The 72,089-nt window shown below is 44.5% G+C and overlaps 1 protein-coding gene across 2 annotated transcripts; it reads right to left on the bottom strand.

The window, feature by feature from the left end:
- Nucleotides 1-28,400: 28,400 nt before the first annotated feature.
- On the bottom strand, nucleotides 28,401-59,614 carry Stk35 (serine/threonine kinase 35). Of its 2 annotated transcripts, XM_021149590.3 has the most exons (4): nucleotides 59,114-59,614; nucleotides 57,954-58,554; nucleotides 48,479-49,228; nucleotides 28,401-32,929 (listed from the first exon to the last, which is right to left on the bottom strand). In XM_021149590.3, exons 1-3 carry the CDS (start codon nucleotides 59,612-59,614, stop codon nucleotides 48,516-48,518), a joined length of 1,815 nt encoding a protein of 604 aa, XP_021005249.3. In that variant the 3' UTR covers nucleotides 28,401-32,929; nucleotides 48,479-48,515. The 2 variants fall into 2 exon arrangements, with proteins under 2 accessions (XP_021005249.3, XP_021005256.2); XM_021149597.3 differs by lacking the exon at nucleotides 48,479-49,228 and having other exon boundaries at nucleotides 59,114-59,459.
- Nucleotides 59,615-72,089: the final 12,475 nt, after the last annotated feature.

A 72,089-nucleotide genomic window follows, 5' to 3' on the forward strand; every position in this document is an offset into this window, starting at 1 on the left:
AGAACGAGGCTGCGAAGGGAGCACTTTCTACACACCTCTGGCTTCAGCCTGCCCAGAGCCTCAGCCCCTGGGCAGCCAAGCATGGCAGTTCCCATGAACAGGCGATGAGGAGTCAACTGGAAAGGAGTGGAAAGGCATTAGCTCCACTTTTCACATGCTAGCTAAGGTGCCCTCAGGGTGAATGAGTGGAGTAGATGTGAGCACATTTGGAGTCACTGCTGTGTGACAGACTTCTCCTGGGTAGTTGACACACACATATGGAGTAGGGTGAACTCACTCCAGACAGGGAGTTTGTGACAGACCAAAGTACAGATGCCAGTACGTCTGGCTTGGTGAACCAATGAGTTTTATTGGGGTTATTTACAGGACCGGATATGGCTCAAAGACAGCTGCATCCCATCGCCCACCCCAGCAAGGCAGACAGCACACAAAGCTGGGAACCTGGAGACAAGGCTCAACAGGCAGAAGAGCGTCCTTTCCAGATGGCTCAATTGATCTGAGCCTCTTCTAGGCAGGCAGCTTGGCCAATCTGATTCATTCAGGAGGCAGGGTTTCCCTGAGAGTCTTCTTTATATCTTGGCTTGTCTGACAGTGACTTGCCCCAGTCTTCGTGGTTTACTCTTGGAGGAAGGGAAGGCCTTGTGGATCTGGTCAGTTCCAGGGACTTCCTGGAGTTCTTTTGAGTCACTTACTTTCTGTCTAGAGGAGCTTTCCAGAAGGACGGGATGTTCCAATCTCAGAAGAATCTGATGAACAGAAGCAGGTGGGCAAACAGTGTGGAGGTTTTGTTGGCTCTGCACTGGACAGAGGAAGCAATGTGGGCTAACCCATTTTCACAAGGGCAGTGCTTCGTGCGTTCAGAAAGAAGGGTCTGAGAGGCTGTTCAGGGGAAAAGTAAGCCCTGGCTGGCCACAGCCTCTCTAGTTCTGACAGAGCCAGGCTAAGACAGCAACCCTCAGGCGGCATTATTCCTCCAGTTTAAAATGAGGACAGCAATGCACTATTGTTTTCTGGGGTGTTGTGGTGATAAGTCTGGAGTGCCAGGACTTGACCCAAGATGGTATTGCTGGCCCTACTCTATATGTGCAGCCAGGCTGGTTGGCTCTACCCTTGCACGGACCAGATGCTAGACACTTCTTCCCAACCATCTTGGCCACAGATGAACCACATCTCCCTCCAGGGTCAGGATGCTGGTCCTGGCTCCTCGGCCCATCTCCAGCCTCTTCCCCTAACTCCTACCTCGAATTGACTTCATTTCATCTCCTTGCTTTCTCTGCTAAGAATTCCTCTGGCCTTAGCCCCACCACCACCCCCAGACCTTCCCCTCAGGACCTGTGAACTTCCCATGTCTAGGTTCATCCTACTTTAGGTAAACTCCTCAAACACTCCCATTACAGAGAAGCCATCCTGACCTGACCCTCTTTTCCCTATGCCCTTGACTTCTCTGTCTTAGAGTCTTACTGCCTGAGGGTCACTTCTGCCCACTTACATTTGCCTCCCTGCACTGGATTCTAAGTACCAGTGTAGAAACCTAAGGGATGAGTAATTTTGGAACGCTAGCAACTGGCCTGTGGCTGTAACAATGGCCCTTGCTGCTGACCTTTGAGAGGAAGCGAGGCTTTCCCATCACTTCGTAAGGTCAGTTTGACTTGACAGTAGGCAGAGGATGACCCCCACTGGGTCACTGTGGGTAAAAGGAAGCCTAAGGTGCTAGGTAACACATCTCAGGCTGTGAGTCCAGCGCAGGAAAAGGCCACTAGGCAGATAAGCAGGCTCCCATAGTAACAATTAAGAGCCCGGAGCATGTGCAGGCAGGTGGGCAAGTGAGAGCTGCCCAGAGCACTGAGACACACAGTTACAGCATCAGATACCTGCCACAGCCCAAGCTCTTCCCATGCCCCAACCTTCCATCCATGACGATTCCTTTCAGAGCCAGTAGGCCAGCTGAATGGGTGCTGAACCCTGTCAGTGCAATTAGGAAACACAAAGCTGAAGGGTTGCCAGCCCTGTATGAGGCTTGGAGAAGGTTCTCTGGGCAGACACAGAATAAAGGATCTGCCTGCCCCTTTCACCCCTGCCCAGTGCCAGGTTATGTAATGTGTTGATGCCGCAGGTGGCATCTACCCAGCCCTCTGCAAGCTGTGCCTACACCCCAGGAAATGAGTCTCAGGATGACCCAGATAGCTGAATGCTTCAGTGAGAGAGACATGTGACATCAGGGAACAGATGGGAAGGCCAGCATAACCCTGCCCAACACACATATGCATACACACACATTCATGCACACGTGTACACTGAGTTCACACACACACACACACACACACACACACACACACACACACACACGATGCCTATACATTGCGGTTCAAATAAAGGCACAAACCCGCCTTTGGAGTCATTTACCTTAGTAATTTTTATTATGTCTCATTAAGCGCGGTTAAAAAGCAGAAAGATGGGAATGAGAGCCCTTGAGGTACTGACATTTAGTGGGGAAAACAGGTAGACACGTGACACATCCCAGTGGATGCTAATCAGTGCACCAAAGGAAAACAGCCAGCCACGGAGAAGCTGAGAAGGTGCAGGCTGGAAGAAAGCAGAGAATGGGCCAAGAGAACATTTCAGAAGCACAGATAAGGCACAGCAGCCCCAAGGCAATAGTGTCCGGCCTCAGCGTTTCAGGAAAGCTGGTGAGGTTCAGGTTTGGACAGTGGGAGGGGGGTGGTTGGGGGAGGGTAGGAAGTGACAGTAGCCAAAGAGCCTTGCCTTCTTGGTCAAGACTTTCACCTCAGGAAGAGAGACACGCAGCATCAGAGAGCAGATGAGAGAGCAAGGGTAGCCCTGTGCAGGGACTCAGTGCAGTGGCTGCATTTCAGCTGCAGGTCGAGCTGGGGATTCCTGCACCTCTTGAAGTCGTACTGGGGAGTCATGGGCATGCATATCTTGCTTATGAATACTACTGAATATGCACCTTATCCATGTTCCTCAACCAGACCTAGCAGGCCACCCATGAAGGACGAGAGGAAGGAAAGCCCCTGTGAGGAAAAGCTCCTGATATCCCTGGCCCAGGCCCCATGCACGGGCAGGCTGGGAGATGGGGCTCCGGTACTGTCTGCTACCTGGAGGTCAGATCCTTACATGGACCCTCCAAGCTGAAAACGCTCCAGGTGGCCAACCATCCATTTTGGTCTGCGTTCAACTTTTCATCTGTATTATTTTCACAATGGCAGAGAAAGTAGAGAAATCCCGCAATGCAGACCCTTTCACTCCTCACCCAGGCCCCTAGAGGCAGCATGTGCGTGGCAACATACGTGATCTCTTTTGCTATCTTCCCCCTTGGCAGATGGGCAGGTGGGATCTATTTATATCTATATTATACATGTCTATATTTCACACTAAAATGCACCATGTTTCCTACTAAACAAGGAACACTCCTCCATACAACAAAACACCAAATTCTAGTGCTGTCAATATGGAAACCTTGTCTCAAACTATCACAACGCAATCCCGAGTCGCACAGCTTTTATTTTTATTCCTTTGCAATCTAGGATTGACTTTTACTGTTTCCATCAAAGAAGACCCTCGTCATCTGGTTGAGTTCCTCTTGTTTCAACTATAATGATCTGAGCCCCCCTGGCCTGCCCTTTCTGCCTTTCTTTCTTTCGTGACATTGACATTTTTCAAGAGACACAAACCCAGTTGTCTTGTCTAATGTCTCTCAATTTGGGCATAACTCACTGTTTCCACATGATTAGATTCTGGCTAAACGTTGTGGATAATACCCTGGGAGAGGTGGGGCTGTGTCCTACCCACTGTTACATAAGGGGGCACCATGCCAGTTCCTCCTATCATTGGTGATATGAACTGTGCTCATTTGATTAAAATGCTTCCATTATGAAGGTAATCCCTTTTGTAAATAATAATTCATCTGTACGATGGATTATATTTGAGACGTGAATATGCTGTTCTATCACAAATTTTCACAAAGTGATCGTAATAGCTGTTGATCCATTGCTTGAATTAATTATTGCATTAGAGGCTGCAAAATGAAGATTTTCCTAATTCTGCTATTTTTCTATATATTTGTATGAAGCTTCTCCCATTACCCTTCCTTCTCTTCCTTGGGTTCTGCAGGAATACCACACACTTATGTGGGTTTTTAAAGTCATTATTCTCTGTTAAAATATATCACTACTGTCCTTTTTATGTTCCCATTATTACAAATTTTGCTGGGGGAATGAGTCCCTTCAAGCAAATTTAATACCTTTTCCTTTTTGTTCTGAAACAATTTTATTGAGGCATCATTGACATACTAAATTGCACATCTTTGAAGTGTGTAGCTTAATAGGTTTTGACATGTTTGTATTCATGAAGCCATCGTTGTATACAAGATGAGGAACATATTCACCACCCTTCATTTCCTGGAAGCAACCACTGACCTACCTTCAGGTATTGCTCATTTGTCTGCATTGTTTAGGTTGTATAGAATAATGGAGATGTAATTCTTTTGACTTTAGTTCCTTTTGCTCAGCATAATTGCGTCAAGGATATTCTGTGTTAGTGTCCACACCAAATAATTTTGTTCTGCTTTGTTGTTTCCATTTTGTCAGGAACAGACCCTCCTCGGTGTGAATGCTCCACAATGTGATTATCCAGGTGCTGATCTACTGACAAGCATTTGGTCCTGCTTAGGGTAGGGGCCACTATGAGTATTTGTGTAGACCTTTGTATGAATACAAACTGCCTTTTAGTTTGGACAGAAAACATGGAATGGATGACTGCGCTGACTTCTGACAATTGAGAGAAACATGGCTTCATCATTTTCCACCCACACAGGCAGGCATAAGACTTATAGTGCTTCTCTGCCCTTCCCAGCTTTAGTCAGCTTTATTTTTTGCTAGTCTATTGGATGTGTGCTGCTATCTTCTTGAGGCTTCTCTCAGTTACTTTTCTGTTGCTGTGGTAAAAATAAGGATTTCTTTTGGCTCACAAATCAAGGTCACAGTCCATCATGGAGGAAGGCAAGATGGCAGGAACTTGAAGCAACTGGTCACATTGTGACCACTGTCAGGAAGACACAAGCAATGCTTTTCTTCTTTATATGCATGCAGTCTAGGACCCAGGGTATGGTTCTGTTTTCGTTTAGAGTGGGTCTTCCCATCTAGATAAACGTAATCAAACCCACACAGAGGGCTGGAGGCTTGTCTGCTACATGATTCCAGCTGATTGAGCTGACAACCAGCACTAAGCACTTCAGGATGCTGTATAACTGAAACTGAAACAATCCATCCTGTAGGGAAGCTCCTAAGGCAGGAAGGTAAACCAGCAAAAGGGATTCAGGAAGTCCCTGAAACTGACCAGACTCACTAGGCTCCTTCCTGCCAGAGTAAATAATAAAAGCTGAGAATTCCTTTCAGAAGAACTGAGCCAAGATTCAAAAAGGACTATCAGACAAGACCATTTTGCCTGGAAGAAGCAGAAGTCAGCTGACCTACCTGGATGAGGTTTAGACCAATGGAGGCACCTGGAACAGACATTCTAGCCTGTTGAGCTTCCTGTAGGCTGTGCAGTGTGCTTTAGGTTCCTAGCTGTCACCTATGCTGGGGTGGCCTTTGGTGAATCTTCGAGTCATTTCTGCTCATTTATGTAACCCCTCACCTATATTCCTTTAAATAACACCAGTAAAACTCATTGGTTTACCAAGTTGGACTTTGATGTTATCTATACTTTGGTCTGTTGTGGGTTCTCTATCTATGGTGAGTAGATGTGTGTGTTGTATATCCCCAGGAAAAGTTTTGCCACCTAACACAGGATGCCCAAGAACCTCTGTGGTTATAAGGAAGAGCTAACTTAGATATTTTTTGTTTATTTAATAAATTTTTAGAAAACCTCATACATCAGCACAAGATCTACTTTACTTCTGCCTCTCCCCTCCAATTCCTCCTGTTTCCCTCCCAAACTCATGATCTCTTCTTTAGTTCTCATCTTTAATTATTACATATGCATATACATATGTAACACATACATGTATATATAATCTACTGAATCAGTTTAGCTTTGATCATATGTACATGTGTCAAGGACTGAATTGGACAGTTTATGTGGGAGCATAGCCCTGGAAGAATTGCTTACCCCTCTCTCTCAGCAGGTACTAGCTCTTCATCTAGGGGTAGGACCACATGGGATTGTCACTATCCACGTTGGCATGTCAACTGGTGGTCATTATCACCATAATAATGTTGAGAGTTCATGGATGCAACTTCCCTATCACAGATAGAATATACTGTCTCACAAAAGATGTTTTGTTCCTCTGGCTCTTACAATCTCCCCAACCTCTCTCCCATGAATTTCCTTGAGTCTCTTAGGTGTGAGTGCTACATTAGAGATGTATCAGTTTGGCCAGGGCATCCCACAGTCCTCTATTATCTGCACTTGATCAACTGTGCAGATCTCTGTAAAAGCCTCTATCTGTTGCAGTTGGGGGGGTACTTCTTTGATAAAGAGAGAGGGTTGCATTTATCTGATGTACAAGGGTAAGTATTTAGAATGCAGTCAGAAGTTATCCTGGTTTGGGAAAAAATAACAATAGAGGGTTCTCGAAGGTCTATGACTTATGGCACCATGGGAAGTTGGTTAGAGTCGTGATTTGAATGAGAATGGCCTCCATAGGCCCATATGTTTAAATACTTGGTCCCTGGTAGTCAAAGCTACCTAAGCCCTTTGACATCAGACAAGTATTACAAGAATAGTTGGTTTAAAAAAATCTGTTTGGGAAGGATTAGGAGGTGTGGCCCTGTTAGAGGGTGTATATCACTAGGGTGGAGGTGTGAGGTGTGGGGTGGGAGCCAAACTTGGCAGTGCCATCCACATGGCTCTGGCTTTCCTGAAGGAGACATGGGTAAAGGGGTTGTGGAATCTTCCTCCATAGATAAGCAGCACTCCTGAGGCCAGGCACCTGGCAGGGGAGTCCCTGAATGGAGGCCCTAAGAGGCTGTTGCATCAAACTATAAAAATGACACCTGGATTATGTTTGATCCCCGAGACGTTAGCGATGCCAGAGCCATGGGATATCTGCCAAGGATTGTTGCATAGTGGAGCCAGCCCGAGAGAGAGATGTACATCATAGACAGCAATGCTGGAAGGGCAAAGGCATCTAAGCCCTTTGACATCGGACATGGAGCCACAGTACTGGAGTTTGACGTGCTGGGGTTCAGTCTTATTTGCTTTTTTATTTTACAGGGGTTTCAATTAAGAGAATTAATTCCTTGAGTCTTCGTAGTCTTTGGATTTCTGTGGCTGTGAAAGACTAAGGGGGCTTTTGAAGTCCCCGTATGGGTACAAGCCTACAGGGGCAGGGTAGTAGAATGTGATTTGAGCAGGGCTCCCAGAAGATCATATGTTTGAATACTCGGTCCCCAATTGATCTGGGAAGAATTAGGTATGGCCTGTATACATATATATTTACATATATGGAAGATGGGTGTCACTGGGGCTGGGCTTTGAAGTTTCAAAAGAATTATATGATTATCAGTGTTCTTTCTCTTTCTCTTCTCTTCTCTTCTTCTCTTCTCTTCTCTTCTCTTCTCTTCTCTTCTCTTCTCTTCTCTTCTCTTCTCTTCTCTTCTCTTCTCTTCTCTTCTCTTCTCTTCTCTTCTCTTCTCTTCTCCTCTTCTCTTCTCTTCTCTTCTCTTCTCTTCTCTTCTCTCTCTCTCTCTCTCTCTCTCTCTCTCTCTCTCTCTCTCTCTCTCTCTCTCTCTGCTTGGTGGTTGTTGGTCAAGATGTGAGCATTCAGCTATCACTTTCTTTACCTTACAGACTCCAGGTCTCTGAAACAATAAGCCAAATTAAACATACTCTTTTCTTAGGTGCTTTGGTCACAGTCATAGAAAGTTACTAAGGAAGGCTTACAACACCAGGCATAAGTTCTGTTCCTCTTGAGAGGACTTTAATTCTAACTAAATAGCTGCTATTTACCTGAAAGATAAAGGTGCCACAATTGCACAACTGTAGCTGTCTTGCCAATCCAGTCAGTGTTACAATTCATAGGCTTCAGAGCTGGGTGGGAGAGACTACCTGGTTCTCCTCTCCCTCAGTAGCTTGCACACCATCTTCTGAAATTATGAGAGCCAGTCCTCAGGGTGGAAGCAACCAGGTCACTTCCGGCTTCCTCAAAAGTCCTGTATCCAAAGTGTGGTGTCTCCAGCAATAGAGTCTTATCTTCATATTCTGTAAGGCAACCAAGGTCAGTGGCAATAGTCTATACTGTGTGAGGGGTCTCATGAAGTCCCCTGACAAACAAGGAAGGCTTCTACTGCCTGACAGTGGGGGGTTGTACATCTATGAGTTTTGGAGGAAGAATTACTATTCTAAGAGGCATAACTTGATTTAAATTACATGTGTGTGTGTGTGTGTGTGTGTGTGTGTGTGTGTGTAGTTTAACTAAATATAAAGTAATATTTCCCTATGGCTTCTTTGATCATCCTTAGTGTTATTTATTTATTTAATTAATTAATTATTCACTTTGCATTCTGATTGCACCTAGTCCCTCCTCTCCTCCCAGTCTCACTCTTACAAATACCATTCCCCCATTATCCCTCCCCTTCTCCTCAGAGAAGGGAAGCCCCCCCTTGGGTACCATCCAACCCTGGGACATTCAGTCACAGTAGGACTCCTCCCCCTCTGAAGCCCACAAGTGTTCTTTATCCTTCCTCTCTGCCTCCTCTGGGGTTTCCCTTCCTCTCATCTTCTCAGATACACTTCCCTCTTGTTCTTCCTGTCCACCCCCTTACAGCACATTGTGTCCTGCTATCCCCAGTCCTCATCTCCTTCTCCGCCCCATCCACTCCATTTTAATTTTCCTGGTCCCTATGGTTACTCCATGCTCTATATATGTATTCACATCTAAAGATTTGGAGGTAGGGTTCAAAAGTAAGACAGGACATGTAGTATTTGTCTTTCTAGGTCTGGATCATCTCCTCAGTATAATACATTCTAGTTTTATCCATTTGCCTGTAGATTTCATCTATCTATCTATCTATCTATCTATCTATCTATCTATCTATCTATCTACCTATCTATCTATTCATCTATCTATCTATTTGGTGTGGGTGAATAGTATTCTATTGTGTTTACATATCACATTTTCATTATCCATTCACTGGGTGAAGGATATTTAGGTTGTTCACATTTCCTAGTGTTGTGAGTAGACCAGCGGACATGGCTGAGTAAGTATCTATGAAGCAGGAAGTCAGGTCCCTTGGGCTTATGCCAAGAAGTGGTATAGCTGGGTTGTATAGCAGATTTATTTTTAGCTTTCTGAGAATTCTCCACACTTCTTATTTCCAAAGTGGCTGCACCAGCTTGCAATCCCACGGCTGGTGAACGAGGGCTTCCCTTTTCCCAGTATCCTTGCCAACATTTGGTCTAAGTTGTTTTTTATATCTTAAAGTGTTTCAGATTTGCATTTGCCTAATTGCTAAGAATGATGAAAACGTTTGGAAATATTTCTTAGCTGCATGAATTATACGCATCAGTGATTAACCCTGAGTTACCAGTAACACAGTTGTCACATTTCGAAAGAAGCCAAAGCACTTCTTCCCCTTGGACTCATTTATCCAAGCATGAGTCTAGAACCGAATCCCTCACTTTATGCTCCCCGTATATTCCATCCGCTGTCTGTCTCAAGAGTCTGAATCTGCTACTGCCTGAAGGGTGTCTTGTGAATCTGTTTATCCCTATGTCTGTGTCTGTCACTGTGTGTCTGTCTATCCCTAACAAAGGGCTTTGCTCTATATTTATTAAACAGCATCGAAAGCTGGTAATGGGGAAGGAAATACAGAAATCTTTAACAGAGTTGTACAGAGACTAAGTCAATGGCTCCTTCTGCTCCTCTCTGATCCAGATATCAAATACCACTGTTTATCAGCCAATATCCATAAATGGTTGTTTTCAACCTTTATGGTAGATGTTTTAAGTTGCTCTCAACTTTGATGCACCATATGGACCAAGGGTAGGAGAGACTGCATAGTTTACAGATTACAGCCAGACATTAGCTTAGTTCATAAAAGTTGATCACATGATAAGGTTGAGTGTTACACTGTTCTCTTAAAGGAAGGTTAAACAAACAATTTGAGAACTCAGTAGATAGCAGTCTTAAGTTTTAAGTGACCTCAAGGTGTATTATTAACTTTGGCTACGAGATCCAGTAAAAGATTTTAGAATGTAAGAGATGTTTTCATAATATCACATCACCACACAGTCATTTTTATTGCTTCTTTTGAAATCTCTGTGTTCAAATCCCCAGCCTCCTCAGGTCCTCACTGGATCGTTCGCTTTCTTCGCTCACTTTTTGAGTTCTTCCTGTATTCTGGATATTAATTCCCTGTAGGCATATGGCTGGTAAAGATTCTTTCCCATCCTGCGGACTTCCTCTTCACTCACTTAACTGTTTTCCTTAGATGTATCCACGCTTTCTAGTTTTATGAGGTGCCATCTGTCAACTGTTAGCTTTAATCCCAGGGCAAACGGAGCTATATTCATAAAGGCCTATCCTACACAAATATCATGTAGGGTACTGCCTATGTTTTCTGTTTCATAACTGAAGTCTTGATCCATTTGGAGTTGATTTGTACAAGGTGGTAGATATGGGTCTGATTTCATACATCTACAGGTAGACAGACACAAGGTGGTAGATATGGGTCTGATTTCATACATCTACAGGTAGACAGACATCGTCGCCAGCATGATAGGTTGGGGATGTTGCCTTTTCCCCACTGTGTGCTTTTTGCCATCTTTGTCAGGTACCGGACGGCTATAGTTACATGTACTTGGGTTGGGTCTTCTGTTTTGTCCCACTGATCTCCAAGTCTCTTTCTGCCAGTACCTTGCTGCTTTTATTACTGTAGCTCTGTAATAAATCTAGAATGATAAACCAACCCCCTCAGCATTGGTCCCCCCCCACACACACACACACACACCCGGCAAAGCTGAAGACTGCTTAGGCAATGTTGGGTCTTTTGTGGTTCCATATAAATTTGGGGATTTTTTTTCTGTTTTTGCAAAGAATGACATGGGGATTTTGAGTGGGGTTGCATTTAATCTGCAAATGGCTTTTGGTAATATGGTCATTTTCATAATAAGAATTCTACCAATCCATGAGCACTGGGGGTCTTTCCATCCTTTAGTGCTCTCCTCAGTCTCTTCAGCGGTGTAAAGTTGTTGTTACAGAGCTCTGTTACCTTCTTGGTTAGGCTTATTCTAGGTGTTTTACTATTTGGGCAGGGGGTATAGTAAGTGGAATCCCTCTGTGATCTTGTTCTCATCACGTTTATCATTGGTAGATAGAAAGGCTACTGATTTTTGAAAGTTGATTTTGTATCCTGCCACCTTACTGAAGTTGCTGATCATTTCTGGTGGAATCTTTGAGACCTTTAATATATATTATCATATCTTCAAAAAAAGTGATAATTTGTCTTCACATTTCCTTCTCTTTGTCTCACTGTTCCCAGAACTATACTGAAAAGGAGTGGGGGTAGTGGGCAGCCCTGTCTTGTTCCTGATTGTAATGGGATTGATTCAACCTTTTGCCCAGTTAGGATATTGGCTGCTGGTTTGTCAGTCTAGGTTGAGGTAGTCTCCTTCTAGCCCTACTCTCTCTAGGGCTTTCGTCAGGAAATCATGTGGCATTCTGTCAAAGGTCTTTTAAGCATCTATTGAAATAGATGCTAAGTCTAAAAATCGTGATTTTAAAAAAAAACTTTAAGTCAATTTACATGACTTAGTTTAAATAATTATCAACTATAAATGTTGAACCACCAGGCGGTGGTGGCTCACGCCTTTAATCCCAGCACTTGGGAGGCAGAGGCAGGCAGATTTCTGAGTTAGAACCAGCCTGGTCTACAAAGTGAGTTCCAGGACAGCCAGGGCTACACAGAGAAACCCTGTCTTGAGAAAACAAAACAAAACAAAACAAAACAAAACAAAACAAAACAAAACAAAACAAAACAAAGCAATAAATGTTGAACCATCATCCCTGCATCTCCAGGATAAAGTCAACTTGAACATGGTAATGATTTTTGTGATATATACATGTATTCGATTTGCAAGAATTCTATTAAGTTCTATTAAGAATTTTTGCATCTGTGTTCATCAGCAATATTGTTCTACAGTATCTCTCTGTGTGCATTTAACTTGCTTTTTATATTAGAATGATAATGGCTTTGTAAAATTGGTTTTGAAATGCTCTTTCTGTTCCTTTTCTCTTTTTTTTAATAACTTAACAATTTTTAGTTGTAGATAGTTTTCAAGAGTCTGGTAGAGCTCTACTGGGAATTCATCTGGACCTGGGCTCTTGTTTTTTATTCAGAAGACGTTTTAATGCTGTTTCAATTTTCTTCTTTTTTATCACTCTACATAGGATGGTGATCTCTTCTTGATTTAACTTGGGTGGTTGGATACCTCTGTAAACTTCTAGAAGCATGTCCATTTCTTTTAGATTTTCCATTTTAAATTTTGGGGTGGGGGCAGTTCGAGACAGGGTTTCTCTGTATAGCCCTGGCTGTCCTGGAACTCACTCTGTAGACCAGGCTGGCCTCGAATTCAGAAATCCACCTGCCTCTGCCTCCAGAGTTCTGGGATAAAAGGCGTGCGCCACCACGCCCAGCTTCCTTTTTAAATTTTAATTTAATTCAATCTTATATGCATGGGTACTTTATATGCATATATGTCTGTGCACCATATATCCAAGTGCACACAGCATGCACGAAGAATAGATGAGGGCCTTGGCTCTCCTAGAACTGGAGGCACAGATGGTTGGAAGCTTCCATATGGATGTTGGGCATCCCACTTGGGCCCTCTGGAAGAGCAACCAGTAGTCTTCTGAGCCTTTCCAGCCCCGAGATCACATATACAGTCAACTTTAGAACCAAGGTTAGCCATCACAAGCTGCCAGAACTTGTGTGTTCTTTAAACTTGAAATTTTTTTGTTTTTACAAACTTTATGATTTTTTTTTAAAGTTTGGTGACCTGGTGTTCACCTGGGTAATTCTCACTGGACACCATTTCTATAGGACTGGTGGGTTTGGGGTAGGGATGAGGGTCCTATTGTCTTGGCCTTTCATGTTTGTGTTTGTATGATGAGACGTGGGCATGTGAATTTCTTTCCTTGGTTGTGTGTCTGATGTGAGGTTCTAGGCTGCCTCTGTAGAGTAGAAGTTTGATTGTGTTTTTATTGTTTAAGCCTGGTTTATTTCAGATCATGTATGAGAGCTTGGTGGGTCAGTCCTCTAGGAAGACAGTGTTGCTTTGGGGTTGGGGAAATGGAGGTGTCTACAATTCAGTGGTACACAAAAAACAGGTGAATGGGACTAACGGCTGGATCCACTTGGGCTATGCTCTCCAAGTTTTGCCTAGGAGTGAAAGGATGGTGTGGGTGGACCAGGGTCTTGGATACTCATTAGCCCAGCATACAGGCCATGTGACTGAGGTTAGACTTGAGGGGTTGGCTGGTATGATCATTCAAGTTTCCAGGGATTCACCAGATTACATAGGTACACACATGTGCTTCCCTAGCCTGGAAGTTGAGATTGGTAGCATCCAGAGGACTCACCATACTAAACCAGCAATAGTATGTGCTACCTGAGCTAAGCCTGGAGAATGGATGTGGCATGAATGGTCTAGGGTTTAGAGGATTCAGCAGGCTGGGCTAAGTATTTCCCTGGGACCAAGGCTTGGCAATGGTGCAAGCAGAACTCATAGATGGGGCTGGTGCAGACAAGATGTGAGAGCTGGGCTAGGTCTCAGGATTGGGAGGATGCGGATAGACTAGATCAGATAGATTCACCAGGCTGGAGCAGAGCTCAGGATGGATGATGTAGGCTAGGCCTGGATATGGGCAGGATAAATCTGAGTGGATTCAGTGGATTAGACAAGACATAGAGGATCAGGTAGATTTATCAGGCTAGATCAAAACACAGAATGTGGATCAGGAATAGGCCTGGAGAGTGAATATGGTCTAGATATTTCTTTTCTTTCTTCTTCATTTCTAACTAACCTAATCTTTTTGAAGCTTTTTAATTGCTGTTTTGCTGTGTTTTGAAGCTAAATCTGCACTTTTTGTGGTAGGATTTCTCCTATGTGGACTAGGATGGTTTTAAACCCACTATGTAGCCCAGGCTGACCTTGAACTTGTAGGGATCCTCATGTTTCCGCCTCCCTGCTGCTGGAGATACATGCATGTATCACCACAGTAGCCTTTATTCTAGTAAACCAGTGGGATGTCTGATATCACAGACAGCTAAATATCACAGCTGTCCTTTCCCAATGTCTACTCTTTAACCTTAAGAACACAGTTATTATGAACTTTGCTTCCCAGCGCTCTTGGCAACACATGTGGCCATGTGACTAATTTTTAGCCAATCCACACCTCTTTGTCTTGCAAACTTTTTATGCCCCAGTACAGGGGAACACCAGGGCCAAGAAGTGGGAGTGGGTGGGTAGGGAAGCAGGGTTGGGGGAGGGTATAGGGGAGTTTTGGGATAGCATTTAAAATGTAAATGAAGAAAATATCTAATAAATTTAAAAAAAAAAAAAGCAGAGGGCTATGAAAGCAGAAGGAGCAGGCTATTTTCCCTCCTCTTTCCTTATGCTGCCGCTGGGATGAGGATGAAACGAGTTGAGGCTCCAGCATCCATTCTGCACTGGGAGGGGCCTTAGCGACATGAACTGAGGACAAGAAGATGAAACTTTGCTGACTTGATATAATCAATATGAGCCCTGCATTTCTTCTTGTTTTGTGTGTGAAAGAAGACAGATTCTGTCTTGTTTCAGCAATTGCTGTTTGGGAGTCTCCCCTTTGTGCAGCAGTGACCAATCCACACAAACATATACAATCCACCTTCATTTGTGTATGAGGGAACTGGGTTCTTGAAAAGCAGAGCAGCTTGGTTGGTACCCATGTGGTTTCACAGTAGATCTAGTGTGTAGAATCACTAAGTTGCAGGTGCCTTCCAGCCCAGGCTAACGGGATATGCTGGTGTTAGGTAAACACTACATGAAAGCACATGGCTCCTGGTGTGGAGCCAGGAATGTGTGGGCTTGGTGCCACACTTGATATGTTGTCTTACCACTCTGTGTTCTTACCACATTCAAATTGTCTGGTCAGTGCTCTCAAAGCTGAGACCTAGACAAGAGACCTAGACTCTGTTTATTAAATTCCCAGTATTTTTGTCTGCCCTCAGGGAACCAGAAGTAGAGGAAATTACTGAAGGTTTTGCAAGAAGGATGTGATTAGAACCTCATAGGAAACAGGATGGGGAGGCTAAAGTCTCCTGGAAAGACATTAGGATCTTAAAGATGTAGGAATGATCTTGTTCAGCCTCTCCCAATATGAACTCTAAAGCATTTCTCTCAAGAAATGAGTCTGAGGAGATGTTAGCAGTGCTGCTTTATGTGAGACCAGTGATCTGAGAAGCCTGAGGAACAGCACTTGGTACAAGACTTCTCAGAAGTCCCCAAGGGAAATAGAAACAAATGCCTTCTTTAACATAGTTGAGTTTAGAACCCCTTTATTTGCAGAGTGTCTTACAGGGTATCTGTTGGCTTGAGAAACAAAGCTAGGACACATAAGGGACCCATAGACCATGAGCACCAAATGTCCACTTTCTCCCAAGCTCACTGACAAATGGGGATCTTCAGACCCAGAGAAACTGACCTAAACCTCTGCCTTCCACTCTGCTCCCAACACCCAGAGGCAAAGTGTTCCCAGAACCCGAGCCTTCCAACACCTACTCACTCTCAGTGCCAACAGGTAAGCAGCACAGCTACAGTGTACTCACTAAATAAATAAATAAATAAATAAATAAATAAATAAATAAATCTGAAAAAGAAAGAAAGAGAGAGAGAGAGAGAGAGAGAAAAAGGAAGGAAGGAAGGAAGGAAGGAAGGAAGGAAGGAAGGAAGGAAGAAGAAAGAAAGAAAGAAAGAAAGAAAGAAAGAAAGAAAGAAAGAAAGAAAGAAAGAAAGAAAGAAAGAAAGAAAGAAAGAGAAAGAAGACAGAACCCAAGGCTGGAGAGATGGTTCAGAAGTTAAGAGCACTAGCTGCTCTTTCAGAGAACCTGAGTTTTTTTTTTTTCCCAACACTCATACAGTGGCTCACAACCATCTTTAACTAGATCCAAGGGACAGGACATCCTGTTCTGGCCTTTTTGGGTACCAGCACATGCTTCATAGACAACATTACATTAAATTAAGCTTAAAACGAGAACACAATCCATCTTTCTGATGCCTCCCAGAAACAGGCTTCGCCATCAGTGACTGACACCGCCTCAGGGTAAATGATGGAAGAAATTCTAAGAAAATGAAACTATGAAACAAGCAGCTGTAGCTATTTTAATATCTGACAAAACACCCTTCAAGCCAAAACTAGTTAGAAGAGATAAAATGGGGCATTTCATACTCATGGAAGGAACAAGATACTATGGAGATATCTAAACATACACACACTAAACACATGTGCACCCAATCACATAAAAGAAATACTTATAAGGTGTAAGTTATTAATCCACTGTGTTGGATTAATCCTAACATGGTGAGAGTTGGAGAATTTAAAACCAAAGTATCACCAATAGACGGGTCACCTGGATTAAAATTAACCAGAGAATCTTTGGCAGAAATGAAACCACAAGTCAACTGGACCTAGCAGACATCCACAGAACATTCCACCAAGCCGTAAAGAATACACATTCTCTTCAGCAGCATATGAAACTTGCTTCAAAACCAATCAGTTATGACACAAAATAAGTCTGAACAAATAAAAGAAAACTGAAATAATGTTCTGCATTCTCACAGTGGGATAAAGCTAAATTTAAATAGAAACTATTGAAAGGGGCTGGAGAGATGGCTTAGCAGTTAAGAGCACTGACTGCTCTTCCAGAGGTCCTGAGTTCAATTCCCAGCACCCACATGGTGGCTCACAACCATCTGTAATGAGATCTGATGTCCTCTTCTGGTGTGTCTGAAGACAGCTACAGTGTACTCATATATACATTAAGTAAATAAATGTTAAAAAAAATCCACAGAAAGTAAATAAACCCCTGGAAATTAAATAAAACACCACCGAATGATAATTGGGTTACTAAAGATACCAGGAAAAAGATAAAAATATTCCTAGAATTGAATGAAATGAAAACACAAATACTAAAATCTGTGGGACACAATTAAAGCTGTGATCAGAGAAAAGCATATAGCATTAAGCCCATGCATAGAAAACTTTGAGAAATTTCAAATTACTAACTTTAAAAAATAAAAACAAATCAAATCTCAGAAGAGTAATGGGAAGAGCTAATCAAATATGGGCTGAACTTTGCTCAAATGAAATCAAATAAACAACAAAGAAATAATACAAAGAATCAAAGAAACTTAGAGGGCTGGAGAGATGGCTCAGCGGTTAAGAGCACTGACTGCTCTTCCAGAGGTTCTGAGTTCAATTCCCAGCAACCACATGGTGGTTCACAACCATCTGTAATGGGATCTGATGCCCTCCTCTGGTGTGTCCGAGGAGAACCATAATGTACTCACATACATAAAACAAATAAATCTTAAGAAAGAAAGAGAGACAGAGACAGAGACACAGAAAGAAAGAAAGAAAGAAAGAAAGAAAGAAAGAAAGAAAGAAAGAAAGAAAGAAAGAAAGAAAGAAAGAAAGAAAGAAAGAAAGGTTGATTTAGAGCTGGTTCTTTGAAAAGATAAAATTGACAAACTTTTAGACAAATTAACCAAAAGAAAGAGGAAATGCAAACCAATACTATTAGAAACTAAAGGGCTGATATTCAGAATACCATGCAGACATATTTTTAAGAACTCTTGGGTTGGTTACTTCTGTTTCACCATTTGTGAACATGCTGTCTTTTCCTCGATGTACTTTTGACATCTTTGTTAAAGATCAGGTAGGCGTAGTTATATGGAGTTATATCTGGTTCCTCTCTTCTATTACCATGATGATGTGTGTGTCTGTGCTGGTAACATGCTGCCTTGATTTCTATGGCTCTGTAGTATATGAAATCAGGTATGGTGTGCCTACAGCAGTGTTCTTTTTATTTTGTAGGTTTCCTTTGACTACCCTTGGTCTTTTATGTCAAATTTATAAATTCTGAGAATATTTTTTCTGTGTCTATGAAAAAAAGATCTTGGTATTTTAACTGGAATTGCACTGAATCTGTAGGCTTGGTATGGTGGCTCTTTTCACAATATAGATTTTTCCCCTCCAGAAGCATGGAAGGCATTTCCGTCTTGCAGTATCTTCCTCGGTGTCTTCTTTCAGGATCTTAAGCTCTACAAGTCCTTCACTTCCTGGGCCAGGTTTGCTCACAGGTCTTTCATGTTATTTTTGTGGCCATTAGCCTGCTACTTTGCTGAAAGCATTTATTAACTGTAGAAGAGGAGTCTCTAGGATCTCACATGGAGAATCACCATCTACAAAAAGCAGCACTTTGACTTCCTTTCTATTTGTATCCTTCCCATTTCCTTCTGGCTAAGACTCCAAGCACTAAATTGAAAAGGAATAGAGAGGACGGGAGCCCTGATCTTAGTGAGAATGCTTCGGGGTTTTGTGTTTAACAGGATATGTATATAGAGCCTTTTTAAAAAAACGTTTAGTTAGTGATCCCCACCATCCCTAGCCTCCCCGAGACCTTTTCATGATGGAAAATTGGATTTTGTCAAAGGCTTTTTCTGCATCTCATGAGATGATCCTGTTTTTCTGCCTTTTAATCCAGTAACGTGATGATGGCCAGTATTCATGGCTTTGTGTATGGTGAGCCTTCGATGAACTTCTGTGAAGCTGACCGTGGCACATGGACTTTTTGTATGAGCTTACATTAGGTTTGCCAGTATTTTACTGAGTGTTTTTGTTTTATTGATCAAGGAGTTTGCCTGTAATTTTCCTTTTCGTTCTTTTTTTTTTTTTCCTTTATCAGGTTTTGGGATCCAGAGTATATACTGGCTTCATAAAGAGAGTTTGGAAGCATTCCTTCCTTTTTTATTCCATGGAATAATTAGAACAGTGCTGTTGCTGGTTCTCTGAGGTCCTGGTAGAATTCTGCAGCGACTCCATCTGGTCCCACCGTTTTGTTTGTTCTTGAGACTATTGTGGTTTTGCTCCCGTTGCTGGATGTGGATCTGTTTATCTCGTGTAGGTTTCATTTTGTGTATATGCTTACTATATTGTCTAGTAATTCGTCCACTTATTTTAGATTTTCCAGTTCCATAAAAGAAAGGTGTGGTCTAAATAAGAAATGCCACCCAGAGGCTCCCATACTTGGACACCTGATCCTCAGGTGCTGGTGCCGTCTGAGGGGGTGAAGGAAGGAGAAGAAAGGTTATGCAGCCTTGCGGAGGGAAGCCTGTTACTGGGGACAGACTTTGAGAGTTTACAGCCTTGTCCCTCTTCCAGTCCACTCTCTCTGCTTCCTCTATACTGTTGACATGCAATCCCCTAGCGTCTGTTGTCACCATGCCTCCTCTCCCACTAACTCTCAGGAACCATAAGCCAAAATAAAGTTTTTTTCCTTAAGTTGCTTCTGGCCACCGTGCAGGGAAACCTGCAAGTCAACACACAGAGGAATGAAACCAAACTCTTACCTCTCACCCGACAAAAACCACCCCAAATGAATGAAGGGCCGCCATGAGGCCTAGTGCCCTGAACCTGCTAACTATAAAGTAGGGGCAGCCTCAAATTCTAGGCACAGGCAAGGGCTTTCTAAACAGAACTCTGATTCCTGAGGAAGTGAGATTGGCAACTGACAAGTGAGGTTTCATGAAACTATAAGCTCTGTACAGAAAGGAAGTAGCCCATCAAGTGAGGAGGCAGTCCACTGGAAGGCAGAACGTCTGTGCCACACATGCGTGTGACAGAGGATTACCATCTAGAAGATACAAGGCACTCACAAAACACTAATATGTATGTGTGTATATATATATATATATATATATATATATATATATATATATATATAATAAACAAACCCAAAACCTATTTAACTTAAAAAACTGGGCTACGAAATGGAACAGAATGTTCTCAAAATCCTTTAATAAATGTTCAACACCTGTAACCATCAGGGAAATGCAAATTAAAACTATGTTAAGAACCCCTCTCACCTCCAAATGGCCAACAGCAGGGATAGAAGGACGACAAATGCATGGGTGTGGGGGAAGAGGAAACTTTGTCACTAGTGTAGGAGGTTACAGTAAAGGCACTCGGGTAATTAGTCTAGAGGTCTCTTAACCTAGAAAATCACCAAATGACCCAGCTACACCACTCCTGGGTATAGACTGCGAGCCTTGTATTTTACTGTAGAGATACTTGCACGTTCCTGCTCACTGCCATCCTAGTCACAAGAGCTAGTAAACTCAATCAAGCTAGATGCTCATCAGTGACAAATGGAAAACAAAAGTGTGCTACATGTACATCAGACTAACTATACTAGTCAGCTTCTTGAAAAATGAAATAATGAAATTTGCATAATAATGAAAAAATGAAACTGATGAACTGGGATTTGTTGGGTTGTTGTTGTTGTTTTAACTTGCTAATGTCACCCAGGCGCTGAAAGACACATGTTGGGTGTTCTCCCTTATATGTTGGTGATAGCTTTGAACCTTGTATTTTGTGTTTTAGTGTGGAGTAAATGTAGAAGTCAGAAAACCAGTAAGAGGCCAGTGGGAGAGGGGTATTTTAAAAGGCGGGCAGAGTGAAATAGGTGAAATGAAAGTAGAGATGAGGCAGAAGGGTCTAAGCATTCATGAAGTGATGTGGGTGGGAAATGAGGGACACGGAAGGGTTAACCAAGTGCACATGAAGAAGCTACATGGGAACACGTAACTTTATGACCCAAGTTTTAAAAAATAGTAAGAGGAGATAGCAGAGTGCATGTGCTATGGAAGAACAGCCAGTAGGGGATACAGGGAGTACAGGTTTCAGTGGAGATATGGGAGGGAAAACTGAGGGGTAGGGGGCTGGTTTAACCCTAACTAAGAATGTATGAAGGAGCATTATGAAAACCCACTAGTCTGTAAGCTAATTTAAGCATAACTTTTAAAAGAAGTTTGAAAATTTCTGCTCCCAGAGGACATAGCTTATTAGGTGAAACTCAACACCAGGCGCAGGTCACCTCCCTATGAGTTATTTGTCCTGGAGGTTTCTGAGTCGTTCAAAACAAGACAGGCTCTTGCCATTGCTCTTGGTTGCCCCTCACATCTACAGGCTAAAATCCTGTGGCTGAAGACACATGTTGTATGCAGGACATAGAGAGATCATGAACTGACCAGCAAACTCTATCCCTAGCTTTCACAGTGATGGAAAGTGCTACGTTGCAGCTAGGGTAGAATACATCAATGAATACTCCGCACTGGTTCCTGGTGCTACAGCAATGCCCTGCTAGGCAAAATATGCCCGCTGTGAGAGGCCAGGGAAGGCCATTGGTGAGCACAGCCTCAGTTGCAGTTGAATGCCCAGGACTGAAGGAGCCATGTCAAGAAGTTCAGACTTGGCACCATGAAGACAGCCTATGAGAGAAAGGCTAATGGTGGATCCCAGTTGCAGCAGAAGACCCCAGTGAATGGAGATGCCAGTACTATAAGATAACTACCAAGAACAGCAGCACCAGTGGAGTGGAGTCAAACAGAGCCTGGAGTGCTAAAGAGGGTAGAGCTGGAGAAATGATACAAGTCCTTTGGAAGAGCCCAGATCATGTGTGGATCCCAGACACTGAAACAAGAAGCTGTAACATTGAAGTTGCAATGTTCAAGTTGGATATTCAAGATGTCAGAGCCATGGGCTATCTGCTGAGGAAAGCTACTACCGGAGTAGAACCAGCCCAGGAGAAAGAACTTTGTTGCAGTTAACAAAGATGAAAAAAGGAGTTGGAGATCTGAAGACTGCTTTGACATCAGACATGGAGATGCAGAGTTTGGAGTTTGTCTGGCTGGTTTCCTGCCTTCTTTGGGGATTACAGTTAAGTGACTGGATGAATCCAGAAGAGACTTTGAACTTTGGACTTTTAACATTGCTGAGACTGCTATAGACTATAGAGATTTTAGAAGTTGGACTAAATGTATCTATCTGCATTATGCTATGGGTAGATATGGCCCCATAGACTCATGTGTTTGAACAAGGGTAAGGGGGTCAGGGAGTGGAATGTGATGGTTTATATATGCTTGGCCCAGGGAGTGGCACTACTAGGAGGTGTGGCTTTTTGGAGAAGGTGTGGCCTTGTTGGAGTAGATGTGTCACTGTAGGTGTGGGCTTTAAGACCCTTGTCCTAGCTGCCTAGAAGCCAGTCTTTTCCTAGCAGCCTTCAGATAAAGATGTAGAACTCTCAGCTACTCCTGTACGGTGCCTGCCTGGATGCCACCATGCTCCTGCCTTGATGATAATGGACTGAATCTCTGAACCTGTAAGCCAGCCCCAATTAAATGTTGTCCTTATGAGAGTTGCCTTGGTCATGGTGTCTATTCACAGCAGTAAAACCCTAAGACAGGGGGATTGTCTTGATAGTTAACTGATATAGGAGAGGCTAGGCCACTGTAGGCAGTACCATTCCCTGGGCAGATGTTCCTGGTCTATATAAGAAACCTAGCTAAATAGGAGACAGTGAACAAGCCAGAAGGTAGTGTTCCATCATGAGCTCTGCTTCAGTTTCCTGCCTGACTCCTCTCATTTATAAACCTAGAAGTGTAACAAGACAAACCCTCCCTCCCTGAGGTTGTTTTTTGTCGTGTACTTGCCACAGCAACAGAATGAAACTAGTACAGCAGGTGGCATCTACTTCCCTCCTACCTACTCCAAGTTGTAGCCAAGGAACCAGGTGGGCACGAAGCAGGTCTCAGGGCTTGGATTATCGTCCCTGCTTTTGACAGGCACAGGTACGTACCATCCTCAGTCCTGTGACCCTGGCACGATCACTGAGCTGGCCCCGTCTGAGGAGTCACAGACTGCTCATAAAAGCAGTCTGTTTGACTCCTGGACCACTCTTGTGTATAGTTTTATTTATTTATGTATTAATTTATCATATTTTTTTATTTAAACCAGTTCTCATTTATGTAGCTCTGGCTGGCCTAGAACTTACACAGATCCACCTGGCTCTGCCTCCTAAGTGTTGAGATTAAAGGCGTGAACCATTGTGCCTGGCAGGTGTGTGGTTCTACATGGTTGAAGTAAAAGTGCTGACACCCTAGAGAAGATAGGAAATTCAAACGTCAGTCTATAACTAGAATTCTATTGGAACTCAGGCACACTCATTTGTGTGCATACTCTCAATGGCAGTTGTGCATTACAACAGAAGAGTTGAAAAACTTCAATGGACCCTGGAGCCAACCAACCCTGAAATATTTACTAGTTATCCTCTAACAAGCTGGCTGACCCTTGATCCAGGTGAAAGAAATTAAACTGTAGTCTCACTATTTGCATCTGGTAATATCCTTAAGTTTCATTCCTGTCTCTGGGGATGGCTGGAATGAAGCCAGACAGAGTGGGCTGGGGCTCACAAGGCTCTGAGTTCATTTCCCACGGCAACAATCTGCCCTGCTGGCTCCCAATCTTTTCTTGAGATTGTGAAATAATAGACTCTGATTACACAGGGTCTCCCTCATTCATCTACTTAACACTTACAAGCTGCTCTCTACTCTGTGCCATATCAGGTACTCTTCAAAGGCATGCACATATTTTTTTATATTTTTTATTTACAGAATATAATTACATTTCTCCCTTTCATTTCCTCCCTCTAAACTGCCCCTAAGTCTCTTTGCTTTCTTTCAAATTCCTAGCCTCTTTTTTCAGTTAATATACATATGTATGTACATACTACACCTGTATGTATGTATACATATAAATTCTTAAATTCATATGTACAACTTGCTCAGTCTATATATTATTTATACACATGTTTTCAGGGCTATCCATTTGGTATTAGATAATGAGTTGGTGTGCTCTTGCCTGAAGAAGACTATTTCTCTCACTCCCAGAATTCCTTGTCTGTTCTCGTGTAGGGCTGAGGTCCCACGAGCGTTCTTGCATCAGGGTTAGCATGTCTATTGTTGTCCTTGTTCAGCTCCTGTCTAGACAGTTGTATTGGTGAGGCTGTAGCTTCTGGCGCTTCTGGCATCCCTTCAAGACACAGTATTACAGCAAACTCCCTGTTCTCTGGCTCTCTTATAATCCTTCTGTCCCCTCTCCTACAATGTTTCCCGAGTCTTAGGCTCAAAAAGCTGTGTTGTAGATATATCAGTTGGGATGGGGCTCCATATATATATGCATTGGTAGTAATGTGATTTAGGAGAAATGAGACATGTTGAAGAGCCAGTGATGGTGGGGATTTGTTTCTTTAAATACGTCAAGAAGGGTCTTAGATGGCATGAATAGACCACCTCTATTAAGCAGGAATACAAATGTATTCCAGGTGGAGGGAAAAGGTGTACAAAGGCTCAGGGTGCTTCGAGACAGCAGGAAAGCCAAGATGCCTTTGAAGCAGAGACAGAGAGGATGCTGGGTGGCAAGGCTTGAGAAGTAGAAGAAATGCTAAGTGCTGCAAAGTCTACAGTGTTCTGGGCCACTGTGTGGCCTGCTCTGTTGACTTAGAAGGAAACTGTGTGGATACTGACCAAGATGGGTCCCAATGTCATAGGAGCTCCTTCGGAACCTCAGGCATCAAATATGGTAATAGGAAGACCTCCTGCAAGGCTCCAAGTTGGAAGACAGAGGCTGAGGAAAACCCGGGCACTTGAGAGTGCAGACTGAGCAGGGTCTGGAGTGGGATTCTGGCTAGGCAGTATGGTGGAAAGAACAGTCACCTAGGCCTTACCTCCTTCAACAAGACTCCAACATGCCCTCCAGATTGTTTCAGGGCCTCATTTCTGTCTCCCCGTGGTCTGGCCTTGCCAGACCAAGGTGCCTATATTCACCCATTTTTTTCCTCTGGAACAGAAGCTCCTGGAGAGCAGTGAGTAGGCTGGAAGCAAATATTTATCAAGCCACTAAAGCCCTGATCAACAAACATAAGCTGGGGGTGGGTGGGGGCAGGATTAGTGAGGCTCTGGATAACTCTTTCCACTGACATGAACACTGACTGAGTTGAGGATGTTGGTTGTTTAGTGATGTCAATCTAGAATTCTAGAATCTAGAATCTACTGGAAGATGAGTCTCTGGGAGTACCTGTAAGGGATTATCTTCTGTTAGTAGATGTAGGAAGACCCAGCTTGGGTGGGACCATTCTCTGAGCAGGAGTTCTAGACAATGGAGAGAAATAGCTGTATTGCGAGCATGCATTGTCCTCCCTCCTGGCCGTGGATGTGGTCGTCTTCTTCAGCCTCCCACCATGTGGACTGCAGCTACGACTGTGAACTTGCTCCCTTAAGTTACCTTTCTCAAGTTGTTTTTTTTTTTTTTTTTTTTTTTTTTTTTCCCAGCAACAGAAAAAGAGACCAAGATAGAAATTGGCACCAAGTGGGATCTGCACTGTGCTAACCCTAACCCTGTGGTTCATAGGCCTTTGAAACTGTTTTAATGTGAACTAGAAAGCCCTCAAGTGCTAAAAGCAGAATGGGCTGTTCGGATGGGAGCTTGGAAGACAAAACTGCTGAGAAACCCAGACAGTGGAGGCCGTCTCATGAGGTTCTGAGGGGAACTTCTATCTGCAGCTGGGCTGGGGACCTTCCATGTGAGATTGTGACCGAGTTTCATTTTGTCCATATCCTAAGAAGCTGAATGTAAAGCTCAGTGTAAAGACTACAGACTTGTTTGTTTGGCAGAGGAAAAGGTGTGGGAACAAGCTTGTTTGGGGCAGAGAATATGAAGACAGCAAAATGCTGTAGCTGTTTGAAAGTGACATTTATGGAAACCTATGGTGCACTGGAACTATAGTAAAGGTGTCCCCGAGCGGGGCGTGGTGGCGCACACCTTTAATCCCAGCACTCGAGAGGCAGAGGCAGGCAGATTTCTGAGTTCGAAGCCAGCCTGGTCTACAAAGTGAGTTCCAGGACAGCTAGGGCTACACAGAGAAACCCTGTCTCAAAAAACCAAAAAAAAAAGGTGTCCCCAAGAGGCTCCAGCCCAAGCTGTTGGCAATGAGGTACTGGTTTTGAAGGCATAAAAAATTAAAAAAAAAATTAAAAACACACACACACAAGACTAAGGAGTCATTGTGGCTGAGACCAGGTAATCTGTGACAAAGTCAGAATCCCCATAAAGAGGTCCTCAGAGGCTGTGTACAAGTATGAAGGTTAAGCAATGGAGGCCCCCCCCCCACACACACACACCAGGATATTGGAGCTGTCAGGACTGTGGGATGTCAGCCAAAGCAAACTGTATAAATGGACTGGAGAAGCCTCAGAGCTGAAGGGATGTGGCTAACTATATTCTTTGAAGATCAATTTCATCACAGCCTCAGACACTAGGTAAAGAGCTGCAGATTTTGCTATGTGCTGTGCTGGCTTTAGGTCTTAGCATGACCGAATTCCTTGTTTCCCCTGGAATCTTCCCTTCTATGCCATTCTAAGTTGAAGGCCTGTTAAAACCTTGGACTCTTACAGCATTGAAACTGTTAAACTATAGGGGAGGGGGTCAGTTATGAGGTGGCTTAGTAGTTCCATGTGTGGCTTGACAAAATGCACGTGTGTGTACATGTTATTTCTCTCTCACAGACACACACACCAATTGGAAACTAGGGAGACGTTTCAAGTTGGGTTTGAGTGCTTTTTACAATAACGTATTGTGTCATTGACAAGGAGTAGTAGAGTTGAGGTCAGTATAAGATTCTAAAATCAACTAAAACGGGATTCTGGGTATTGAGGATTTCTTGATTACATTAATGGATGTGGAAAGCCCTGCACAGTGATCCTGGAGGCTTCTCCTTGCCGCCTCTGTAGATGTCATCAGCTGCCTGAAGCTTTTGCACCTGCATTTTCAACCTTTAAACTAAGCTGAGTAGCCCTTCCCCTGTTGAGCTGCCACTTCCACTCCCACCCTAGACCTCGTTATTCAGATTGGGCTGGCCTTAAACCCAGAGTCACCATCTCCCCAGTGCTGCTAAGAAAGGTGTGCACCACCACACCCTGCTAAGTTGCTTCTGTTTCGCGTTTTACCAACCTGTCAAGTTTTAGTTTTGGTGTTTTAGATCTTTGGGAAGAGGGTCTAAAGGACACCTCTCTAGTCCTTGGAGCATAGTGCTTTGCTACTGTGTTAGAGTTGTCTCATCTTCATGTTAGCAATGACCAAACGCCTCACAACCTCCTCTTTCCCTTTTGAATACTACCCTAACTCCAGTGTCAGAGACAAGGCTGGGGAGAGAATGCTGGTGGAAGAGTAGGGGCATCTTGCTTTTCCTGTAAAAGGCCTTTGGTCCTTTTAGCCATCCTACTGTGTGGCTATTTACTGCTCTGGGTGAGAAAGTGAAGTTGGAGAGAAGTGACCAATGAAAGCCAGTAAACAGCAAAGCTGACCCACACTCCTTTAATCTTGCCAGGCGGGGGCCTGTACCTCCTTACTGGATCAGTGAGTCAGAATAGAATCTAAAGAATCTGTTGGCTATTCTCCCTCCCTTTCTCTGACACCGGAAGTAGACATCTACATTTCACCTACTCAACTAACTACAAGGGGATATGGCAAAAATGCATTTATTGGAAATGTTCAAAAGAAAGTCTAACAAAAGTCAGGTCTGGTGGTGCATGCCTCTAAATGAAAATCTTAACACTCTCACACACAAACAAACATAAAACCCCATTAAACTTGTGCTTACATTTTTCAAGTGCCAACTCATTACCAAGGTCAAGGATCCTTTCCAGAAGGCTTTGTCCCCTAAATCCAGGATCTAAAATGGAGTTTACACAGTCTAAGTTTGTGTCAGAAGCGTTTTCCTCTAACACATATCCCAGAGTCCTGATTCTTTTCACGTTTTGTTTTGTTTTGTTATTTCTTCTGAGACTTACAGATCTCCTTGGGTAAGGTCCAAAATGCTGTGTTGTGGTGGTGGGGTGTGTGCGTGAGGTATGCCAACCATTAATTTTTACTAGACAGGAGAGCTTCAACAAGTGCTGCACAGTAGTGCCAAGAAAGTCAGAGCTCAGCTTACCAGACTCCTAGAATCCCAAAGGTGATTCTTCAGGAAGAGGACCTGGCCGAGACCTGGCCCAGCATGGGATCTTTACTTGCTCTGAAGGTAGCTCTGGTACTTCCTCATCACATGGAAAGACAGAGGCGCATTAAGGCTGTTATTGTCCCAGCTGGCCAGCTTCTCATTATTACTTTAATTGGTCTGTTGAGGGCAGGTCAGCTAGTCCAAGTCGTCAGAGATGCCAGGGATCAGGCTCTGACTCTTAATCCCAATCATAATATGGTGGCAGTAAAAATCACAAAACACTCATTTTCAAATAGTGTATGGCTTTTTGACCCCATCAAATAACTTTATTCACACAAACGTCCCTTAATTTACAACGTTTCAGTCATTCATACACATTAGGGGGAATCCACAGTGTTCAAGGAACTTAAATATGTTATCATAACAACCCAAGTAAGCCAAGTACAAAAAATATTCATATAAAGTTGTTCACACATAGGTCCTATATTACCAGCTTCTGTGCAAAAAAAAAAAAAAAAAAAAAAGGAAAAAAATTGGATTAACTAGTATTTGAAACTAACCTTGTGCCTGGCTTTAAACCTCCCTCAAAACCAAGTTTGACCCACATGAGCATTAAGAGTAACTGAAATATCCTCCAGTTTTGACGGCAAGGAGCCCTTGGGGTAAAAGTGTTGTGGGGCGGGGGGGGGGGGATCCCCTAAATAGGTTTCCTTCTTCCTATGATCTCATCTGGATTAAAAAAAAAAAAAAAAAAAAGGCCCACTTGTTCTGGTACTCTCCCCAATACTAGGGGCCCTAGGCAATGAAACAATGAATGGCAGCAGACTTGGCCCTCAGTAATGGCTGTGGATACTGACATCAGCCAAGATGCCAGTACCTACTGCGTTCTCCTTCCTTGCATGTGTCCAGACAAGGCTCCTTTCCCTCAAAGTCGGGCCTGTGCTGACCTGTGTGCACGAGCTCGGAATCAGAGAAGGCAGAAGCCTCAGCCTCCAGAGTCTGCTGGCCTGGAGGGCCAAAGCAGCAATCTCAGCCAATTCGGAGGTGGGCTCCCAGCAGCTGTCTGATAGGGAGAGAGATCCAGTCACGGGGAGGGGTAACCCAAAGACCCGCCTAGAGTTGAGCCCCCCAGTGCCCCCAGATGGGGTGGGAGGAAGAGAGCTGGAAGAGCTCCTGGTGGGCAGGGCAGGAAGGGGCACATCAGAGTAAGGCGAGGGCCGTACAGTCCCTCCTGGGAGGACAGCAGTCAAACTCTTGCTCTTCCCACTCTTCAAGAAACTTAAAGGTTAAAAGCCATATCATCCATCCCTCCGAGCTATCTTCTCAAACAGTAAACAGCTAATAGCATCAACAGATTCCCACAATGCTCTTTTCCTTTTCTTGGAATAAGATTCACACAAAACAATATAACTTTATTGCTGCAAAACACTGGTTTTCTAAAATAGTGATATGTTAGAGCTGAGAATCTTGGAGGAAGAAAATGACACCGTGGGGCAAGAAGGCTATGAGGAAAACAGGGAGTGGTCTCAGCACCACAGGGTTAGGAAGAGGAGTGAGTCAAGAGCCTCTGCTCCCTCCGGGCTTCTCCGCCTTCACCACCACTGCAGTTACTACTGGCAGTGCCACAAAGGAGACCAGGCCCTATCCAGAGTCAGACCTTCACCTAGTGTGAGCGCGTTTCTCCTCCAGCTGTAAACAGGGTATTTTCTTTAAGTAAACATTAAAACATCCCTCAGGCAGCCAAAGGGCAAACCCTACAAGGTGGGACTGGAGTTCTTACTCCCTGCCCCAGTGCCCCTAAGCTAGGTGAGGCTAGAGCCCGAACCTTGGTCTCCAGTGACCAGAGGGGGTTAGCTGGTGCCAGTTTGGATGGTGCAGTCAGTGTCATCCTGGCTAGAGCTAAGAACAGGGAGGAACAAAGGCAGTGTGCATATGTGGGCAGCAGCATTTGGTCCTGGTCTAAAGCTGCTGTGAGGGCCACGGAGGCAGGCGAGAGGGGTGTGTGTCTGGCTATAGCCCACAGGAGGTGGCTGGGGGCTCAGGTTTCCTTCCCCTGTGGCTATATACAGGTGGGAGACTGTGAGTATAAGTGACAAAATGAGCCAGAAGACAGCCACCTGCTTCTGGCTGAGTCTGGACAGGGGAAGACAATGGAATAAGTAAGGCACTATGATCTATCCTGCGCTCAGAACTGAGAACTGAGGCCAGGCTAGTCTCCCAACAGGCAATCCTCACCACCACCCCCAAAAGGACAAAGGTTAAGAGTTCTGCAAACTTCTAGAATGTGAACAGATTTAACAAACCTGGAGGCACCCGAGATCAGATGCCCCAGAGCTTCTACTGGCAAGTCTGCACCCCAGACAGAGGCAGAAGAGGGAAGTAACAGAGGAAAAGGATGTCCATCTCCAAAAGAGACAGGGAGCTGGACTCTGAGAAGACTGCAGAGCCCACAGGGGTCCTGACCCACCAGCCACAGCACAGCAAGCATGTCCTGGGGCCAGCCTGCAGCTAGCTGGCAGGTGATAGGTAAGCAGGGATTACAGGGAGGAAGAATGAAAACAGCAGGGGGAGGCACTTGGGGCTCAAGACCTGGCTCTCACTGGAGCCAGAGAAAGAGGTGCAATCTCCAGGCCAGAAGCAGCTGGGAGTCATGGAAGAGAAGGTACAGGGAAGCAGGCTACCCCTCACTAGGCTACCAACCTGCAACCTGCAGAGGCTACACTGACACCAAGAAAAGTACGTACAGTGGGAAAGCACTATAACCCAGGCCTGGTTAGAGATGGGAAAGAAAAAAATAAGGTAGACAGATAGTGAACCTTTATCAGGAACCCAGAGCAGGACTAGAGCAGGAAGAGTTGGGGTCCTGAGCTCAGAGACTGCTTTTCCCATCTGCTCAGGCACAAAGAGATTGCAGCACCCAAGGGGAGGGAGGGCAGCAGAACAGAAATGGAATGTATCTTGCACTTAGGGGACACCGCTGTTCCCACTCTCCCAGGGGCCACTCTGATTAGGCTCAGGAGGCTGCTTATAAAGTCACTCAAGGAGACGAGATGCTATCACAGTGCAGCACAAGGTAGGGCTCTCACCTGCAGTCATGTACCCACAGGAGCAGCAGCTGACCTCTGGCCAAGAGGAGAAAGAAACTTTGGTGCTGAGTTGCCTACGAGAAGGCTGGAAAGAGAAACGTGGACAGAGCTGCTAACTAAGCAGGGCCAGCTGTCAGGGTCAGCTGTGCTGGCCTTTCTCCACGCTGCAGGAACAAGGGACCCCTGCTTGAGGGAAAGCTGCCCCTGACCTCTTATTTCTCTATCCACCCTGTGTTAGTTTAGGAAGTATAAACAAGAATGAACACAGATCCCTTCTTTCCTTGTCCAGAGATCCCATCCCACAAGGCCAGAACAAGGTGAAAAGTCTGGAAACGTTTTGGAGCAACCAAAGGTGCATCTAAGTAGAGGGCAACACCAGAGAGAATGGTGGGTCCATGAGGCAGCTGGAGGGAGATCTTCCCTCAGGAGGCTGTCAGAACACTGCAAGGAGGTTGTGCAGCCGTCTCGGGATATAGGTCGCGGTGCTTTATATGGCTAGCTGCTACATGGCCTCTATTAGCCACCTGGACACTCCCATCTGCCTCAGACCTCCCTCTTCAAGGCAGGTCCTTTCTCTGCTCATCAGACAACAGTGACATGGAGGTTGATCACCTAACATGAAGTCCCTGGGGGTAAGAGAGATGGCGCTTGACAGTGTCACCCAGTGGTGACACTAGGGATCCTGGTATACAGGGCACACCTTTCACTGTGAGGAAATGATGTCAACAGCCAGTTAAGGGTACTCTGCAAGGATCAAAACTGGATCTTGAGACCTAGGTAGTGTCTGTGACAGGCTGGACTTGTAGCACACAGAGAAGACAATCCAGGAGGAGAGGGTGAAAGGTACTGGCCTCATAGTAGTGACAAGAGGCCAAGGAAGACCAAGTTTGACAGGGGGTTGGCACAACAGTCCTGGTAGAAGATAGGCTTCTGCAAGGAGTGGGGATGGAGTCTCTTAATCCCCAAGTGATGGGATGACCACTCTTGGCTTCTTTCCTCAGGGATCCCAGTTGGAAAGGGCAAAAGAGGGAAGCAATGCCCACTACAGTGAGTACTGGTGTGGCCTGGGACTCTCAAGAACTTAACGAGAACCAAACCCATGGTTTAGGTCTTCTTTCTAGAGTCCCTCGGGCCAACCCCTGGTGTTCCTCTTCTGAGAGGTTCTTCATCTCTGATCCTGTCTGAGGCTTGAGGGCTGGCCAGGACCAGCCCTTCCAAGGAGTCCAGCAGCTCCCACATCTGGGGGAGGCAACTCAGAGGCTGCTTCCTTAGCTCTTTGTTCGCATCCCTTTCCAGGAGAAATACCAAACTCTGGGGAGACAGAATTCTGTGGGAAGTGGGGTGCTAAAGCAGAACTGAGATGTGTGTAAGAAAGAAAACAGAACGTGAAAGAGAAAACCAAAACTGCTTCCTAACTTAAGAAATTAACAGATTAACAGTGACTATATGCATAAGCTTTGTCCACATTCAATGTTCTTAAAAAAACAAAACAAAAACAATAAAAAGGTGCCTGTCCAGAGTGTAGCCTTCTGCTCTTCAGAAGTCTTGATGGTTTAATGTTAGAAAAACAATTATTATTCTACTGAAGGAGAAAGAGAAGGGTAGAGTGGGCAGCCCAAGCATGAGCTTCACATTGTGGGAGGTCCAGCTGTCAGGAGATCACCACCACCTGTACCCTCTGCCATCCTGTCCGAGACACGATGAAACTGTGGGTCCCGAAGGATCGACCTGGAAAACAGAAGGCAGGCAAGGAATGGACATTGGATCAGTGGGTGAAGGGATAGAGCCAACACCCAAACCAAACTGAGCCCAAAGCAGTGTACACTGTTTTCTAAATACTTTCATGAAGTAAGCTGAGCTTCTACCTACCTTCTCAGGTAAGGAAACTGGTGTCTCCAAGGCTCTGTGACTAAGGGAAGACCTGGAAGGGGGAACCTAAGGTATGTTGGCTCTAGCTACCAAGCTGATCCCAAATCCTATACCTTTTTCCTAACTCCAGCTTCCCTGTACCCCACAGGACCCATTCCAGACAGGCCATTCTCCCAGACGACCCTGATGGTCTTGGTTCTCCACTCTAATCAATAACTGCTGTTACAGCCTCAAAGCAGCCCCTGTAAGATTTTGCTAATAGTGTTCAGCATCGAGAACCTACATACACTATGTTAAGCAACAAGTTTTAAAGAGACCACATTACATCATCCTCCTCTTCCCACCCACCCACCCCTTGGTCAGGTAGACCCAGAGCAAGGTTTCTCAGAACCAAGTGATAGGTCCCACTCTGCCCACAGCATCATCTATTGGGGTTATAGCTCAGAAAGTGTTCTGGAGACAAAACTGTGTCTTATTACGTTCTGCCTGCTGACTGTACAAATTCAAGCCCTTTGTTCTTTAGTCTTATAACCTATGTCACAAGAGATTTTACAAATCACATAAACTAAGCTGTGCATAGCTTAATGATACAATAAATGTAGAGCTGTCTGAATATCAGAGTATACTTATTGGACCACCATTGTGTACTGTCTGCTATTACCTGAAACATCATTACATATAACTGTGCACACACACACACACACACACACACACACACACTCTACTTAGAAGAATGCCTGATCCTGGTCCCATGAGCACTGGCTGTTATTTGGGAAGTGCTCTGATGTGAGGCCTCAGGAATAAAACAAGAAGCTGCCCTTCAAGGAAACCTAGCACACAAAAGCCTATAGAGATTAGCCTTGGGTCAGCCCCATATTCTAAGCCATTTAAGAACATAGCTAAGTATAGCTTTGTCTTACAGCAGGTCATCAGCGTAGCAATGTTCTGAAGTTTTCAAACGGTTTACTTTCTCCCTAGACGACTGACCTACACAGGTCCTTTCCTGCACACTTGCCACCCTTCAGCGGCTTCTTTGTTCTCTAGACACATCAAGCCTACTGTCTGCAGGGTCAGGGAAAGCCACCAACAACCCAGGGTATTGCCAAGGATATTGGTTGCTTTCTACAAACTGATGGGAAGGCCTATTGCTGAAAATAACACTTACATATCTCTGTGAACACAAGTCAAGCTGGGCCTGCCTAACTAGAACCTTCACCCCTAAACATGAAAAACAGACAAGTTTTCATGATACTAAGCATGCTACCAAAGCAGAAAGGGAAGCACAAGCCAGCTACAAACCCTGTGATCTACAATGGTAACCTGCTTGCTTAATACACTTGTGTGACAATTGAACGTACACTGTGGGAATAACCACATGGACTAAAGGTCCAGTCCATGAGATGGAACCCAAGCCTGACACTTCTCTGGTGGCCAAGAACCTGGGACTAGATAGGCAGACCATGGGCCTAGAGGAAAACCAAATACTATTGTTCTGCTAAAGAAATGCAGCAATAGTGGTGCATGCCTTTAATCCCAGCACTCAGGAGGCAAAAGCAGGCGGATTTCTGAGTTCGAGGTCAGCCACGTCTACACAGACAAACCCTGTCTCAAAAACAAAAACAAACAAACAAACAAAAGAAATGCAGCAATGACATGACTCCTAACAACTCTCTGCTATGCCATAGATCAGTGTTTTGCTCAGCCTCACCAGAAAAGCCTTCTCCTGGAGTAGACGGGAACCAATAAAGAGATTCAAATCTGGACAATGTACAAAGAATGAGAGATGTCAGAGCAGATGGATGGCACCAAGGTAACAAGGCCTCCTAGACACAACAGGACTGTGTTACCATGACAGGTCCACACTTGAAAGGGTCCCAGCACTGAGAGAAAACCAGACAGCTTCATCAATAACCAAGAGGCTATCTTCAATTGACAACAGCTTGCAAAAAGCAAACCTAGTTTTCTGCAACAGAGTAACTATACTGAAAGACACCCCACCCCTACGCCCAGCAGTAAATTGCCAATATAAAACAAACTCAAAGGTATTTGAGTGTTTTGTTGTTGTTTGCTTGTTTTTTCTTGTCTCATGTTGCTTTGTTTAGGCATTTTTTTTTAACCTTACTGATCATTTGCTTGCATATTATGGCTTCCAATTTTGTTTTTGTTTTTTTTTTTTTTAAAATGAGCTTTGTGTATGTCTCTGTCTGTATGTATGTGTTTCTCCTGTTTTGGGTTTTGTTTTGTTTAATTAATTATTGGGGGCTGGAGAGATGGCTCAGTGGTTAAGAGCACTGACTGCTCTTCCAAAGCTCCTGAGTTCAATTCCCAGCAACCACATGGTGGTTTACAACCATCTGTAATGGGATCTGATGCCCTCTTCTGCTGTGTCTGAAGACAGCTACAGTGTACTTATATATATAATAAGTAAATAATTTTTAAAAATTAATGGGGTTTTGTTTGTTTTAATTCGCCTGTTTGCTTTCTAAGGCGAAAAAGACAACAGGAGTAGTTTGGTATGTAGAGATGGAGAGAACCTGGGAGAATCACAGGGGATAACAGTCAGAATATGAGAAAATAATAAACAATTTTTTTTTTTTTGTTTTTCAAAAGTAAACAATAAAGCTGAGCGTGGTGATGCACGCCTTTAATCCCAGCACTTGGGAGGCAGAGGCAGGCGGATTTCTGAGTTCAAGGCCAGCCTGGTCTACATAGTGAGTTCCAGGACAGCCAGGGCTATACAGAAAAACCTATCTCAAAAAACCAAAATAAATAAACAAACAATAAAATCAGCATGCACAAAATTAACTAGACCCAAAGTCTGTATGTAAAGAGCATGCAGTCTAGAAAGAAAGCTCTTATTTCTGAGGCCTACTCTTTCATGAATGCATCTGCTCCCCTACTAGCATCAGGGATTAAAAGATTCCCCCAAAAATCCACTTGGGGATTTCTTCCCAAGTTGACAAACTTGGGCAAAAACTCATACTCCCTGATGCCTTGGCAGCTATGCCAGCTTCTGTAACTTTTGCCTGTTGCTGTTGTCTATGTGTTTAGTAGGTCAGTCGGTGAAACAGAAGACAGACAGGTGCACCTTGCCCAGGAAGCACACACACCACAGCATGCTGACAGGACGGTGCAGAAGCACATTTTACCACCTCAACAGAACAGTAAAGGCCATGTGCTTAGAGTCAAAGCAGCCCTGAATCCTTGTTAGCTGATGAGCAGTGCAGGTCCCAGCGTGTGGGCCCTTGCTTAGCTCCTATCATAGTACCACATGCCATCCTTGGCTCCCCTGGTGACCAGGGTTTTCCTTGTTGCTGTCAGTGAGACTCCTGGCTAGAGCCCTCCTGAAAGTCAAAGCCATATCTGCTAAATAAGCATAATGACAAATGGTAGCCCTCTGTAATGGACTTTACAGTTTGTAACTACATCCCACAATTCATGTCAAGATGAGCTTGACCACTTTTCCCAAAGCAAAGGTGCAGAGAGAAGCAGCAACTGGCACACATCACAAAAGTGAGACTAGTAGGTCTAACTTAACCAGAACTCCGCAGCCTTCCCACTAGAAACCCACTGTGTGCTTCAACACTGGTGAAGCCTAACAGCTTACATTAGATTCGGCTTGGGATAGAAGGTGATCTATCAGGTTTTCTATAAAGTCTTACCTCTGTTACTTCACATCTTTGACTAAGTTTCCTCGGTACAACTCAATTTCTCTATACCACATCTTTATTTTTTTTGTTTGTTTGGTTTTTTGAGACAGGGTGTCTCTGTGTAGCCCTGGCTGTCCTGGAACTCACTTTGTAGACCAGGCTGGCCTCGAACTCAGAAATCCGCCTGCCTCTGCCTCTCGAGTGCTGGGATTAAAGGTGTGTGCCACCAGGCCCAGGTCTATAACACATCTGATTGAGCACTTGCAACTTGATAGGTAACCCAATGAGGTGACTTTCAACCCTCCTGCAAAGCTTTTCAATTTAAATTTGCATCCTCCAGCAACTCTGAGGTAGGAGGTAGTGTCATCCTGGCCTTAAAAGAGGATGAGCTAGGAGAAGGGCTGAGTCAGCAGTTTATACAGAGGCGCGTCTCTTTCCAAAGCCTTACTTTTATTACATAACCTGCATTCTTTCAGACCCAAAGCCAAGTGTTATTGCTTAAAACACATTTAATCCTTACATTTTATAGAGAGAGCTCAGCAAAGAGCTTGTGGGTTAGGCACCTGTCTTAGGCACTTGTCATATGCCCAGGGTACAAGGCAGAAAGGAGTGACAGCCACAGGAACTCCAGCAGCTAGCTCCCCTGCCAGCCAAGCAGTAGTTTGCTCTACTCAGTGAGCTGGGGAAACAAATCATTCCTATTAAAGCCATCAGCATCTTAGAGTACAGAAACTAGAAGAGCAGGTGAACAAGGAACAGAAAGATGTGACGAGAGACGGGACAGTGTCGACCTCCCGCCTTCCCCATGACAGCCTCTCGTCATGTATGTCTAAGTGTCATTTCTTTAAATAACTGTAATAAGTAGAACCAGTTTGAAAAACTGGATCCCTCCCTTCTCTGGCCCCTAGTTTATTAATATACTATATTATCTTATGAAATGTGCTTAGAAACATGGCAGGTCAAATACAACTTTCTCCTTCCCAGACTCCATGAAGGAAAGGCACAGGCTTCACAGGAGGCATCCGAGGCTTTGGAGCCAGACTACCTATTACCTGATAGAAATTGTCAAATTAGTATATATAGCAATATATAATTTACAAACTTCTCAGAAATGTTTAAAAGGACAGCATCTTAAGGGAAAAAACATTGTTATAAAATCTTCTGCCTTTGACTAAGTTCCTATCTCAGTGCAAAGTACTCATACCAAGCTTCTGAGCAGCCAGTGTATCGAGGGAAGTGTATTCACACCCATGAAAACTGGGCTATTTCTCTTTGCTGACATCTAGCAAGGGGCATGAGGCCTGTGCTGTTCTGGCACCAAGCTACACATCCCTGGGCTCTCTCACACCATCACAGCAGGACAGGTAAATGCAGCATATGGAAAGCATGGACTCTTCTGACAGACAGGTTAGAGAGAGAGGCTCCTGTCTCCTTTTCTTCCCAGCTTCTCAGCATGAGACCCCCACCCTGCAAGGAAAAGCGGATGCTACATTCCTGTGGAGAGAGCTCCTGAAGGCTAACCGTGGCAAGGCTGACTGATGGGGCTGGCTGCAGATCATGTCCCCTGGGTCTAAGTCAGGTAAAGTACATAATTCATGTCAAGAGCAGAATTAGAATCTGGCAAAGATCGATCTGTAAAATGGCAAATACATAAATAGGAATTACTTTTCTTAAATGGCTTTACTCTCCTTGGCTGGCAAGCAGCTCAGGAGGTAGGAGTGTAGTTCTGGAGGGAGTAGAAAGACTCAGACTCCGCATTCCTAAGTCAGTGTCAGGGGGTGCTGTGGACCGATAGCAGCTCTCAAAGGAAACAAGCAGTATCCACTAGTAGCCAGGGAGCCTTGCTCCCATATTCTACATCCCATCCACCTACTTTGCCCAGTCATCTGGCCTGACAGCTTTTCGGAAAAGCAGAATACCACCTGGGCTGAAACACAAATAAGTCTTGGGCACAGATTCCCACGTGCTGGCCTATTCAAAAGCAACAGGAAAGACAGACATCTCTACATGACAGGAAGACAAGAGGCCTGGCTTCCAGTGCCACTGCTTCTTCCTCTAGAGACTTCATTCCCCTCCCCCACCCCAGCCCCAGGTGCTCAGTGAAGAACTTCATAAGATGGAAGGTTATTTATTCCAAGGCTCTTCTAATCTCAGGAATGGAGCATAAGTTCTCAAATCCCTCAAAGGCCTTAAACTCTCACAGTACATATGTCATGTGCAGTTTTCCTGTAGACCATCTCCCTACTCAGATTCTGAGAAGTGCCCATGGCACAATGAATAATCAAAGACAGGAGCCTGATTTATGCAGGCAAAAACTAACCAGAGGCAGCCATGAACACCAAGAGAACTGGTCACAGCTTTGCAGGTAGGCACGGGTAAACAGCACAATCTGTGTGGCTAAGATGCAGGGAATCCAGTCAGTGAAAAACAGTGAGGCAGCCTCAACTCAACATGCCAGAGCCTTTCCTTGGCTCCAAAGTCTTCAAGTAGAACCTGCAACCCTCCTTCAAGGGCACAACACCATTGAGAGATATGGGCTCCATGTCCCATCGTCTGAAGCTGTATCCACAGCTATCTTACTCCCTCAGAAATACATTTTTAAAGAAAGCACAGCTGCCAGGCCCAATGGACACCTGAGCAAGAAGACTCAGTAAGAACAGCACACTCTAGAAACATCAGCTTTTCCTCAACTGTGTCAGAACACTCCACAGGGCAGTGAGTGAGTCTATGGCAACAGCACAAGGAGGGGTTTTTATACACAGAGCCTTACTTCATCTTAGTATGTCAGTGATCACACTGTACTACTGACATCAGACTATTTTAAACCATCTGATTCCTTTAAGTGTACTGCCAAACTTGCTAGTATTAAAAAGTTTACCAAATGCACACACACAAAAAAAATTTACTGGCCAGGATGGAAGATTCTAGACTTAGAAGGCTCCATGGTGACCAACAGTAGGCAGAGCTGCCAGCTGAGTCATTCTGACTGTGTGTGTAAGAGCTTGGAACCACTGAGACCTCTGCCCTGGCCTTGAAGGAAGACAAGAGGTCTTAGGGTTGGGGCTGGAGTTTTTCTTTAGCACTTTAGCTGTAAATGGGTCCTATATTAAAAGAGGGGACATTTTTGTTCCTAGAAATAGCTCTGATAAATAGCTCAGTTAGATAAGTGGATACCATAACAAATACCCTTCCCTCAGCCTATTAAGTGTGGGGTTGAAATAAAAGCTGCTCACTGCCTCAGTGGGTCCCCACAGAACCAGGTTCAACTGTAGCTGCTATGATTAGCAGAAAAAAAGGCTCCAGGGAAAAGTCAGGGATCCTGGGATTTCCCCAAAGGACACTTTCCCACCAGGAGGAAGCCATCTAAGTCCTTGTTACTAAAGGAGAGGTCACTCTTCCATGTGGTGACAGGACAATTTGTGGTTATAAAAGGAAAGGCTCAAGGCCAGAATGATCTGGGCAAAACATTGTCTGGTTACAGCTCAAAGCCGAGCATGCCAAGGGAAACTCTTGGGGGCTCTTGCTAAGGAGTCTGAGGCTTTCTTAGGGGAAAGAAGGGCTCCACACACCACGAGAGAGAGAGAAAGTCAAATTCATGCTTAGCCTGGAAAGGTTTACGAAAAACAAGAATCTCGGTGGGGGTAAAAGGGAGCATGGCATTTGTGAATTCTCTGCTTGCTGAGCTGCACTACAGAGCATGGTGTGAGCACCACCCCACATCACACAGGTAAACAACCCAGAGAGAGATGAGCTATCCAAAGCCACCGAGGTAGAATGGGTAGTGTGGTTTAAATGCAGATTCCACAAGTCCCTAAATGTCACCACTGTGAAAACACAGGGCTTCCTCAATCTTGGTTGTCTTCCCTCCTTCACACGGGACTGTGTATTTAGTTTCAGGCCCTCTACACAAGTATACTGCCAGGTGTGGTGCTGTAGCTCCTTCCCAGAAGGTCTGACCCACCCTCCTAAAATATTAGAGGCACCGATCCACCCACTCTCCAACCCCACCTTATATGCAAGATGAAGTTCCTCCTCCTTAGGCTGACATCAGAGCCCCTGGCAGCTCAGAGATCCCTGACCTTGTATGAGCCAAGCCAGGCCTAAGCTCTTTGCATATACATTCTTGGTGCCCCGCCAATGCTCACTCTGACTTCTGCTCAGGATCCCAGCTGATGGTCTTTCTCCAAGTCTATCTAGACAAATGTTCCTGTCACCTACTTCAAAAGACAGCACTCTTTTTCTCTGAGCTTCTAGTGGCCTTTAAGACACCCCTAACTTCCTCTCTGGAATGGAAGAGAGCAGTGGGAAAAGGGGCAGCCACACCAAGGACACAGTAAGACTTTAACTGATAACCAGCGGGAGGACAGAGTGTGGCAGAGTGTGGAGTTCCCTTTCACATCCCACTAAGAAGCCAGCTTGGTCCAGGCCAGATCCTCTGCAATAGCAAACAGGTAAGTGCAGGGCTATGAATACACACATGTTCATTATGCACACAGAAAGAGACCCACAGGTTCCTGGGTTCTGTTGTAAACACCATGCCTTTCCTTTGTACCATCGGCCATTTAAACCAAGGTGTGAAAGGATACTGAAAGACAGAAGTCTCTTCTTTACCAGGTAGAGGTCAAGTTAAGGCTACAGAGCTCATCCCTAAGCTTTTGATAATTGTACTCAGTCTTAAAGGCAGCTGAGGAGGACTGTGACAATGGCTTGAAATTCTCTCTGATAGGAATTATAATTCTTGCTTATGGCTGTCTTAAGGTCTTGACACTGCTAAATTGGAATCACCTTCTAACACTGTTTCCCCCAAGGCCAAAGATAGGGACTGCAGAGGACTCTCTTTAGTCTGCCCACAGCATCACACCAGCTATATGAGCAGGTGCTCAAGTAGAATTCTCTATCAGTGGGATGGAGCTGCATGCTCTCCAAAGCCTTTTTATACCACACTAGAATGAAGCTGGGCCCTGCAATGGTCAAGGGGCCTCTGGACTTTGTCAGTAGTGACAGCTGTACTTCACTTTCAGTACTTGGCTTAAACCCCAGAACAAGTTTCATAAAGGTAAAAAGTCACCCTGTCGTTTGTCTGGGGTGTGGTATTTTTCACACCCATTTCTGCTGCCCCATGCAAACCGAGAGTTCTTTCCAAACATTCACCAGATCCAAACAGGCAATCTGGTTACTAACAACAAATGAGTCTTTACTTGTGACTTCCAGTTTTCTTTATGTCTGGTACAAGGGGTTGGGTCCTGCTGGCGAGTGTTTGTGCAGTCTGCCAAGATCCCACAGCAGCACACTCCTACTCCATGCCTGAAATCTGTCCTAGATTGAGCTTTCTACAAGGGCATGTCTTTGGCATGTCCAATAGAAGCAGAAAAGGAAAAGCAAAGGGCTGTTATATGTGGATGCTAAGGGGTCCCTTCCCTCTCCCTGGAGGATGGAGCTAGGTACATGCAGAATCAACCAACTGCCTCACATCACCTTGGTAATTTTACTCACTGGACAAAATGATAAATACTAAACCCAAACTGATACAGCCAATGGTTCTCCCATCACTGCTCTAGGACCATGCTTCTGAGTCCAGAAAAAAAAAATTCAAACCATCATTCATAAGACTCCTTCCTTCCCTCAGCTTCAAATCAAGATTAGTTTTGTAGCTGGAAAACAAGCATTTCTATCTTCCTTACTATACCTTACGGGTGCCAGGGTAGCTCTAACACAGTCTTCCCAAGTCCCTGGGCATCATTTTCTTTAACAAAGAAACAAAATACAGAATTCTCTCTGACCTGTTTATGTTGCAGGCTGAGTTACAGCTTTCCCTTGGTAGCTCTTACTGAAAGTGAAATTCCTTTAAAGTTGGGAAATTCACTGCAGTGTTTTATAGTATTGATTTATTTTAAACTTGGTTGGCATTTTTAAGACCTGCCATGCCTCTGAGCTCTAGAAATGCTGAAAGAAATCTATTTTTTTTTCCTACTTTTTAGTATGAAGTATTAGTTGAGATGAAAAGGGGCTGACAACTTGTCTGTTCTTCCTTACTTTGTCAAGACACAATCTTGGGTACTCTCCCCAGGCCTGGATCAGCACTTGGGAATGGCACCTTTCCCTTCTCAACTGAGTAGTCCTGAGTAGCCTCCTCAGCACATGCCCAAGTGGTCTCCTCGAATCTCAACTATGACAAGTTATTCTGAAGTCCCTCAAGAACCAGTCCTAACCACTCCTCCACACAGACTTCCCTGCCATCCACTGAGTCATTACCTATAACTAACCTGCAAGCTCTCAGGAGACAGCAATAGCATCTAAATAACCAATGTCACCAATGGACTGCACCGCCTGCTTGCCTTGGCCCCAGAATTTTTCAACACGGGGTTGCAGGCAGCCCCAACCATCAGAGCAGACATTCTTGAGGACATCGCAGCTTTAGTCAGGACTTGAATTAAGAGAGCTGTCCCTGAGAATTACAGCAACCCTGCTGTTCTGTTCTGGGTTCTTGTCTACCTGAAACTTCTGGATAATTCTTGAGAATGGGTCTCAGACAGGATGTTATGGCAGCTTCTCCTCTTTGCAAGCTGGTACTGCACTGCTCCAATGAAGACACTTCTATGGGTGTCTGTTCTAGACTGCCTTCCTTGCCAATGTCTAGAGCAGTGTCAGAGTAACTCAAAAGGAATCCATCTGTACACAGGCTGATGTTACCTAAAGCAGTGGCTGGGCTGGTGGTCCTGTTGTGGTATACACAGCCAAGAGCAGCTGTTGCTATGGAGGACGCCCACAGGAACTGTATATTATATGGAGGGCAATCAGTGTAGTTTTTTTCTGGAAAAGAATCCATTACCTGCTTCAAAGCATGAACCCACACAGGTGTGGTTTTCAAGAGACTGCAGAAGGCAGAATGGAAGGATGGAACCTTTCTGACTCTCAGTGAACCATGGCTCTCTCATGTACAGAATGAGGACAAATAGCCTAACTAGATAGATGATGTAGAGCAGAAAGCACATGACAACTTATCCCTGAATAAGTTCACTCAGGGCTAGAAATAAAGAGACAGGGCCATGGGCCCCAACTCACAGGCCCCTCAAACAGGCTTCTCTGATAGCATGATTCTATTCCTTAGGTCACTGGGAATATCTTCATGTCCCCAAGGTCCCAAGAGATTCAAGTTGGAAGAAAACCAAACATTCAGACAGCTTTGCTGGCAGCTGAATGATTATCATCAGAGGCCCGAGATTTTCGGAAGGGATGAAATCTCTGCTGGGTGGAGTCAAGGATGCTAGAGAAAGCCCTATGAGCAGCATCTGGGCCTTGCTACCAACAGCCCCAGGGTAGGCCTGCTCCTTCCAGATGCTAGCATAACAGAGGACCCCTGGGTGGGTACACAACTGTTAACACAAATAACACTTTGGTTTCCTGCTGTCTGAGAGCAGGAGCCACAAGAGGTGACAACAGGATCCCCCAGGAAGCTGCCTGGACCTGCTATCAGCCTTCCTCATCTGTGGAGGACAACTCCAAAACACCTAGAAAGACAAGGCCCCAGGGGACATGTGTACACTGGTACCTTAGCCAAAGTCATCACAGTCAAAAGCAAAGTTTCTATTTCCTGGAACAAGAGAGAACCAAACATGGCATCTCCCCCCAAAGTTCTCTCTTGGTATATAGCTCTGTGAAATACTGGGGACACAGCCCTGACACAATCTATATAGACAGGGACTCAAAGGAGATTAAGACAGAGAAGACAAGTCTGCCAAAAACAAAACATCTGCTAACCATCATAGTTTGAATAGGTTTGTGACTCAAGTGTCTGAAAGCTTGGCTATAGAGTGGCTCTACTAGGAGGTGTGGCCTTGTTGGAGGAAGAATGTCGCTGCGGGAGGTGGGCTTTGAAACTCTCCTAAATGCCTGGAAGACATTCTGCTCTTAGCTTCCTTTGGATGAAGAACTCTCAGTTCCTTCTCCAGCAACCTGTCTGCCTGTATGTTGCCATGCTTCCTGCTATGATACAGGACTAAGCCTCTGAATCTAAAGCCAGCCCCAAATGTTTGCCTTTGTAAGAGCTGCCTTGGTCATGGTGCCTGCATAGCAATGGAAACCTTAAGTCACTAGTCAATGGATCCCCTGTAGCCAAGTGATCATTCTACTGAAATAAAAGCCTCATTCATAGGTGCAGCAGTCTACCTCAGGCCACAGAGTGTCAAGTCCCTCCTTCAAGCCCACACACCTGAAGGGGGATGTGCATTGTGGCCAATTCAATGCTACACAGACTAAAGCTAAAAACAACTTCTGAGACAGAAACCAAAGGCCTTGGCCCTTTAGCCACCATACCTTTCCTTGAGACACTGCTTGAACCAGGACACTAAATCTCATTGAAGAAACTATGTCCCATGGGAAACCTACCAAGTTCTCTAGCCCCTGCCTACACTCCAAAATGCTTCGAGCTAGGACAGCAAAATTCAGGCTGGTCCATGCTAAATTATTCACTGAATTCAATTATGAGGATTTCTTAAACTTACAGTCTAAACTATACACTATTAGCTCTATGATCTTCATCAACAACAACCAGGTCTAGTTCTTTGATATTAGATAACTACTAAGACTTCATATGGAGTAAGACTCTATTCTATGACCCCACCTCTCCACAGACACTTCAAGTCACATTAACATTTGATTTCCTTCAACAGGCTGTTAGCTGCCCATTCCTAATACATCACCCAAGAGCTTGACTTCAAAAGGTCCCACTGATAGAAATGTGTATGCTGGACCTCAGGCTTGGCTATTAAGGCAGAGGCCCTCACTCTTATCACAGTACCCTCCTGGTAAAGCATGAGCTATGGCACAGGACCATCAGTTGGACTGGATAAGGATTGCGGCTGATAGTATTCATTAGGTCGGCTGTATTGAGCAATTGTTAAATGCAGATATGCCTTTCTAAAGCAATCAACTGGACAAGTTGGCTTTGTTTTTAAAGGCAAACCTTCCAACGTAAGGCTGCTATGCATCAATATGCTTCCATCTCCATAAGTACACAACTAAAACCTACTGCTTCACTAAAACAATTTGTTTGGGGCACTTCACAACCCCTATAAAATATACATGGTTAAATCCATTTTGTGAGTAATAAAATCAAAGCCCAGAGTGGTGAAATAACCAGCCTGATTATCACATAGCCAATAAAACACAGAAATAAGATGCAAATCCTACACTGTAGCCAATTATCTCAACATAGGAATTCTCCCTTTCTCCCTCTTCTCACCTCTGCAAGAACAACTGCTCTTTGGGCACACACCCAACTGTTATGTGATCGGATTGTTCATGTTGGACTGGGGCTAGGCATGCTTAACATCCCCAGCAATGACACGTCTAACAGCAAGTTACCTAGAATCCAGCATATTCAAGTTCTATCCCTTAATTTGGGAAAATCCTCAAATATATCCTTCTCTGTGTAGGATTCTAACTATAACTAGCACATGCTTCTCAGATCCTTCCGCAACACAGTTCCTCACAGAGCCATCAGCATTGCTGCTTCTCTACCTGCTGTCTGAGACTTAGAAAGCTACGCTTTTCATGATAACAAGACACTATTTGCCCTTTTCACTGTCCCAATGGGGTCTGGAAGCCAGAAGTACACGATGAGCTGTCTATCATATTACAATGCAGAACCCAATGAGATTATTAAGGCAAGAATTAAACAGGTTTGCAAAAACATTGCTAGCCATCCTTAGTTTTTAGAAATAGATATTTTCATAAAATTTAATTACTTATGACAAAAACTGGTATATTGTTATTCATTCATTCATCCGAAGAAAACATTTTAAAAAACCTTGTTTCTTGGGGTTGGAGAGAGCTCAGTAAAGTGGCTCGCTGCTCTTCCAGAGGACCTGAGTTTGGGTTCTAACAGCTAAATCAGGTGGCTCACAGCCTGTAATTCCAGCATCAGGGGACCTTCACCCTCTTCTGGCTTACAAAACACCTTAACTAATAATCAAACTCCCCAAGTTTCACCTCCTGAGCAGCCGTGTGTCCTGAAGTAGGCAGAATGGGGACCCACAACCCCTTCCAACTCTAGCCTGATTCTCAAAACTAAGCAGCAGCTACGGCTCAGCTGACAACAGAACTGAAGCCTGAGGCACCAGTTACACAGCTGGGGCCCATCCCACAATTCAGTGCTCAGCCAGGACAGGGCAAAACAGGCCAGCCAAACTGGCACCATAAGCCCAGCACCAACCAGCTGCGGAACCACAGAATGAACGGACAGGAGAGCTTGGGACACATACCCAAAACCCAGTCCCCTCCTCTCAAGGTCATCTATTTCTTTTAGATGAAGTTATTTCTTGAGGCTAGAGAGAGCTCGGAGGTTAAGTGGCTCGCTGCCCTTCCGGAAGACCCGAGTTTGGGGTCTAACACCTAAATTAAGTGGCTCACACAACCTGGAATTCCAACTTCAGGGGACCATCACCCTCTTCTAGCTTACAAAACGCCTAACTAATACTTCTTGTTTTCTTTAGCTGCAACTTTGTCCTGTAAACAAGCACACATCTCATGTGCTGAACAAAATAGGGGTCCAGATCTCAATTGAGACAATCCCATAATTCAGGTCCTTTTCCCAATGGCAACCTTTCTCTTATGTAAGGAAAAATTGAATTCCAAGAGGTCTTTCAGAAATGCAAAGGCTAGGATGGAAATGGAAAGCTACAGTTAGAAATACAGTCAGGGAACTAGCCAGCCACGCCTACTGAGAACAGGACAGACGCAAGCCGCTCAGCTAAGCACAAGTCAGCTTTGCAGAGGATCAGAGGAAGCCGAGTCCTGTGCCAGATAGTCCATTCCTATGACAGTAACACCAGAGCTACCCAAACAGAGACATCAGACCAAGAGGTACAGCTTATTTCTACCCTGTCATCTTGATAATCCAGGAAAAGGGGACAGATAGATTGGTTAAGATATGCTTGTCCTTAATTTATGAGATATGATATAAAACACTTATAATATGTGTAAAGATACCTAGCATATACGGTCAATTTGTAATGTCCTGCCTTGTCCACCACACCTCAGACTTTGGTACAGTCTAACTCCTTTGAACAGAAAAGTCAAACAGGGTCTGGAGAGATGGCTCAGTGGTTAAGAGCACTGACTACTCTTCCAGAGGTCCTGAGTTCAGTTCCTGGCAACCACATGGTGGCTCACAACCATCTGTAATGGGATCTGATACCCTCTTCTGGTGCATCTGGAGACAGCTACAGTGTACTCATATACATAAAATAAATTAATAAATATTTAAAAAAGGGAAAGTTAAAAAAAAGAAAAGTCAAACATCTCTGGTTACTTTATCTGTTCTTCATCCTAGCTGGTCCATGTTCTCTATGTTATCTGTATTCCACACTAAGACAAACTGGTCTAGTCTCCACACGTCCTACTTTCCTCCAGTATCAGGTCCCATGTGAACAGAACTGGATCCATGAACAGCAAGCACAGTTGGGACAAAGTGCTTTCTCTGAAAACTGTATTCCTTTCAGCACCATTTTATATCAAGAATTAATTGATAATAAGAAACAGTTTCTGAAGAACTTGAAAGATTCAGCCTCATATAGTTTCCTCTTAAAACACTTCTCTACATTTCTTATTTTTACTCAAATAATCCGACCTATCTCTACTTGCCAAGACTTCAGAGCCAGTCTGTGTCAACAAGACTTACTTCCTGGCCCTGAATTTTCTCTACAACTCCAGAGTCCAGCCCAGGGAGTGTGTAAGTACAATAACAAAAAGCACTCACCTAGTTTAAAAACACCCAAGCCGTTCAGCCCTGGAGTTTAAGCAGCACATGTGACCTGGTCCATTCGGGTTTCAAGTTCAAAAGCATCAGGTCGGTCCTGTGGGTTAGCAGCTAACATGTCTTTCAAGAGCTGCTTGACCCCCTCAGACATGGAAGTCCTACGTTTCTGGGGGATATGCAACTCCATCTTTGGGTTTTCTAGCAGCGCCTCACCAACAGGGACGATCTCAGTCCCTTGCTTAATGTAGGTCCCCAGGAGCTCCTTCTTGGTTTCAGAGTCAATAAACGTAATTCTTTCTATCATTGCCCAGATGATAATGCCCAGAGCAAAGATGTCCGCCTTGGCTGTATAGTGTCCCTCCCAGACTTCGGGAGCCATGTAGAAGTCTGAGCCACAAGCTGAGGACAGCCAGTATTTATTCACATTCACATTTTTGTTATCTTGATTGCCCTCTTTGCCTCGAGGTGCCAGCCCTGCACAGACCTTGCTCAGTCCAAAGTCTGCCACCTTGAGGATGGGGGTGCCAGAGCGCTCTGTGATCAGGATGTTGTCTGGCTTTAGGTCCCTGTGCACGATGTGGTTTTTATGCAGGAAGGCAATGGCGCTTGTAAGCTGTAGCATGAAACTTTTGTTGGTGGCTGGGTCAGGTCTCCGGGACAGGACATACTGATTGAGGTCTCCACCTTCACAGTACTCCATGACAAACCAGAGATAGCAGGGCTCCTCAGCATAGCCCAGGATCCTTTCTCCTAAACCAAAGGACAGGAAAGAGCTTGAGTGGATATTCAGATACTATCTCAAAGAAAGAAGACGGCGACAAAATAACTGTGCCATGAGGATCTACACAACTGGCACCAAGCAAAGTCTATGCCCGCAGTCCACTTCTACCCATACAGACCAAGTCAACGTATGGCAGAGGCATTCGGGCTGGTGTCAAGCACCTGGGGTTTGAATTTAAGACTCTACACTTGCTGCCATCTAGTTGACTTTGAGGCCTTCTTGTGTATTTCTATTTTTTGAACTGGTGTATGATTCTATCCATTCTCTGTAAGGCTGAGAACAAAAAGCAAACAAAAGCTTTGTAGAGTGCGTGCTGGTTCTACTATTACCATTCAGCTATCGCTCTAGCTTCCATGATTCCTAATCCATTCAAGGCATGTATGTTCTTGCTCTTCTTTCCTGATGCACTTAAGCATTTTTATTAACATGAACAAAATGACAATTTTATTTCAGAGGCACACTCCCCTCCATCCATATCTTCTGCTTGTTCACCATATGCCTACTCCAAGCTCAGTCTGCATTACACCCCCAGCTCTATGAACCTTGGTTTAACAGGTACCTATGACAGCAATTATCTTAAATGGAATGATGGTAATAAGGTCAACTTCTATAGAAGATTGGCATACACATGCAAGAACTCTTAGGCTGAGATGAAAAAGATAATGGGACACAGGACAAGTAGACCAGGAGGTGTAAGGAAATGGGAGATGCAGTTGGGAAAATTTAACCTGATGGACAGTGAAATCTGAAGTAGATGCATAAGGCAGAATTGGGTTATACAAACTCAAAACCAGGTAAGCTGGTAACCTTTTCCATGTCAGATCAACCCCACCACGCCTCATAATAACTGAAGGAACAGAGCTATGTGTGAGCTACTGGATGACAAGTGCCCTATAAGCTAGGTCCAAGTAGGCAAATGTCTAGTTTTGACAATAGAAAGATCGATACTATGTGTGCAGGCACGTGCCTTTAATTCTGATAATTGGGAGGCAGAGGCAGGTAGCTCTCTAGGAGTTTGAGGCCCACCTGCTCTACATAGTAAGTTCTAGGACAGCCAGGGCTACATAGTTGAGGCCTTATCTAAAAACAAAACAAAGCAAAATAAAACAAAACAAAACAAAAATGGAAGGAAGGAAAAAAGGAAGACAAACTATACATTGACTGGCTATTTGTTAAGTGAATCAAGACCTAAAAACAGGTCCCTTGGCTCAGAGTATACTATGTTCCAAAAGAAAAGGCTAGCTAGCACTTCCTCAGCCTCCAGAAGGAGGCTCTTTTTCCTAGCCATTTACTAAATATCATACTACAGTGATACAATAAGCCAAATGAATCTCTGCTTCCCCACTGGCCCTTAAATCACTAATGTACAAACAAAATCTACCAATGCCAGAGAGGCAGGAAGAGACATGGCAAATGTTTTTGGTTTTAACCAGAGACATACCTTCCCTTGTAATTGTACAATTGATTTGTTTATATTACTCACAAAGTAATACAAACAGAACCAATTCTGGGCAGATGGCTTCTTCTTAAAATCAGTGTTGAACTGTTCCCTCAACCCCCACTCCCTGCTCTAGATAGAATCCTCTTTTTCGTTGCTAGCAAGCAGGCTAAATCTACCTAAAACAAAACAAAACAAAAAAACTGAAAAATGAAGCCACAACCTGAGGCCCCACCTAGAAACAAACAGAAAAGGGACAGCAAGAAAAGTTCCAAAACAGTACAGCCAGGGAGGAATGCCATCAAATTCCTTCTACAAAGACCACATTACATAGCAATGAAACTTCTAATCTGAGATATGAATAGGGAAATTATTATTTTATACACAAAACTGGTAGCTATGGTAACTAAGAGGAATAAAAGAAAACAAGTTGGCCAAAGGAACTATAACACAGATCTAGGTTGTAAGAACTGGAAAGAAGAGTCAGGTAAAAAGCAAATGTCTACAGAAGGGGCAGAGAGTCAGAAGGGGCAGAGAGACTCTAAAGATGCAAGAGGAGCCCCAGGACACATGCCAACAGAAGCAGCAGGCTCAGAGCCCATCAACATCACTGAGCAAACATGGAACACTGCAGAATGACTTCTCTAAGCAGGCAAGGGTAGGGCTTCCTTCAAGGGAAGAATCTGAGTCCCAGCTGCCCACCCAGAGCACAGAAGAGATGTTAGTTAGGATTCCAGTCCTTCCTTCAAGCCAACTCCTGCCCAAGTCCAAGGGAGAAGCCAAAACAGTGAAGAAACCAGGAGGAGCACAGAGAAGGAAGCAGTCAAGTGACCACAGACCCCACTCCCAACCTTTGTTCTAACAGATTGTTAGCTCTTTGGCACAAACAGAAGGTAATGGGAACCTTGGGAAAATCCAGCATTCTTAGACATTAAATATGAGAACTTAGTATTATACAGAGCATAAAGATACTTTTTGGAGAATTATCTACTGACCATTACTAATATCCTTAACACCACCCAAAACAAGGTCCTTCAAAATAAACTGGAGGTTGGGGGGGTGAGGGTGACTCCAGAAAAGGGCATCAGATCCCCTGGAGCTGGAGTTACAGGCAGCAGTAAGCCACCTAACACAGATGTTAGAACCAAACTAAGGTCCTCTGGAAGAATGAGAAATCCTCTTAACCTCTGCACTTTCTCTCCAACCCCTCATTTTTTTTTTGGTTTTTAAGACAGTCTTAATATGTATCCCAGGCTATCCCCAGTACTGGAATTGCAGGTGTGCCACCACACTCAGCTTGGAGATCATTGATTTCAATAATCATAATTGATTTCAATAACTATACAGGTTACAGAATATGTTACATGTTGAGCAAAAGATAAAATTTAGAACAAAAAAGAAAGGTATATTGCTCCATCTACACCACATTTTTTTGGGCTGTGACAGCTGAAGTTAGATCAGCATAGGTTAACATCAAGGGCATGTCTTGGTCACTGGATAAGAACGTTCCCTCTGGAGGCTGAGCCAGGGAAGACAGATGAGCACCTGAGAAGTCATTAGAAGGTTCTGTAGCACAGTGTAGACAGTCAAGGGTAGTCAAGCTAGAGCGGACAGGGTCAAGGACTTGAAGGTTTCTATCAGAATTTAGGAACTAATCTCCTATGATAATCAATCAAAGAATTAAAAGCATTCTTCCTAACTGTCTCTGCCCCAAACTGTAATCCTGACAACTGTACCCTTAATCCTGACAATTACACCCCAGTTTCAGGTGAGAAGACTGAAGCCCAAAACAAAACAAAACTATTTGTCTGTAATCTTGAAGCTAATTGGGCGGGAGGTGGGGGGTGGGTGGGAACGACGAAAGACTCAGAAGTCTTCACTCAAAGCTCTATTGCTTCAAGGTGCTAGCAGCAACTTTACTCTTGGATATTCTATTTCCCCTGCTACACAAGTTCCTTAGATGCAGGCTCTTGCATACACCAAACAATTTAAGCTTCAAGTCCCTAGTGCTGGATTATCCAACTATAGAAAATACAGATTCCTTTTTATGGTACAGGATTTTGATTAACTTAAATGTGCTTTGTGAAAGCTACTCAACAGGATTCAACTAAATAAGGATGAGAATTTGAGTCACTCAGGAGGATTCCTGCCCTAAGGATAGGGCTGGAGGGCAAATCCAAGGTGAACTGATACTCTACTGGGGAAGTTAAGATCTCCCTGAGAGTTTACACTATAAAAAGCCTTCCCCATTGCAACCCCAATTAACCAATGTTCTCAATTAAGACAGGGTGGCTTCTATCTCCTGGGGCTAGTCCCTAAAATCCCTACACATAGAAGGAAAACACCCAGTAGCAAAGAGTGTACAACTGCCCCAAGGCATCCAAGGACAGATCAGAAGCAGGAACTGCCTCTCTGGCTGCTATGCAGGATGGCACCAAAGAAAGCAGTGCAATGAGCACTGGTAAAGCATAAGGAAACAAACAGCAGCAATCAGGATGCATGACTGATGTAGTAGTATGACACTCTATTAGTAACATATAATTACATATATTTTACAAGCAAAAACTCAAACCAAACCAAACAACAAACCACAACTCTAACCTTGAAGCCTTGTACTTAACATACACCCTAGGCAGTTTAAAGACAAGTCAGAATCCTGGCTGGGTTATGTTTAGCTATTTTACATTCTGCAACTTCAACAGTTTTGGATGTCTAACTTTCAGAAGACACTCATAGTATCCATTTCAAAAGATGGCCATGAAGGCCGAATGAGCTATGGTATGAAGCCTTTACAATAGACACATATCATCAAGGTGTTGTTTCTGAGACAGGGTCTCAGTCTGGCTGAGGACTCACTGTATTCTTGGCTGACTCTGTACTCAAAGCAATCTTCTTGCCTCACCCTTAAAAAGATGGGCTTACAGGTGGGAGCCACCACAACTAGCTTCATACAAATTAGGAATAAAACCTTTGGACTCTAAATCATTGTTTTATTGTTTCCCATTGATTCTGAAGGTCCCCAGTGCCACTTTATCTACTTCAAGATAGTCAGAGATCATCCAATTCTGCCTAAATGGAGGGTCGGGCCTTGAGAAGTCTTCACTCAAAGCTCTATTGCTTCAAGGTGCTAGCAGCAACTTTACTCTTGGATATTCTATTTCCCCTGCTACACAAGTTCCTTAGATGCAGGCTCTTGCATACACCAAACAATTTAAGCTTCAAGTCCCTAGTGCTGGATTATCCAACTATAGAAAATACAGATTCCTTTTTATGGTACAGGATTTTGATTAACTTAAATGTGCTTTGTGAGGCCCAAGCCTCAGTAGTAAAGAATTCAGAGTTGCTTTGGGGAAGCCTGGGTAAAAGATGACTGCCCTGCTCAGAGCCCCTTAGGTTTCCTTAGGCACTCCGTAGCCAGGAGTCTGCAGTTAAGTCCCTTCTAGTTTCAGGCTCCCTTGTGTCAGCTACTTTTGCCTGCTTTCCTAGGCCACTAAGGAAACTCTCAGCCAGAACCTGTTTAATAGGATGCCACCACTTGCGACCTTGCAGCATAATCACTTAGGTGTCCCCTCTTAGGAAGGAAAGCCTGCAAAGCCTCTTAAGTAGCATCCTGGCTCACAGCAGCACAGGCATGTGCTGACTCATAGCAGCTTGGGTATGCAAGTAAGAGTGCTGCCCCAAAGCCCAGGTCAAGCCCATGAGTAACATCAGGGCTCACCACCAAGTTAAGCCCGTTTCCCAGCTTTTCCACATTTCTAGCTTTATGAGAGCTAACCCAGAATTCATGTGTTTGGGGTACATAAAGGTCAATCTTTTTGTCAGAAGGATTTAGACTAGGGCAACAAATTTCTGAGTGCTTGCTATTTTCTAAGTGGTAATGACCTTAGACTTTGTCTTAGGTACATTCAGGACAGAGGCTTTTAGGGATGGAAAACAAGGTGGCAAAAGCAACTGTTGATACCTTAATTCCCCTTTCCCTTGAAGGACTTCAAGTTGAAGACATCAAGCTAATTTGTAGGCTTTGTTTTAAGCCCTAGAGCTAGTTAGTGTTGTGCCAGTATTTCATTTGGGGCAAGTCCTGTCCTCCTTCCAGAGCTCCTATTTCTCTCTTTGTGAAATACAGGCTAAGGGCTGGAGACAGAACCCTGTTGGGAAAGTGTTTGCCTAGCACATACAGAGCCCTAGGTTTAATTCTCAACAGCACATAAACCAAGCATGATAGATAGTGCATAACTTTAGCCCCAGTTCTCAAGGCAGAGAATCCTTAGTTCAAAGTCATCTTGGACTACATAATAGCCTGAACTACGTGAGACCCTATCCCCCATGATATTGGCCCCACAAGAACACTTGTTATGAGACAGGACCAGCCAAGCATGGTGGCACACAACTTTAATCCCAGCACTCGGGAGGCAGAGGCAGGCTGATTTCTGAGTTCGAGGCCAGCCTGGTCTACAGAGTGAGTTCTAGGACAGCCAAGGCTACACAGAGAAACCCGGTCTCAAAAAAAACCAAAAAAATTAAAAAAAATAAAAAGAGAAAGAGAGGACCACACTGGACTTCTGAGGACAGAAAAGATGAATTTGATGCACAGATGCTAATGGACTGGGATAAGACCAAGAACATAGTTTTGTGTTCTTTTTTAAAATGTATTTTGGAAAAAAAGAGACTGCTAAATGCAAGTGATGACAGAGGATGCAAAGGGACTTGGGTGATGATGGTTTAGAAATAAAAAGTGCTTCAGATCAACAAAAATGTATCGGATACTTGTTTGTATATCAAGTTATTTCAGTAAACCCTAAAGCTGCTTTCTGCATAGTCACTAGCAGCTGAGGTGAGGAGGAGGTAACCATCGTCAGGCACTGTCCTCTCAAGATCACCTTCTTTGCTAACCATTCTCTTCTCTTAAATCTCTCTCCAACCCTGGTAATGAGCTAACCTGTCACCCTGGACAGTGACCCTAATCACTATTTATGCCTTTAAACTTTTCAATAGCCATAACGTGTCTTGTTTCCTTTTTTCCCCTTCCAATACTACCAGAGGCATGCAGTAACTCATTCTGAATTACAAGGAACAGGCAGAGTATGGCTGCAAAGGACTTTGGGGTTAAGGAAAGCTTTGGTATCACTGGACATCAATAGCATGCTATAAACTCAGGGCCTGATCAAGACTTGGATACTTAAGTCAAGAAAACGTACCCTGGAGAAATTTGAGTCTGGTTTCCACTTTAATGCTAGCAAGCTATGTATGTATTATCCACTACGCAGACGTATGACATGTAAGCTTAACTGTCATTTTCTAGAGTAGAGACAATACATATTAAGACTCCGAATTAAAACAGAGAATATTAAGTATGTGTCCCACAGGGGAAAAAATTCTCTAGTTTTAGCACACAAAGGGGGGGGGGGGATGAAAAAACTAGGATAGCTTTCAACCTACTATTCCGGCCACACAGGAAATGTGTTCCATAGTCAAAGTTTGGGAAACTACAATAAGAACCCAAATCTCTAAGAAGATGAAGATGGAAGAAATTCAGAAAGTAGTCTGAACGTAATGAGGCAGTGGATTCCTTATAGATTACCAACTTTCCCAGCATGTACAACCTCATGGCAGAGATCCCCATCGTAGGATAAAGGCACACATACTCCCTGTGGGTTGTCAACTTGCCATGTATCAGCTCAGAACAAGCAACGACTGCATGTAAGTCCCAAACTCCAGGGTGTTAAACACTTACTATTCTGCCACTATTTACTGTAAAATTCTTTTTAAAATGCTGTCTGTGAAGAAAGTTTTAAAGTATTTGTATACTGGAAGAATTAACAAGGACTGCTAGCTTAAGTTCGAGTTTCAAGCTGGCAACATCAATGAACTGAGGTTAGAAGATACTGTTTGGCAATGCAAATTCATGCAGCCCAAGGCAGTTATTGAAATATCAACCAAACATTCCCTAAGCATGTTTCATTCATTTGTACTCAAGTAATCGGTGTGTAAAAGAACTAAGAAAGTAACTGACGAGACTGAAGGCAAAGTAGAAGGCGCTACCTAGGAAATCTTCAAGGATCCACCCTCCTGAAAATGATGACCTTTTGAGAATGGACAAGCAGGATGGGAAACGGCCCCAGAGAATTCCATCACACTATCCAATCCAATGACTTTAAAACTCTGCAAGGAGTTCTCCTGGGAACTTACAATAAAATCTGACAGGTGCTCCAAAAAGACTTTAGGAAATCTAGCCCTAAATCCCACCCAGTCTGCTAAGTTCAACTTAAGATAGGGAAGGAAGGCAGCAATATATCTGCAAAGATCTGTGAGGGCCATGCTGGCTTACAAATACTTCAAGGACACAGGAATTTGGAGCCCGGAGTCCCACTCTTTCAAGCTGATTAACCGTAATCAAGCTGTGTTTGTGCCCACCAGGCTGCGTTCCATTTATAGAGCAGAAGCTTACTTTACAGATATTATCCAAATTGTAGCTCAGATTATACAGCTGGGATTGGGACCATCCAATTTCCCTCGCCCCACCCCCTGCCCCAGGAACTCAAGACACTTGCAGCCCACTGCCTCTTCTCTAGTTTACACAGGAAGGCAAGGTGTTTGGCCTCCTGGAGCCCCATGGTTCTGCAACAATCACTGCTCAGACAGCCCCAGGGGTTATGAAAACAACTGAGAATGTACAGGGCAGGGAAAGCTGTAACCTGTTTTGTTATGCCACAGCTCTGGGCCCACCCGTGGGGGTTATTACTGGGTGTGTGAGTTATTAGCCTGCGGTGCCTCAGGGACTAAGCCAAGAACCAACTGAATGATTGTCTGCTCTGCGCTCACATTGAAAGACAAGGTTTGGGAACAAGAGTTGGAAGAAACCAGAAATCAAGAAAGGAGGATGGCATGGGTGGGTCTGCTACTTTTTTTCCCTCTATGTTCTGAAGAGAAAGAGGCATGAGGGGGCTTCTGGAGTTCTACCAAGTACTTCGAATCCCACCAGGACTAGTCTTCATCCATCTGTAAAAATGCTAGGCTTGTCATTATGGCTCACACTTACTGAGTGAGTACTTAAAAAGATCAAGGTCAGCACTTGGTGAGATTGTTAGGGAATGCCAGCTAACGGCTGGGGTTGAACAGACTGATTTCCTAGCATTCAAAGAAAGGAGGTCCCAAAGCCGGGTCAAGGGACCTTAGCGAGCCAGAGACAGTTATTAGAACTGAGCGGTTCTGAGAACAAGGGGGTCCAGGAGAGGGCAGGACTGCCTGCTGTAGTCTACCTTTGAGCGAGGTCTCCACCAGGCGCAGGTAAAGCTGTGAGTTCTTGTTGCCGTGACTCATGCGCTGGGCTAACCCGTTGCGCTGTAGGACGCACTCCTCAAACTGCACGATATTCTGGTGCCGCCGCTTGAGACTGGTGAGGGCCCAGAATTCTGCTAGTGCCAACTCCACGTTCTCGGGAGCGTCGCAGCGGATCTTCTTGACTGCCACCCTGGCCCCACTGCGCCCAGCCACAGCCTCATAAACCACGCCGTAGCTGCCGCGCCCGATCTCCGCCAAGAGGCTGTAGCGCGGCCGTGCAGGAACATCCCCGCCGCCGCCATCCGGCCGTCGCCGGGCCAAGAAGGCCTCGCCCGGGACCTCGGCCCCAGCCGGATCCATGGCCTGGGCCGCCGGCCTCAGCTTCTCGCACAGTACCCGCTGGACTGGGCTTCGCCTTTTCCGCTCCGGGCTTTTTGTCCCTCTGCGGGCTCCGTTCTCTTTCCCCGTTTCCATGGCTGCGGGGGGCGGGGGGAGCAGCAACGGCGCCGCCCGGGCCCCCCTTGCCTCATCCCTCCGTCTAGCCCCGAGATGTGGAGGAGCGGGACCTTGGATGGTGATCTAAGGGCGAGAGGGAGAAGTTAAAACCCACCGGGCCGAGAAGGGTAGATGAGGAACTTAAGAGCGTCCGGCGTCCCACCTCCGCCGCCGGTCGCGGCCCCTTTAAGAAGGAGCCACCGTCTCGAATTGAACGGGGGAAGGGAAAGGAAAGCGGGAAAGACGGAACCACCGGGAAGTACCGAGGGAGGACCGGAAACCGAAGCGCAAACCGTTCCCTCTCGCCACCGACTTATCCGTCAAGAGCAGGAAAAAAATAAAGCCGTAGGGACCGTCCCCGTCGAAGACGGCCGGCTTAAACTTTCCTGGGGCTTAGCCCCCTCCCAACGGCCCCTCCCCTCGTCCTACCCGGGCTTCTCCCGGTGTAAACAGTCCCGTGAATCAAACCCAGGCGAGCCCCGCGGGACGACCCAGACCCTCGGGGACAGCGGGCGAAGGGAAACCGGCTAAAAGATCGGCTTCCGAGGACGACAGGCGGAGGCCCTGGTGACGCCCCCGGGACTACGGTGGGGCGCCGGGGCACCCGCTTCGGCCCTCCTTTCCTCCCTCCACTCCCTCTTACCTGGCCGGCGCTGTTCCTCTTCCGGGCGAACCGGTTCCCCCTTGGAGCCCGCGCCGGAGGATGGTCCGTTCCGAGCCGGGCTTGTCTGCAGAGCCCGGTAGGGCGCGAGGCGGGGAGCCCGGCTAAGCGTGTAGCGGGTCGCGACGCTGCTCTTGTGATGACAGCAACGCTCCCGGGGGAGGCCTCGGCTTCCAGGTTCCCGTGGCCGTCCCCGAGTTCACGCCAGCTGAGCACTTTACGTAACCTCTTTATGTAAGCTGCACCTCCCGCCGCCGCTCTGGTCAGCGGAGATTCCTGGTGGCCCATCCCCCAGGAGGCCAGCGGAGAGCCGCGCCGCCTCTCTGCAGCCGAGGTGGACCCAGCCGCCGCGACAGCCCGGAACCAATCACTGGCGAGAACACCCAGCCAACAAAAAGAGCGCGCCAAAATCCCGCGATTTGTACTGAGGGCCTTCGCGAGGCGTCTGCACTCAGCAAACGCCTTTCCGGACTTGACCTGCATCGTACCTCCACGCCCGCACTCGGCACTTGATGCTGATTGGGGGAATGGCTTAGGTGTAATCGATTCACAGCTGAGACCAGGGTTAGAAAGCTAATCTCCACGCCCACTAATGACCCAATGATCTCAGCCGCACTTAATCCTCAGTATCCTTCTCTGCCAAACCCGGGTGGTCCTCACTTCCAAGGTTGCAAAGGACCAAGTGAAATATGATGGCTGGCTAATTGAGTGCCTGATATAAGCTGCTTTGGGCTTGGATTTTGATACCCTTCACCCCGGCTGCCCATTGTAGTGGGAGGGAGCACAATGGCTGTGTAGTTAAGAATGATCTTGAACTTTTCCTCTTGCCTTCATCTCCTGAGTAATGGGATTAAAGGCGGGCACCATCACACCCAATTTATACACCCTATTTGTTTGTACAGAGCTAGGAATCCAAGGGTTTTGTGCATGCTAGACAGGCACTTTACAAAGCTACATCTCCAGCCCCTAGGCGTGGTTTTTAAAAGTATTTTGAACCCTGCTTTGTACAATGCCTAGAAGGTGCCCAGTATTTTGTTAGCTGATATTGAAAGACAGTAACTAGAGTTTCTGCTACACACTATTTGTTTTTGTTTTGTTGGTTGGTTGGGGTTTGTTTGTTTGTTTGTTTGTTTGGAGACAGGGTTTCTCTACTTAGCTTTGGCTGGTCTTAAACTCAGGGATCTGCCTGTCTCTGCCACCCAAGTGCTGGGATCAAAAGGTGTGCACCACCATACCCAACCTCACAATTTAAACAACTTAAATTTCTTTAAAGGGGTCATCTCCAAATATTGTTACTAACCTATAGGGGGTTACAGGTTCAACGCATGATTCTGAGGTAGGACCACAATTCAGTTGGCAGCAATCTCTTTAGAAAATGACATTCATCTGAGTAATGAATAGAAAGAAGCCAGTCATGCCAAAGCTAGTGGTGGGGCACTGTAGGGCAAGAAGCTGGTCCTGCTACAACTAGTGGTGGGGCACTGCAGGGAGAAGAGACAGCAAGTACAAGAGTGGCCAGGGAGACCAAGACTGCTGTAACACCTTAGTCAATTAAAGAGACTATTAGAATGTAAAACATCCTGGGTAATGGCTCAATGTGAACCTGATGACTTGATTTCAATCCCACCCCACCCCCCAAGCTGACAAAAAGGTGAAAAGAGAATCAACTCCACAAAGTTGTCCTCTACCCTAGTACCCACAATCCTACAGAGATGGTGATGAACCCCAGAGGCTCAGAAGTATGAGTTCCCTGCAGCTGTTGAATTAGCTAATAAATACTGAGTTCACATTTGATTCTTAATTTTGGACTTGCTTAAATTACTAAAGTAATCTTCACTTGCTTTTATGCTTGATAGCTAACATTTATGAGCAGTTTCTATCTTCCTGGCATAGAGATTGACAAAGAGTGAACTCCTAGCCGGGCATGGTGGCGCACACCTTTAATCCCAGCACTCAGGAGGCAGAGGCAGGTGGATTTCTGAGTTCGAGGCCAGCCTAGTCTACAAAGTGAGTTCCAGGACAGCCAAGGCTACACAGAGAAACCCTGTCTCGAAAAACCAAAAAAAAAAAAAGAAAAAGAAAAAGAAAGACAAAGAGTATTTATGACATCCTTGAAAACAGTTTCTTTTAAAGTTAAATGTATATGCCTGCCTGTAGCCTAGCTAGTTCCCAGTCTAGAGGTTTACCCAAGATAAATGAAAACTTAGATTCACAAATAGATTTTGTATAAAACTATTTATGATGGCTCTTCCCATGACAGTCAGAAACTGGAAGATACTACTATGTCAATAAACAAATAGATTGTGTTACTTCCAGATAGTGGGAACAAACGGGGAACTGAGACTCTATAGCATGGAAGAATTAAAAAAAAAAAAAAATGCAGAGTGAAAGAACCCAGGCACAAAAGAACACATGCCAAGTGACTCCTACACCACTGGGGAAAGAATCTCAGACTAATCTATACTAGAGAGGGATCAAAGAAGAAAAAAGGAAAACCTTTTTGGGGGTTGAACAATAATGCTCATTATTTTTATGTGGTGATAGTTTTAATGGGAAATGCTAGAATACCTCAAATTGGGACTGGCGAGTGGCTCAGTGGTTAAGAGCACTTGCTGCTCTTCCAAAGGACCCAGGTTCAGTTCTCAGCAATTACATGGCAGCTCACAACTGGCTGTAATTCCAGTTCCAGGGGATCTGACCCCCTCTCATAGACATACAAGCAGGCAGAACATTAATGTACATAAAAATAAGTAAATTATTAAAAAAACGTTTTTAAAGAATGTCTCAAACTGTGTCCTTTTATGGGTTTGTTTATGTATAGCCACCTTTCAGGCTTACCTCTAAAAAGCTCTAAAAATGGAGGCAGCAGGGAGAATGCTACATAGTGTATGGTTCCTTTAATAGAAAGGGTGGCCACCGGCCTGTGGTAGCAGAATGCCAGTGGTTGACTGCCAAGTGGCACAAGGGTGATGGAATTTGTGAATTATATTACAATGAAATGTAATTAAAAGCTGAAAAAAAAAAGCCCCTCAACCAAGAAGATTTGTGGGTTTTGTTTTTGTTTGGGGGTTTTCTGTTGTTTTTTGTTTTAACCTTTAAAAAATGTTTTTTAGATTTTTTTATTCATTTATTTCATGTATACTGTTGCTGTCTTCAGGCACACCAGAAGAGGACATCGGATTTCCATTACAGACGGTTATGAGCCACCATACGGTTGCTGGAATTGAACTCAGGACTTCTGGAAGAGCAGTCATTGCTCTTAACTGCTGAGCCATCTCACTAGCCCTTCTGTTATTTTTGAGACAGGGTTTCTCTATGTAGCCCTGGCTGTCCTGGAACTGGCTTTGTAGACCAAGTGGACCTCAAATCCACAAAGATCTGCCTGCCTCTGCCTCCCAAGTGCTAAGATTAAAGGTGTGCATCACTACACCTGGCTAAGATTTGTGTTTTAAAGACGTTTCTGCGGCCAGAGCGCTGTGTGATGCAGCCTGGCTTCACTCCTCCCACCCTTGGGTCCATAGTCTGAGAAGAAGTCAAGAACCCTTCTCCTCCTATCTTCTGCCCTCCCCTGAATTTGGAGAGATAGAGCAAGAAACTCTAGAAGAACTATGGGTGTAAGTCTGCTGTAGCTGTTAGATTACTTAATTTCTTTTTAGTTTGCTCAAATTACTAATATAACTATTTATTATTATGCCCGATAGCTAACATTTATGAGCATTTATGAAACTGACAACATTTATGGCATTGCAGAGAGGTGGTTCCTATCACCAGCCCGTTTTACAATGAAAATGAAGGTGAAAATTCTTCAACTAGATTTGGAACTGAGGCCCTAGGCTCCCCGTACCCTTTCTGGCTTTAGCAAGGTGGTGCTAGGGGTGGGGGCGAGATATCATTTTAGAATGGATAGTTTGGAAAATCTCTGTGATAGGGGATCATGGAACAAAGGTTTGATTCCTGTAACAGAATAGCCAAAGTACCTCTATTAAGAAAGTATTCATTCCAACTGGGCAGTGGTGGCACACACCTTTAATCCCAGCACTTGGGAGGCAGAGGAAGGCAGATTTCTGGGTTTGAGGCCAGCCTGGTCTATAGAGTGAGTTCCAGGACAGCCAGGGCTATTCAGAGAAACCCTGTCTCAAAAGAAAAGAAAAAAGAAAATATTCCAACCCCAGCTGGTCCACCTGGGACAGCCACAGAGACAGGAGCCTAGCATAGCCTCCCTCTGAGAGGCTCTAGCCAGCAGCTGACTGAGATAGATGCAGATAACCACAGACATTGGACAGAGTTCAGGGACCCCTATGGAAGAGTTAGGGGAAGGATTGAAGGCCCTCAAGGAGATGACACCAGCAGTGTCAACTAACCTGAACCCCTGGGAGCTCCCAGAGACTGAGCCACCAATCAAAGAGCATACAGGGCTGGTTCAAGGCCCCTGGCACATACATAGCAGAGGGCTACCTTGTCTAGCCTCAGTGGAAGAGTATGTATATAATCTTCCTGCAGAGGCTTAATTATGCTGGGGAGTGGGGGTGCCCTCTCAAAGGCAAAGGGGAGGGAGGACTGGGAGAGAAGAAAGCATTTGGGATGTATGTAAGTCATATATATATATACACACCATATCAGATATCAGATGGGAGAATAAATGCAGAGTCCCTTAGATCAGAGAGCCCAAGGAAACCAGTAGGGTAGGAACTCAGAGAGTGGGGGACAGGTAAAAGAATTAGGAAATAGCAGGTATTGTGGGACCCACAGTGAGGCAGGGGCAGAAGCCATGGTAAGGACTTGGGTCTTACTGAGATGACCTGAGCAGCTGGGCTTCTACATAAACCACTCCTTTCTGGTGAGAAAGCTGAAGCTCAGTTACGCTAAGAACTGCCATGCCCACCGAAGCGAGCTCGCTGACTGTTGAGGCTGGAACAGGGAGTCCAGCCCTCTTCCCCATGCTCACACTTCTGAGGGCTAAGAACACCCCACCCTGGGTCTGGTTCCATGAGAAGGTGGGGGGTTCTGGCTTGTAGAGAAAGACTGTGGAGGGTGTCTAGAAGAGTGAAGGGTTAGGAGAAGAGCTGATAGCTCAGGGGGCTTGGAGAACATTAGGGGGAGGAACAAGGAGGGCTGCTCTGGGACACACTGTGTAAGACTGAGAGAGTGAGTAATAAAAAAATATTAAAAATTAAAAAAAAAAAAGACTGAGAGAGTGAGCTGAGAGTAGGAAAGAGCTAAGGAGGGCAGAGACAATAGTACCAGCATATGGTTTAGGGGGGACTTCTGAGATGAAGGAATACTGAAGACAGACACTGGAGTGCCTCAATGGAGCGATTCTCAAGCAAGGGACCCTGGGAAAGACCTGGGCAAGCTAAGCAGCTGGTTTGTGGAGCAGGTCTGAGTAACAGAAGCGCAACTCCAAGGACTCTATTTTTCTCATCTCTAAGACCAAAAAGCTGACAAAAAGCAATTTATGGGAGGGAAGATTCTTCTGGCTCACAGTTTGGAGGGATGCAGTCCATCATGGCTCACAGTTTGGAGGGATACAGTCCATCATGGCTCACAGTGTGGAGGGATGCAGTCCATCGTGGCTCACAGTTTTGAGGGATACAGTCCATCGTGAGGAGAAAGACATGACATTGGAAGTGGCTTGGTCCAAGACACTGACCAGGAAACAGTGTGCACTCAGCAGTCCCTTCCTTTCTTCTTTCTCTATCTGGAAATTCATGGAATGGTACCTTCCGAATACACAACGGGTGTTCCCTTTTTAGTTAAGTCTCACTGAAGAGCACACCTAAGGATGTGCCTCATTAATGTCTAAGGAATTTTTTTTCCTTTTTCTGTTTTGTTTTGTTTTCAAGCCAGAGTTCCTCTGTGTGGCCCTAGCTATCATAGACCAGGAAGGCTTTGGAATGCTGGGATTAAAGGCTTGCCCACCACTAAGCAGTGTCCTAGGTATTTCTTAATCCAATCCAAGACTGATGAGTATTATCTGTTTGGTTTCTACCCAGGGACAAGGGACTGAGGTATATATACCAGTGGAGAGCCCTGAATATCTATGGGGCAAGACTTTATAGAAGGCTACAGCCAGGCATGGGAGTTGGGGGGGGAGTGGGTGTGAGTGGTAAAGCAACTAATTGGAAAGCTACTATGGCCTTTAGCATAATCGGCTGCTGCTGGGAGTCCAATCATAAACTTCATTTCTGCTCTCCTCTGCATTGGTGGTCGTTAGGAGGGGGGTGGGCTTATAACCTGGGGGTGAAGGTTTGTTGGGGAAATAACCTGCAGATGTTGGTCTTGTTGGGATGTAACCTGGAGATTGAAGCTAGGCTTGGGTTTTGTTGGGGGGTAACTTGGAAACTTAATGTTAGGTACCACTTGTTAGTTTGACTGAGTTCAAACTTAAGTAGGTCAGGTTCTCTAAAAAGGAGTCTGAACTTAAAAGATTTGGCCTCTTACCTCCATCAGATTAGCCTGTAGACAAGTCTGTGTGGCATTTTCTTGAGTGACAACCAATGTGAGGGTTGCCAGCTAACTTGGTGGTCCTGGGTGGTGTGAGTACACAGGCTGAGGAAGCCATGGTCTGTGGCTTCTGCTTCAGTTTTTGCCTCCACCTCCCTTGGCTTTCCCTAATGATAGACCATAACACGGTAAGCTGTTAAAATTCTTTCCCAGCGGGAGGTGTAAGCAATGTCTATCCTTTTTCCTAAGGTCCTGACTACAAATCAAGACATCATTCCACCAAAGTTCACTCTGGGGAGCCAGTGAGTTTATTAGGCTTCTTTACAGAGCATAGGTGAGGGCCTACTTACAGGGGTGTGGGTATGTCATCCCCTCAACAGGCCATGCAATTAAGGCAAAGTAGTATATACCAGGTGATAGAGAGTGGACAGAGACTCAGGTGAAGGTCCTATGAGGACTTTCTACGAGGGGTGAGGTAAATAGTTAACCCACCTGGGGTAGTCATTTTGCAAGGGAGCATGTTTGAACTCTCCAAGATGGTGGTTGCTTAGCCAAATAGAGCTTTTCTCCCTCAAGTTGCTTTTGCTCAATGTGTTTATCACAACAATAGACACTTAACTCAGGATATGATAATCTGTAATTCTTTCCAATCTGAAAGATGTTCAAATTGATCTGCTAATCTCCTGAGGTCACACCTTGAGAATGAAGCCTTATTAGCCCTAATCCTAGACAGAGCAATAATTAAAGGTCACTACAGAAGATCTGAGATCAGGTAACAAATATGGAGCGTTTATATAAACCACTGAGCAAATAAGACCTGAGGTGATTACTCAAATCAAGAAAAAAGCAGCCTGGCAGTGGTGGCCCGTGTGTGTGTGTGTGTGTGTGTGTGTGTGTGTGTGTGTGTGTGTTTTAAGAGGTCTAAAGAGGAAGAGAATCTTTATCTTTCATGGGGTAGAACAGCTTTACAATTAAAACATTAAAAAGGGACACTTGACACACATTGTGGTGGGCACTTGTAAATCAGAGCTCGGGAGGCCGTGACAGGAAGATTGTGAATTGAAGACCACCCTATCTGAAAAGAGTGTTTTAATGTAAGTGGGCAAGGAAGGGAGAGAAGAGGAAAGAGAAGAAAGGAGAGAAGTCTATGACAAGGTGATCAGGTAAAGTACAGCAACTGTAGAGTTCAAGTTACAACCTGTAGGTTGGGGTTGGCAGCAAGCTTTGCAGTCATGATGCCATCCTGGTGTTTTCTATGGTTCAGAAGCCCCTTGCTCTGTCCGCATAACGAGTAAGAATGTAGGGTACGCAAGGACTCTAGACTCACCAAGTTTTCTGAAAGTAGAAGTACACTCTGCCGGAGAGATCAGTCGGTAGAGCACTTGCAGAGGACCAGGGTTCGATTCCCAACACCCATTTATTGGCTCACAGCTATCTGTAACCCCAGTTCCAAGGGACCCAATGCTCTCCTCTGACTGTTGTGGGCATCAAGCATCATACTCATAGTATACATACATGTGCAGGCATGTACTCATAGTCATAAAACACAATAAATAAACTTTTAAAAATTTTTAACTGGGCGGTGGTGGCGCATGCCTTTAGTCCCAGCACTTGGGAGACAGAGGCAGGCAAATTTCTGAGTTCAAGGCCAGCCTGGTCTACAGAGTGAGTTCCAGGACAGCCAGGGCTACACAGAGAAATCTTGTCTCGAACCAAAAAAAAAAAAATTTAAAGAAATGCACATATAGCCAGGCGGTGGTGGCTCACGCCTTTAATCCCAGCACTTGGGAGGCAGAGGCAGGCGGATTTCTGAGTTCGAGGCCAGCCTGGTCTACAGAAAAAAAAAAAAAAAAAGAAAGAAATGCATATACATATACACACACACGCACACACACAGAGGAATAAACATTTTTAGAAAGTGCGAACCAGTAAGTACAGTAAGTAATTGAAATAAACTACAGTCTGGCCAAAACTTATACAATCAGAAGGCAACAAAACATGTTATCTCATGGAAATAGAAAGTCATAGGCCACTTAAGAAGGACAATTAGGGGATAGGGAGATGGTCCAGTGGGTAAAGCACCGGCTGCTCTTGCAGAGAATCCAGGCTCAGTTCCCAGCACACACAGGGTAACTCACAGCCATTTGTAACTCCAGTTACAGAGGATATCATATCCTCTCCTGGCCTTCTCAGACACTAGGCACACATTTGGTGCACAGATATACATGCAGGCAAACATCCTTTTAAACAAAAGACAATTTGACTGTTTTTAAATAAAATATCGTAACTCCTTTATTTCCATACACGTTGATACACAGAGTCCATTTCTAGGTGCGTATACTACATACTCAAATGTCCCACACCCACCACACACAAACACATAGAAAACTAAAAGGAACGATACAAACTTACAAGTGTGGGGGACAATGTCATGGCTCACAGGTAAAAGCATGAGCCACTCAAACCTGATAATCTGACTTTGCTCCCCAGCACCCATGGTGGGCGGAAAGCAGCGATTCTAGGAGGTCTGCTGGCCTTCACAAGTGCCCACGCTTGCACACAATTCTATAAGAAGCTTTATATGCAGTGGGTTGTAGTTATTTATGGTAATAAAATGTTAGAAACACTTATGCAGGGAGTTGCTTATATAGAGCTATACATTAGTAGAATATAGTATAGCCATGAAAAGAAGGAATTGTCTGCATGTATGGGTATATGTTTTAAATATATACATACATCATACAGGCATACAACATATACATTTGTGATATGTTGTTACATAGACAAACAGATACAACGTGGGATGGAGCACTTTGAGGCAGATGCACACAGATCTTTGTAGGTTTGAGGCCACTCACGTTTATATAGAGAGTTCTAAGCAAACCAGAATTACATGAGACCCTATCTCAAAAAATTAAAAAAATAAAAGCCCCAAACAAAACACAACACAACACAACAATCCCACTGGGGGGGAAAAAAAAACCTGAAAGAGAAAGAAAACATGAAAGATACCCGATATGAGCTCATATCTTTCTTTAATATGCATATGCATATGGTGTGCAGATATACATGCAAGCAAAATACCCATACACATAAAATAAAAATAAATCTTTAAAAAAACATATGCATATGCAATCACTAACCTTCATTGAGCTATATGTGCATTTAGGACCATCCTTAGTGTTTGTGTGTACTGTCGAATTTATTTTTCTAATAAATCTTCGGAGATACATGATCATTACCTTAATTTTCCAAAGAAATTTGAGGCAGAAAGAGTTGAAGTGACTTTCTCAAGGCCACAGCATTAGATGGTGGGTGGATTCAAATGTAGGCATAACTAACGCCACAGCTTTGATCCTGAGCAGTTACATGACACAGATGCCTTTGTAGTTATTATTAGTTTTGCATACAGAAAGGAAATAATTGGGTAAATAGTGCTCTAAAAGTTAAGGAGAATTTTTTTTCCAGTTGATTCCTTCACTTGTAACATTATGCTATATGATTTGAACATTTTATGTATTATTTGGGGCATTAACTTTTAATAATTTTTCAGTTATGAAAACAATAAAATTCAATTAAAAACAAACAGTATCCAATACTACAGACTGTCCCTTGTTTGTACAATGAGTATTTATCAAGCCCCTGGTTTTTGTTGGCCTGGAAACTGAGATGAGCAGAACCAGGTCTTGTCCTGCAGGAACTCATGGTCCCTGTGAAGACACCCAGAGGAGTGGCCATTCAGTGTCTGTTCTAGAGTGATGGGTGGGTTCCTTTAGGTTTTGGTTTACCAGTGAGAAATGTGTGTGAGCCACAGTGCAGAGCATATTTCTCCAAACACACAGAACTAGGGTCTGTGCTGTTCCCAAGCCGTGTGTATTGTCCTCTGTACAAATGAATGGCTCAGTGAATTTACAGTACTAGGTGCTGCTAGGCCTTAGTGTGGGTTCTGGAAGGAGGTTGGGGTTCATGCTAGTAAAAGCTCACAGAACAATGGGGAGACAGCTGAGCTTTTACGTAGTTGGGAAAGTCCTATGGTAGAATTTCAGCGTTTTAGAGCACACAGAAGGATAACTAGCAGACAGTGATAATTGAATATTTTAAAGTATCAAGTAAAGATATTTTTAATACTTCCAGTGCAAAGACATAATAAACATCAAAGGTGATACATATCATTTGTTCTGATCCAATCACCACACATTATATAATGTATCAAATGTGATCCTGTATCCCATTCACATGTAATTATCAGGCTTCAATTTAAAATTTAATTAACTAATTAATTAATTAATTTTTCATTCTTTTGTGCCAGAGACTGAATCTAGAGCCTCACATATGCTAAGCACATGTTCTACCCCCAGCAGTAATAAAAATATTTATTCAAAAAGTTTCCAATAGAAATAAAAAACAATGTTTGTTCTATGGGAATATAATTTTCATAACCACTTTTTTTTTCCAAGAAGGGGTTTCTCTATGTGGTCCTGGCTGTCCTAGAATTCTCTCTAAGGACCAGGCTGGTCTCGAACTCAGAGCTTTGCCTGGCTCTGCCTCCTGAATGCTGGGATTAAAGGCATAAGTGACTGTTGCCCAGCTCTCATAACCGAATTTTAAGAAGTGTTTGCCACGCACTGTTTCAAACACTTGCTGCAGTGCATTAATTTAGCGAGCGATTGGAGAGGGGAGAGGTGCTGTTACTGTCGATTTTACAGATGAGGGAGCTAAAGCACAGACAAGTTTGCCACAGGCCCATTTTTTTTTTTACAGTAAGAAGATTGAAAAAAAATTGTGTGTGTGTGTGTGTGTGTGTGTGTGTCTAGTGGGATTTATTATCCTAAGCTGTAGATGAGATACTTAAATGTTTATGTATAATATTTAATATTATTGCAATCATTTCCTACTCCTGCATGTTGCTAATGTTTAATTTCAAGATTATTTAGAATTATTAGGGTTTCCTCCCCCCCCCCAATCTATCATTCCAAACACCAATTTCCTTCCATTTCTCCTCAAACATGTGGGATCTCAGTATATTAACTGTCCACAGGATGGCTTCCCCATCCTCCTAGTTGCTTTCAAGATTGCATGCTTCTCCATCCTAGTCACAGTGGGATCTAGCACCCTTTCAGCCTTTAAATACTGCTGCTTCCAAATTGCTTCTTTCTGCCTTTCTTAGCCTGAAGACATCCCCCCCCCCATTTCCAGACTAAGTTTATACTCATGGCCACAGAATCCTAATATTCAATGTAGCCTTTCTCCCATAATATATTTTTAAAGCCTTCTTTTATAAAACTTGCAAAAGATTTGCCTGTAGGACGGGTGTAGTAGCTCAGTCAGCAACATGCTTGGTCCGGAATTGTTCTGAGAATTTTCTCCCTGAAGCGATTGTAAACATTTACTCTCTTCTCCCAATGACAAATCAAAGTAGGATTCCACTCTGGAGGGCCAATAAAATTATTAGAGTTACTGAACAGAGTGTGGGTACGGGGTGATGGGCCAGAATGTGGGTGATCCTAAAGCAGGCCCAGTGAAGGGTCTTTTATGGAGCATGAAGGGTGGCTTCCCAATGGCCCCAAAGATGCAGTCCTTATCCACTAGCCTTCCCCAGCTTATCTACCCTAGCACTTCTCTGAGACCCCCAGGCTATATGCAATTAAAGCTGACTCGGCTGAGAGGAATGTCTGGATACTCAGGTGAGAGTCCACAGATCTTTCCCACTCCTTATCTATCATTCGACAGGTCCTGTCACAGACCAGTGCAGCTGGCCTAGTAGTGATGACGGTTCTTTTGATTTGGGGATAGTGCTCAGGTAACAAGAAACTGAGTCTGGTTTCCTAGAACACACAAAGAAAAGCCAGGCAAAATGGTACATGCTTGTACTTCCAGGACTGCAGAGGCAGAGACAGGGAGATATCCTGGGCTAATTGGTCCACCAGCCTTATCTACTTGATAAGCCCCAGGCAGTGAGAGATCTTATCTCAACAAGTAAGGCAGTCAGCAGCTAAGGAAGAATAACCAAGGTTGTTCTCTGGCCTCTACTGGAAAGTTAGAACACGGTAACATCAAAACAAACAAACAAACAAACAAAGAACACGGTAACATCAAAGTCAAGAAATAATGCTACCCTTCCGAACTGTAAGGAGATGTGCTACCATTTTTATCAAAGGGTCAAGCAAGACAAAAGAAGCCCTGTCTTTAAGGAAAGTTGTAATTTGTAAAGTTGCCACTTAGCAAAATTCCCTCCCCCATTCGTTATTTTTCTTTAAAAACGGATTTATTTATTTCTACTCTCTGTGTGGAGTGTTTTACTTAGATGTATTTTTGCCTAGTGCTCCAGAGGTTGGAGACATTGTGAGTTTGAATAATTCATACACAATTTTTTTTTAAAAAAAGAATGTATAAAAAAGGTTGCAGTAGAAATTATTTTCCCTCAGCCTGGGCCACCCTAATTCCTCTTCTCAAAGGCAGACTGTTATTCTATCTACTTCCAGAGACGTGCCCTGCACGAATGTACACACAGTAT

This window comes from Mus caroli, unplaced genomic scaffold (assembly GCF_978045245.1).
Source record: "Mus caroli unplaced genomic scaffold, Mus_caroli_1 scaffold_2, whole genome shotgun sequence".
Classification (NCBI taxonomy): domain Eukaryota; kingdom Metazoa; phylum Chordata; class Mammalia; order Rodentia; family Muridae; genus Mus; species Mus caroli.

Coding starts and splice junctions, on each gene's coding strand:
- Stk35 (XM_021149590.3), bottom strand. CDS start 59,614: ATGCAGGTCAAGTCCGGAAAGGCGTTTGCTGAGTGCAGACGCCTCGCG. Junction 58,555..59,113: donor AGAGGAACAGCGCCGGCCAG/GTAAGAGGGAGT, acceptor TCTCGCCCTTAG/ATCACCATCCAAGGTCCCGC. Junction 49,229..57,953: donor GGTGGAGACCTCGCTCAAAG/GTAGACTACAGC, acceptor CCTTTGGTTTAG/GAGAAAGGATCCTGGGCTAT.